Source organism: Prionailurus viverrinus, chromosome A2 (genome assembly GCF_022837055.1).
Source record: "Prionailurus viverrinus isolate Anna chromosome A2, UM_Priviv_1.0, whole genome shotgun sequence".
Taxonomy (NCBI): Eukaryota; Metazoa; Chordata; class Mammalia; order Carnivora; family Felidae; genus Prionailurus; species Prionailurus viverrinus.
This window is the reverse complement of record NC_062562.1, coordinates 135055785-135127873: the sequence shown is the minus strand read 5'-3', so window position 1 is coordinate 135127873 and position 72089 is coordinate 135055785. Positions and strand designations below refer to the sequence as shown.

Sequence of the window (72089 nt, the reverse complement as noted above, 5' to 3'; positions counted from 1 at the left end):
TCTTATACATGGGGAAAACCTTAGATAACCACAATGTGCACAGGAGTTAAAAAACATTATAAAAATGATAATGGAATGAGCAAATAAAATTCAATATTAGGAGTCTAGATGCCCTTAAAGTAGAAATTCCAACAAAAGGAATAGAATTTTATTCAAAAATGTGGAGGAAATTTCCTCTGAAAAGAAGGAAGAATAAAGTATGCAGATCATAATAAGTTATAAAGAACAATCAATACATACCAATGTAGGCATACATTATTGAAATAATTAAACTTTTAGAAAGAAGAAAATAATTCTTCAAACATCTAGAAAACAAAGGAAGACACTGACAAGAGCAGAGATGAAGACAGCTTCTGTCTTCTATAGTAACATCCAATGCCAGGAAACAGAGAAATAATGACTAGAGAGTTCTGAGGTCAGAGATTTTAACCAGAAATATTATACCTTGCCAAAAATTTTATTATTTTATTATTTTATAAAAGTCCCAAGTAAAATTTCAAACATGGGGGAATGCAGGAAATATAGTCTCCATGAGTTTTTCTGGAGAAGCTATTTGATCTCAACTTTTTTTTTTTCAACTTTACTGACATATAACTGATAAAATCATAAGATATTTAATTTTTTAATGTTTGTTTATTTTTGAAGAAGAGAGACGTGAGTGGGGAGGGGCAGAGAGGGAGACACAGAATCTGAAGCAGACCCCAGGCTCTGGGCTCTAACCCACGAACTGCAGATCATTACCTGAGCTGAAGTCGGATGCTTAACCTACTGAGCCACCCCGGCACCCCAAAACTTATAACGTATTTAAAGTGTACATCGTGGTGATTTGATATATGTGTACATTGTGAAAAGATTCCTTCCATATAGTTAATTAATGTATCTATCACCTCACATATCTATTTTTTTTAATGCTGAGACCATTTAAGTTCTCTTTTAGCAGATTGCAATTATATAATACATTTTTATCAACTATAGTAATTATGTTACACATTAGATCATCAGACCTTATTTATTGATAAGCAACTTTTAATGAAGTTGAAAGTTATTTCTTTGAAGCAATATAATTTGTTTCTCAAAAAGAAAGCCCACATAGTAACCTGCTTCAAAACTAGACAGCAGGCAGCTGTAATTATAGCATGAATGAAATTAGTATACTTGGTTTCTGTCCTAGCACAGCTATTGATGAGCTGTTATCTTGGAAGATCAGTCAGCTTGTATGTGATTCAAGGAGATTATGGGATAGTTGGTTCCTACAGATATCTTTAAGGTCTAAATTTCTATAAAGTAACTAGAAAGTTTGTTGTTTTGTATTGTAGTAATGTATTTGCCAATGTAGTGGACTAAAAACTGATTGTACTAATATTGAGTACTTTTCAACATTATTTGTGAAACAGTTTTTTTTTCCAAATCTATCCAGATTCAAAGGAGGGGGTGGAGATTCACTACTATAAGAGAGGAGGTGCTATATCTTGATTTTCATTTGGATGACTCTTAGCTTCTAAATTTCTAAAACACACAGATTATAGGTAAACTAAAAAAGAAAACAAGCTAAAATAAAAACAACCTGGAAAATACAACATGGTCATTTGGAACAATGGTTCTCAGATAATTTTATCTGCAATTTTTCTTAAGTATGTTATTTGTGCTATTATTCTCTTTTCTCTACATTTTTGTTTTCCTTTTTTATTCACCTCCCTCAAACAGCACAGCCTGGACTACTCTTATAAAGCAATGAAAGTCACAGTTTATGCTTCCATTACTACAGATTCTTGACTTTATAGATCTCAACAGAGATTGATGTATGAGGCCAAGGAGGCCAAGGAGGCCACTCTGCTCCTCTGCTTGACTTCAAGGCTGTCACCACCAGCCATACCTCGGAGCACAGCTCTGTGGGTGTCCAAATAGAGTCCTAGGCAAGAGAAAGTCTCCTACGTCATCTCATAAAAATCTGCTTATTTTAAAGATAAGCAAAGTGAGGATCAGACTTCATAAAAAGTGACTTGCACTGAGTGCAAACTGGATTCCAGTACTGTGATCTCTGAGTCCGGTCAACTTTACCATGTGCCATGCCAACCACTGGCATTGTTTGGATACAACCAAATCTTATATTTGCCCCTGTATCAATTTTGTTGTTGTTGTTTCCTTCTTAAATTGGTTTCTTCATATGCTGATTCCTCAGCTGTGGAGTCCTAAGTCTCACCCACTGAGGAGCCAACTACATTGAATAAAAATATGGCCATGAACTGATTGGCTTAACCTACTCTTACCCAAGTTCCTAGGGTCAATGATCTTATGGAGGTTTTACCCTCACTCTTTTCCAGGAAGATCAGTATCATCTCAGCTATTTCAAAGCATACCTAATGTTCCAGAATACAGGGAATATCGAATCTCAGGGAAAGATTGATTCTCTGGGGGCATATTTCTATGTTCACACCTTGTTCTTTTCAATGACCTCCCCAAGAGTTTCTGGAATGTGAAAGCTGCTTTCTTCTGAAGAAAAAACCACTGGCCTACATACTTTTTTTTTTTTTTATTGTTACAAGGGGCACTGCTATAACCAGCAATATGAAATCTTGGACTGTTTCCTAGTTATCTTTCTGCTTGATCTTTATCCACCAGCCTGAAAAGAGAGGTGCAATTTTGTGAGCTAGCTAAATAAATTGAATAAATAACAAATAAATAACAAATAAATTGAATAAATGAACAAATAAGTATACTGAAGAATAGGCACTAAACTGTGAAGCCAGTGCTTCTAGAATAGACTCCTTTCTGTCACATGACTTTCTTAAAAAATATGCTTTTTCTCCTAACCATTCTGCATTTCTAACACACTAGCCTTCCCTTAAACCTTCCTTTACTTTATTTCCTCTACTTTCTCCCCTTTCCTTCTTCCTCCTCTCCACTGCCACATTTTCTTCTTTAATCATTCAAACAAAAGGGAAATTTTAATTGTTGAATTGTACTGATGTTGTGTTGCAATCACTTATAATCCATAAATAATATTTAGATGTAAATTTTATTTTTATATTTGCTCAAATTTCCTCATGGTGACATAAGACTTTGTGGTATTAACAATGAATGTCGAAAAACAATGAGTATGTTGGTATGTGTGTTTGTGTATGTGTGAGAGTGACAGATACAGAAACAGAGACAGAAAAAGACATAGATTTCAGATGAATATTATTTTATATTATTTAGCATCACTAAAAAAAACCTAAAGGACATTAGTAAAATCAAAACTGTGTACTACTGGGGTGCCTGGGTGGCTCAGTTGGTTGAGCATCCGACTTCAGCTCTGGTCATGATCTCTCAGCATGAGTTCGAGCTCCGCATTGGGTTTGGTGCTGTCAACACAGAGCCTGTTTCAGATCTTCTGTCCCCCTCCTTCTCTGTCTCTCCCCTACTTGCACTCTCAAAAATAAATAAAATATTAATTTTTTTAAAAAAAGCTGTGTGTAGCAAAGGAAACAACCAACAAAACTAAAAGGCAACCAACGGAATGGGAAAAGATATTTGCAAATGACATATCAGACAAAGGGCTAGTATCCAAAATCTATAAAGAGCTCACCAAACTCCACACCCGAAAAACAAATAACCCAGTGAAGAAATGGGCAGAAAACATGAATAGACACTTCTCTAAAGAAGACATCCGGATGGCCAACAGGCACATGAAAAGATGTTCAACGTCGCTCCTTATCAGGGAAATACAAATCAAAACCACACTCAGATATCACCTCATGCCAGTCAGAGTGGCCAAAATGAACAAATCAGGAGACTATAGATGCTGGAGAGGATGTGGAGAAACGGGAACCCTCTTGCACTGTTGGTGGGAATGCAGATTGGTGCAGCCACTCTGGAAAACAGTGTGGAGGTTCCTCAGAAAATTAAAAATAGACCTACCCTATGACCCAGCAATAGCACTGCTAGGAATTTATCCAAGGGATACAGGAGTACTGATGCATAGGGGCACTTGTACCCCAATGTTTATAGCAGCACTCTCAACAATAGCCAAATTATGGAAAGAGCCTAAATGTCCATCAACTGATGAATGGATAAAGAAATTGTGGTTTATATACACAATGGAGTACTACAGGGCAATGAGAAAGAATGAAACATGGCCCTTTGTAGCAACGTGGATGGAACTGGAGAGTGTGATGCTAAGTGAAATAAGCCATACAGAGAAAGACAGAAACCATATGGTTTTACTCTTATGTGGATCCTGAGAAACCTAACAGAAACCCATGGGGGAGGGGGAGGGAAAAAAAAAAGAGGTTAGAGTGGGAGAGAGCCAAAGCACAGGAGACTGTTAAAAACTGAGAACAGGGGCGCCTGGGTGGCGCAGTCGGTTAAGCGTCCGACTTCAGCCAGGTCACGATCTCGCGGTCCGTGAGTTCGAGCCCCGCGTCGGGCTCTGGGCTGATGGCTCAGAGCCTGGAGCCTGTTTCCGATTCTGTGTCTCCCTCTCTCTCTGCCCCTCCCCCGTTCATGCTCTGTCTCTCTCTGTCCCAAAAAAAAATAAATAAACGTTGAAAAAAAAAATTAAAAAAAAAAAAACTGAGAACAAACTGAGGGTTAATGGGGGGTGGGAGGGAGGGGAGGGTGGGTGATGGGTATTGAGGAGGGCACCTTTTGGGATAAGCACTGGGTGTTGTATGGAAACCAATTTGACAATAAATTTCATATACTGAAAAAAAAACAACAAAAAACAAAACAATAATATTTTTTTATTTTATATTTAATATTTAATAATATTTAATATTATTTTATAATAAATAAAAAAAATAAAAAAAATAAAAAAGTTGTGTGCTACTTAAGTGAGTTAAAAAAAAGTAGCAAAATATACTGGAAAGCAATTTTTTCAAATCATATAATTATGTAACAATGATTATTTTGTTTATGCCAAGCTTTCTAGTTATGTTTTAATGTGAATAACATACAATGATTTCCTTAAATTTACTCCTGCCCTGTTCTCAGGGTGAAATCTTGTTTCCTAACATGTTTTAGGAAGAGAGGTAGAAGTCAGGCTGGCCTCAGAGTGACATGTGCCATTTCCCACTCCGGATCCATCAATTATAATTGGTCATGTGGCCTCACCTGATCTCTAAGTGGGACTGGGGATAGAAGGGATAGCCATAACCCCTGCCACCCTTGGGGGAGTTGAAAATTCAATAGTTTTGGAGTCCAGAAAAACTATGTTCCCATCTACCTCAAACTCAGTGCAGGAGACAACACTTCATTTTCCATCAAAATGCATGCTATACTTCCCTGTATTTCCAATCACATTTACAATTCTGCCGTAACACCTAAATTTTAAATGTACATTGTTTGCTGAAGAACATATAAACCCTAACATACAAGGTTTATTGTTTTTATTTTAGTTGAGAACAGTGGTGTCCTATCCAATGATTAACATTTCCAACAAAATTAGAAGGGAGCATTAGAAATAAAAAAAGCAGAGAGGCATTTATTCTACTCTGTTTAAATGTGATTGAAGAAAATATGCATGTAGAAAAGTGTACATACTGTTAGTGTACAGTTCAATGAATTTTCACAAACTGACCATACCGGGGTAATCACCCTCAGATCAAGAAATAAAACATTTCTGCCAACTCAGAACCCCCTTCTAGTCTAGAGCCTCCTGAGAGTCACCACTATCCTGCCTTCCAACACCACAAGTGAATCTACTTTATATAAATGCAGTTGCACAGTATGTATTCCTCTGTGCCATGCTTTTTTCACTCAGCATTATATTAAATTTATGTTATTACGTTATGCTATTAGGTTGTTCCCTCATAATGTATTCCACTGTGTGAATATAGCACACTATTAGCTTTGGGTTTATTTTTGACCATTAATCCCTATTGGATAGAGAGCTGGAAAGTATTTTCATAGGTAATTGATGTCCTGCTTCTCTTGATCAGTTTCCTGACTTCTTCTGATCACTTCTGACTGCTTCCTTTTGAGGCTTATAGTCATTAAATTTCCATGAGGGCTTTGCTGGCTCTGAGGCAAATCCAGTTCTCTTCTTGTTTTCCTTGTTCATTCTTTCCTGAATTTCTCTGCTACTGTTCACATGTATATATATTATATATATGATCTATCTATCTAATATTTTATATAACACACACCTTTTTCATGATTATCTCATATATGAGTTATTCCCAACTTTTTCACACTGGGCTAAACTGGAGGTGATTTAGAGACATTTATATGAGATGTGTTGAAAAAATTTATTATATAATTGTTATTTATATAATTATGGTAAAAAATATAGCATGTTAATGAAGAAATTGAGTATTGTTTTTACATATAGATGACAAATAATTGCAGTTTAAAATGAGAAACTTAAGTTTGCTTTGGTGATGAACCTAATTGTTTTGTGTCACATTTTTATACCTGAAGTGGCTATAGATTTCCTGTTCAAGTCTTATTAATGATAAATGCATTAAAATGTTGGGGTGCCTGGGTGGCTCAGTCGGTTAAATGTCCAACTCTTCGTCTCAGCTCAGGTCTTGATCTCAAGGTCGTGAGTTCAAACCCCAAGTTGGGCTCCACTCTGGGCATGGAGTCTACTTAAAAGAAAGAAAGAAAGAAAGAAAGAAAGAAAGAAAGACAACCATTAAAATTTACAATGTTAAAATTGTATTTGAAAAATTTAACAATCTCTTCCTTTATTTCTCACTGATAATTAAGGATAGATTTTTAACCCAACAGAGTTTTTTTCATATTAAGCATTTTGAGATAACAACAAAGCTCTATTTTGGGATAGATCTACCTACACATCAGGGAAGCTACCATGTAGCCAGCACATCAACTGAAAACAGAAAGAAACATTCAATATATGGGAAGCTAGAAATGTGGGCTCACTGCCCTGAGCTATTCCCTTCCCAACATCCCATCTGCCTCCCCTCCTCTTCCTCCTCTCTACCAGGTTTACCTTAAGCTATTTGACACCTCCAACCCCAACTACTTCAGCAGCCTCACAGGCTGTGTAGTAAGATGAGTGGTGGTTCCCCAAAAGATATGCACATCCCTTAATTCCTAGAAGCTGTAAATGTTACCTTATTTGAGAAGAGTCTTTGCAGATGCAATTAAGTTAAGGATCTTGAGATGAAGGTATCATCCTGGATTAATTGGATGGTCACTAAACCCAATGACAAATGCCTTTAGAAGAAACACACAGGAGAGACTTGACAGATGGAAGATGAAGAAGTGGTGTGACCACAGAGGCAGAAATTGGAGTAATGCTCCACAAGGCCACAAGTCAAGGAATACCACCCCTGGCCTTGCTAGCTTCCCCGGGGCTGAGGCTGACAGGATAGTGTAGCACGGCCAGTGAGCCCCCGCGATGCACTGTCCTGGGGGTGGTCACATGGGTTGTTAGCATTCAACTCACCCTCTGCTAGTTATGCAGTTACCTCTCACTAAGATTACCGATAATCTGTGTTGGAAAGAAAACTACTTTCTTTAAAAAATATCCATAGTTTCGGTAGGAAAAATATAAGCTCAGGATGGGTCAGTACCAGGAAAATCACCCCTCAGAAAATATTCCCAATTTTTATTTTTATTAAAGCATTCCTTGAGCATAATACAAAAGAGCCTGAAGAGGTGGTAGATGGTGGTGGAAGCCCTTCTATACTGGGATTAGAAGTATCTAGAATTCATGTGTTTGTCTATTTGAACTTCTTTTTTATTAACTCTCTGACACATTACTTTTTGAGGGGTAACAAAAGTTTTGAGAAATTTTCTTCAGCCCTCTTCACATCACAATCTGCTCCTTGCAGTTCCAGTCCTCTGTCCCTGCAACCCCCTCCCCCAACCCACCATGTGCTGCTCCTCAGGTAACAGTCCTCCTGCCTCTCCTAATAGCCTTGCCCACTTGTTTGAACTTTGCACTGGGATAAAGATATTTTCCCAAGGTGGCCTTCCTCCCAATTTATTGAAGAATTTTATAAAGAAAATACAAAAGTAGGGGTTCCTGGATGGCTCAGTCGGTTAAGCGTCCGACTTCGGCTCAGGTCATGATCTCGCGGTTTGGGAGTTCCAGCCTTGCGTTCGGCTCTGTGCTGACAGCCCAGAGCCTGGAGCCTGCTTCACATTCTGTATCTCCCTCTCTCTCTGCCCCTCCCCTCCTCGCACTGTGTCTCTCTCTCTCTCTCTCTCAAAAATAAACGTTTCAAAAAAAAAAAAAATACCAAAGTAGACTGCTTGACAATTTAAAATTAGTGATTGATTAGCTTTTGGGCTTCCAGAGCTACAATGATAGGCTTATAGATTTCACAGTTGTTGAGGAAGAGTGATAAAAAAGGAAAACAGGTTCCCTTCTTCTCCTTCTTCTTCTTCTTCTTCTTCTTTTTGAGAGAGAGAGAGCATGCGTGTGAGCAGGGGAGGGACATAGATAGAGGGAGAGAAAGGATCTTAAGCATGCTCCATGCTCAGGGCAGAGCCTGATGTAGGGCTCGATATGGGGCTTGATCCTACAACCCTGGGATCATGACCTGAGCCGAAATCAAGAACCTAACACTCCACAAACTGAGCCACCCAGACGTTCCAACAGGTTCCCTTCTTCTAGGCCAGAGCATGGGAATATTAAACAAACACAAGCAGAGCATGAACAATGCCTTCTTGGGGTGATAGAAATGATGGTGGTCACAACAGCACACAGGGCATTCATTTCTAAAATTGTCATTGTATGAACAATCCTGGTGGAGTCCTCTTGTCTCATGGAATACTGTCTGAATTTCAGTTGAAAAGTACCAGGACTGACCCTTTGGATATAAGTAAACCCTCTTGTAGCTTCTTAGTAATACTAAGGATGGGCCCCTGGAGGAAGCTGGAATCTCCATTCATCTAGGCAAGTGGGATTCATTTTACTCTGACAAACTGATATAGCACATACTGTGACCACTGCTCTAAGTACTGCCACTGTTCCATTTTATAGATAGAAAAACAAGGTACAAAGAGATTTAACACCTTGTCCAAGGTCAGAGTTGATAAAGGACAGTGAGAGTCAAACCCAGGTACTCTGGTTAGACAGTCTGTTTGATATGATTTGATTAGCTTTTAAATCCAGTAAAGAGAATGGAAGGGTTCCTCTGCTGTTATTCAAATAACAGTTCCAAGAAATAAAAAGACATTGTGCATAAGGTAGTTACATATTAGTGTAAGTTGGTGTCACAGCATGATGGGAGGGTATCTCTGGCATTTTACAACAGGCAAAAGTCATACAAGAATATCTTGCATTTAGTATTGGAAAAGTTGAAACTGCTTTATGTACACAAGATTGAAATAATATTTATTTCAGCAAAATATTTTGAGCCTGTTCATACCCTGAGATTTGGAAAACCTGACATTTTCTTACCCTAGCTAGTGTAATCTATTTTAGCATTGGTGTTCTCCATTTTCTAACAAAATTAGAGTTTTAGGTTAAAGGGAAGTCTTTATTAAAGCAAATGTTGTTTTCAATGTGATGTTGTTTAATTTAACCAAACTGGCATCCAGGATGCCCCTGGGACATAAGCTCTGTAGACTGTGAGTTTTAAGAAGGTTAAAACATATGTCCGCTGGGTATTCTTGAGGGATCTTAAAATCTCAGGTAATATGTTACAATTTTCAATCAATTTTTGAGAATCCATACAAAAAACCCTTAATAGCCATTAATGTCTAGGAAGCCAGGTTGTGACTATTAATCCTTAACATAAAATTGAGAATCAATTACTTAATATACCTGAAGTTTTCTTCTAAACTTAATTGTTTTTTTTTTAATTTTTTTAAATGTTTTTATTTATTTTTGAGACAGAGCAGGAGCAGGGGAGGGGCAGAGAGAGAGGGAGACACAGAATCTGAAGCAGGCTCCAGGCTCTGAGTGGTCAGCACAGAGCCCAACACGGGGCTCGAACTCACAGACTGTGAGATGGTGACCTGAGCTGAAGTTGGATACTTAACCAACTGAGCCACCCAGGCGCCCCTAAACTTAATTGTTAAGTAAGTGGTTTATGTCAGTATCTTTTTGTGGAGAGTCTAGCTCATCAAAAAGATGATAAAATTTCATATATTTAGAGATTAAAGATTGAGTCCAAGCTAAAATTGAGTTTGCTCTGGGTCAAGAAAAGTTGTTTGAAGAGAGAAGCTGTCATTTAATTAAAAACACCAGCCAGTGGAGACAATCTTACGAAAAGGTTTTTTCAAAATTTCAGACTTTAATGTCCTTTGTTTTCAGAACTTCAGGCCCATCTTACCAGGCATATCCCCCTGGATCTGATATTGGCATTTTAAAAAAACATATCCCAACAAAACTCACCATCTTTATCAACACAGAAACTCCCCAAAGCCCATCCCTTTTGGTTTTTTTTTTATGGAGGCCTCACTACCTAGGTGTGATTGACTAAATCAATGGCTGTTCATGACTGATCTCAAATTCTAGCCCCTCTCCCCTCCCAGAGGGCTGAAAGTTCCAACCTTCCAATCACATGGTTGGTTCCTCTGGCAAACTCAGGTGTGCTTGAAAAGGGTTTCTTATGAATAACTGAGGACACGTTTATCTCTCTCATAGCTTAGGAAATCCCAAGGGTTTTAGGAGTTCTGTGCCATGAACTGGATGAATACCAAATATGTATTTCTTGTTATAAATCACAATATGACAGACTTCCTCCCCTTTGCCTCCTGGGTCACTTACACTCCTATTAATGGCCCAGTTCCAGTGTTGCCTTCCTCCCTGAAATCTGCTTTGCTCTCACCTCTATTCCCTTCACACACCCCTCTACTGAGGGCTTAACACATTACATAATCATTGCTTGTTTGCACGTCCACCTCTCTACCCATCTGGTGAGCTTCTTGAGCTCATTGGCTCCTTGTACACCTTGTAAACATCACAGTCTTTTGTCAACTCTGAGCGACTGTTGAATTAATGAATGAACACGAGATTGATGTTTTCTACATATTCATGAGACTATAATCTGGAGAATTTTCTGACATCAGCTCTATTTGGTGACCATATAAGATTATTGATAGTGAGAGAACTTTTGTATCAACCCACAATTACATGTATCTAAAATAGTTCATTTACTATTAATTTTCTTTTTCTCATATCACTCACCTACATTTGGAAATATGTGTTACAAGGTATGTGAGCAAAATAGCTGTGTTGTTTCTTTTAATATTAACCAAAATTACCAGGTATCAGACTTATTTCCATTTATAAGATTCATGAAGTAAGAAGATATGATCGTTTTATTACCATGTAACCAGAGAAAACTTTGGAGCATAGATGTATTCTACATTTCTGAAACATGATTTGGGAGAATATGTGAGTTTGATACATTTAACTTTTAGGGAAAATACCAAGCTTATAGCCACAAATATTCTAGTTTTTCTAGACATTCAGAATACCTTCACAAGCCTTTTTTTCTTTTTTTTTTTTTTTTCATTTGAAATATGTGGGTATTTTATGGGATTAAGAAGAAAAAGGATTTGGCTAGCATATCTAGTTTCTTTGAAGTGAAGTGAAATTTAGAATTTGATAGCTGGTCTACATTTTCCAGATAGTGCATGTTGCTGATACATAAACCTATTTTCCTCAACCTAGTGTAAAAAAACAAAGACACATGGTGGGATACAGTGTTCTCATGTCTATTCTGACTTTTAAAAACACACCTATCTTGTAATATTCCTTAGCCTTCTTCTTGTCTTAAGAGATATGACACATCGGAATGTATATTTGCTCAACAGAGTTGATGGAAGTCTTTGTCCATGGCAACCATCAATCTCAACCACACTTCACTTCAGCTCACCAAAAGATGGGCTACTTTTATTACCTGAACAGGAAAACCGAGTCATTTAAAAGGGTCAAAAACCAGACTCTTTCCTAATCAGAGACCTTGGACCTTGGAACCCAAACATGTGCAACTTTGGTCCTGTCCTTTTGGAGACTAACTAATGGGAATAAATTTTTCCATAGCAGAAGAGACATTGTGATTTTTCCGTATTGCACTCCAATTTTTTGAGAATGTGCTTGAGAAGGATGCTGAACTAAACTCTAGATTTCTGTCTTCTATTTCAAATACATTCCATGCAGATTATGGCACAAGTGTAGGGTGCACTACTCAGCCTCCCCACACACTATGATTCATACGGAAACCCCTTTTACTGGCTGCCAACAAACCAAGAGCTTGGGATAGCAGGATTTGAGAAGGCACGAATTCAGAGTGAGCTCGGGCTGGGCAGGAACACAGTGTGAATTCCAGGCTGGCAAAAGTGCCCAGTTTACAATTGCAAGGGAAGGCAGACCTGCTGATGCTGAAAAACAGTCAAGGAGGCTAATAAATACTTGGTAAATGAAGCCAAGAAGTGCACAATTTCTCTCTCTCTGTCCCTCCACCTTTCTTTTCTTTTCTTTTCCTTTTCCTCTCTCATTTCTCTAACGTGTTCTCAGAGCTGAGACGTTAACTGTAAATTTTCCAAAGTCCCTATTCCTTGTGTAACGGCAAGCCACTGTGTTATACTTAGCTATCTCTGCAGCTACATACTGATCCATCCTTAAACTTGTAATGCTAAAGTATGTGCTGGTTTGAATCGGCATTACCATACAAGGCAGCTTTGAATTCCTCATGGTAACCTTTTTATTACTCCTTTTGAATTTCCCAAGCACTGCCAAAACGTCTTGAACTTTGGGAATGATTATAAACTTTATAAACATAAACCTTTGATTCCACTTTGAAATCTGTTAAAGAATGCCAAAATTATATTAGCAATGCACATTTCAAAACCAAAGACTTGGAATACTATTTTGATTACTCTAACCCTAGAAAACATTTGTTGGTATCATTGGACAATTGATAAATGGGCCTTGCAACAGCTGTGCTGGTTTTCAGGAAGATTCTACAACCCAGAAACAAAGACTGGGCTGCAAAGCTAGCCTGTGTGTCTGTGTTTGTACATGCCTCAGATATTTAGAAAGCTGCCCCTTTAAAATCTCCAAAACATTTGTTAGAAACACTTCATAATATGTTTCCCTTGGCACCTCAGCAGGGCAATTCTTGTTTTCAGCTCAAAATATGGGGGATTTGGTTCAGAAACAGAAAGGGTTTTGTCTTGAACATGGTTCTGCTGCTGGTTGTATGACCCAGAATCAATGCAATGTGGAGCAACTCTATAAGAAGGAGCTTTCTCCAGAAACTGGGTGAAAGCTTCTGAAGGATGCAAATGTGCATGGAATAAATCCGTATGGAAGTGCAAACAAGCAAAAGAAAACTATTTTAATGTGGTCTTGGTATAGTTCATGTGAAAGGGAAGAGACATGTACTCAGTATGACAATATGGCAAGGTGAGTAAGAATTCAGACTTTGAGACTGGATTAACAAAGCTCGAATTCCAGTTCTTCTGCTTCCGAGCTTTGTGGCCTTGGTCAAATCTCATTGTCCTGTTTCCTTATCTGTAAAATGATATAATAAAACCTACCTCCAAGGGAGTGAGTGTATATGTATAAAGCATTTAGAACAGCAACTAGGTCTGCCATTCAGAAGAATGATAAGGCAATTTTGATTTTTATTTTAGTTTATTTATTTTATTTTCAGAGAGAGAGCAGGGGAGGGGCAGAGAGAAAGGGAGAGAGAGAATCCCAAGCAAGGATTCCCACCATCAACATGGAGCCCATTCTGGGGCTCGAAACCATGAACCGTGAGATCATGACCTGAGGTAAAATCAAGAGTCGGACACTTAACCGAGTCCCCAGGTGCCCCTGATAATGGCAGTTTTAAAAAACAGAGTGACTAAGAATGAACTTTGTTTAAAACAATGTAATAGCAAGCTCTCATGTAATAATGCTTGCCCCATCACTCATACCTAGAAAAGATCATTCTAAGGCTATTAAATTTTCCTTTGGTAAAATGCAGATTAAGTACTCTGAAAAAGGCTAAGATAGATCTTTTGGCTAGACATTAGTAATAGAAATCCTATGCTCCTTTTACAAGTAGAGAAGCATGAATTATCCTCAGACTTTAGTGAGGAGACTGACCCCTCCCTCTGGGATGCAACCCCTTACAGCCGGGCTTAGCCTGTGTTCCTACTCTGTCTTATGTCACCATAGGGCAGAGGGGAATCCTTAATAAATATTAAATGGTGATGATGATTTCACAATAGTGCCTTACAGTTACCTCCTAGATTTTGCAAAACTGCATAGGGTATTTCCTGATACTGTAAAATACGAGTGTAGTGCCATTTAGTAGAAAATAATGGAAAATCAATTCAGAATGAAAGTACTTTCAGTTGTTGTGGTCCTATATGGTCTTCCAGCTTTTCTTCCCAGGCCCCATTTTAAGTCCATTAGCAGAACTTCTTTTTCAACAAAGAAAGAAAGAGAAAATGTGTGTGTGTTGGGGTGGGGGGGGAAGTACTATATGCCTTTGTTAAGCAGGACTGCCAAAACTCTCATCTCTCACATAATCCCTTATAATTCACTCTTATATATGCTTAATTACATTGAAGGTAACTGTATAAATTATATAAATTGCATAAATTGTATAAATTGCAATTGAAGAGGTGCCTGGGTAGCTCAGTAGGTTAATTGTCCAGTCAGCTCAGGCCATGATATGGTTTGTGGGTTCAAGCCCCATGTCAAGCTCTGTGCTGACAGCTCAGAGACTGGAGCCTGCTTCAGATTCTGTGTTTCCTTCTCTCTGTGTCCTTCCCCGACTTGCACTCTGCCTCATTCTGTCTCTCAAAAATAAATAAATGTTAAAACAGTTTTAAAAATTGCAATTCAAAGGAATCAACTCATTTTTAAATGTGAGAAAAAATGGTAAGAAATTGGGTAAATCACTGATTATGAATAGTATTACATACTCTTTGATAAACTGTAAGTATTGACAAACTTCCAGGCTAATCTCCAGATTTTGTCTCTACTATTCTACTTATCACAATGGATTGAACACCTATCTCCCTTTTAATATATAAGATGTGAACTTCTTGAAGGCAAGGCCTATATTGTACACAGTTTCACACCCATAGTACTTGGGAGCTTGTGGGTGACTAATCAGTCCCCCCTCAATCTTCCTTAAATAAATGACTTTTATTTCATAGAACTTGGAGAATAAACAAGGATCTGTGTTCTAAATTCTTTCCCACTGAATCTTTAATAGCTCTAAAGGCGTTTCTCATCTTGGCAACTGGAGTGCTGAGGATTCCATTTGTTCAGCATAGGAATTCAAGAACTGAAGATTCCCAGTAGGAATATAGGCCTTCCGTTTGCTCTAGGACAGTGATCCTAACCTCCAGAATGTACTGTCCTGAAAACAGTACTCACCAGGGTTTCTGAATCTGGATTATTATGAATGTCCTTATGTTTATAAACTCTACAGATAGAGTTTATGGACTTATGTTTATCAAGACTGCACATTTGTATAAATCTTTAAGCAAAGGGAGAGGAAAGGCAGACAAAAGGATGAGTTAATACCTTAAGTATTATATTTGTATAAGTAACATTTTGTAGTATATGGAGTAAATTTATGTATTTTACAAGAATTCTTCTTTATGTATCAACTAAATCTGTTACATAAGTCTTACAGATACTATGGCTGTATAACAAATTACCCCCAAATTTGTTGAAACACCCATTCATTATGTCCATGAAATCTGTGGTTGGGAATATGGACAGGCCACAGTGGGTTCAGCTTATCTGCTGACATCAGGGCTTTAGCTAGAAGACTTGAGGCTGGGAATGGAATAGTTTGAAGAATCATTGACTCATGTGTCTGGAAGTTGATGCTGGCATTGTGCTGGGGCTCAGTTCCTTTCCATATGGACCTTCCCACATGGAATCTCCATATGGGCTACTTTGGGACTCCTCACACTCTGATGACTGGGCCCCGTCCCTTGAAATAGACTAGAGAGGTCATACTTGTGATCTAGCATATGAAGCCATGCCTGCCACATTCTGTTCATTTTGGTAGTCACAAAGTTCCCCTCAGGCTCAAGGGGAGGGAAGATAGATTTCAGGTGGTAAGTGGCAAGGTTCTGGAAGAACATGTGAAACCATAAATATTACTATGGCTATTTTTGAAAATGCAGTCTGCCACATAGGGAATGATATTCCCATTTTATGGAGGAGAAATTGAGACACAAAAAGGTTACGTGGTTGCTCAGAACTTTCAATGTCTATTGTAGAAGTTCCCAAACTGCTGATTTTTAATTCACCAGTAAAGAGAACATAGTGCCTTAATTTTACCTTGGAAAAATAGAGAGTAACATGAAAATAATTTCAAAAATATCATTAACATACAGTCACATTTCGTAAGGACACTAGTACCCTTTTTTGTAAGTTAATCTGAGATGCCAACATAACTTTTATTCACTGACTTCTTTATCTACATCTCTAGCTAGGTTTTCTTCAGATTCAGATTTCAGGTTCCAGAGTATACTCCTACACCTGCCTCAAGTTCAATGTTTTCCAAAGCAAACTTATTCTTCTCTCAACCTCCATAAGTTTAAGGAAGCTCCTCCATAAGGAGATCTTCCATTTCTGTTGATGTCACTGCCGTTCTTCTTATTGGCAGGAATAGGGTTTTGGGGTTGTCCTTGACTCCTCCCTGTCCTTCAATCCCACTGTGACTAGGTATTTTAGACTCTGGTTTTGTAATTCTTTTATTTATCTATCCACTAATCTAGGAAAATGGGAAAATAACCTCTGTTATTGGAGAAGACATTTCAATATCTCAGTCACTTTAAGATCATTTCTGTTGTCTCCTTTCAGGAACAGGATGTCATTACTTTAATGTTCTGTTTACTTGTTTGTCTCCTCCAGGAGGCTGTGAAGAACTGAGAGCAGGAGTCTTACCTTATTCCCCTCCAGTTTCCTAGTATCCCAGTGTAATACATGATGTAGTCAAGGTATGTTTGTAGAATTAGTAAGTGATCTACTTTATCTGTACTAGTTAGGAAAGACTATTAACTCCCATGACAAAAACCTTAAATTCAGTGGCTTAAAACAATAAATGCTTACTTCTTGCTCACATCATGTTCCAGTGGGCAACAGTGTGATAAAGGGCTCCTTTATCTCTTGGCTCCACTATCTTCTAGGGAATCTTAAGTTTTAACAGCCAAACCTAGAGTGCTCTTGCAGTGAATTCTGGGAAATAGAGTCCCACTGGAGATAAGTTTAGTTATCATCTAGCCAATATCACACAATCCTTTCAATGATATACTTATTTTTAATTATAATAGTCATCTTGTAGAGCTGCTGGCCCTCCCCCTCCCCCTTTATTTCCATTCTATCTCCCCGCCCCTCCCCACTTCATTTGGGGAGAGTTTTATCTGTTTTTGGCATAAACTTGTTTGCCAAGTGTGACACAAGTGGGGTTAGATCATCTTTTGGGGGGGATTTGGACCCAGAACCTAGAGGTGGCCCCCAGTCTCTCAGTGTGATGAGATTTGTAACCTATGAACCCAGGAATGTCAGGATATCCATCATTCACTAATCATGTGAACTGAGGACCAGAACATGTCCACAGAAAAAGAAAAATGGAACAGATATGCATGGAGGAACTTGGATGAAAGCAAGATGGGGGAAGAGAACTGGTGGTTGCCCATCCCAGTTTCTATTCTTTCCTTAGGCTGACAACTTCCTGCCTGTACCCTTATAATGAATAATCCTTTGGAAAAATTTGGAAAAGCCAAAAAAATATGCTAACCAGAAAGACACTTTCTGCAAAGAATTTGAAGCAGGTCAAAAGGAGAACTCATATAATTAAGTTCTCTGGAAAAATCACAGAGGTATTTAAGTCTCTGTGTAGGGTCATATTTTGCTCAAAATCTCCTGGAAGTCAAACTAAAAAGAAGAGATAGTTATTTATGTCACTCTCAATTTCAGAAATGAGGAAACGCATACCTGTCTTTGGATAGTAACGCTCTGGTAGCACTGCTAGGGAGGAAGAAAATTTCCTCTACTTTACTGTGTTCTTTGGCTGATAAATTGAGTTAAGACAGATTAACAGGAGAAAAACATATTTAATTACAAATGTGTGGGAGCCCCATAAGAATATGAGACCCCACAGGCAGCCAGGCAATTGAGCCTCATATACCATCCAGAGCTAAGGAGAAGGGGGTAGGGAGTCTGAGACTTCCAAGAGGAGGAAGACAATTTACAGGAAGATGGGAAAAACAAGTATTTGGTAAACAAATGTTTGCCATACCATACAAAGACAATGGGACACAGAGAGGAATTTGATCTCCAGACCAGGCTGAGCTTCCCCCAGCTTAACCACACCTAGCCCATATTCTTTGTAGTTATCTCTGGTGATAGTCTTTCCCTGGACCAGGCACTCTGTCTAAATTCTTTTAGGCAGATAAGGAAAGGGAAAGCTTTTCCCAAGTCTTTGGACCTTGATTAACTTCAGCTCAAAATAATCCACATGCCAAATTGGCAAACTCATTCTGAAGCCCTTCAGCACTAAGCTCTAATAGTAATTTCTTAGGCAGTGGGGTATAAATGATTCATGTGGGAGAGTCCACAGCCTTCTCTCAATCCACTGAGACTATCAAAGAGGATCCCAGTTCTCAGATGTTAAGATAAAGGCAAATACTTGGAATCTTAGAACAATTGTGATTTCATTATAGCTACTATGCATGCCCTTATTGTCTAATATTTTTAATGGCTTTGACCTATTTGTATATTCTCTGATCTTGAATCTATTTTCCCCCATTTGGCCACATTTAATTTATGTATTAGAATTCTTTACTTCCATTCTCTCTAGAACATAAAGCAGCATGAGAACAGGGACCTTGTCTTGTTCACTACTTTGTTCCCAGTGCCTGCAGGCATTCCAGGCCTATAACAGATGTTCAATAAATATTTATTGACTGTGTGAGTAGTGAGTGAATGAATGAATGATTCAATGGAGACAAGTGGAGATGGAAGAGTGCAAGAGAAGTTGGGTAAGACTGAAGTTTGGGGGCCTTGTGAAGAGAACAGCTAGAGGTGTGATGAAACAGTTTGGAGAGAAGAGGGAATTTTAATAAGTATTGCTGAAGGTAATGTGTTTTGATCCTTGTATCATTATTTTTTAAAAGCTAAAGTAACTATTTTTTCCACTTCCCTTCCCCCATGGTCTTCTCAAGTTCTACATATGAAACCATATGATATCTATCTTTCTCTGACTATCTTATTTCACTTAGCATAATAGACTCCAATTCCATCCACGTTGCTGCAAAAGAGTTGAGGGGGTGGTGAAGGGGGAAGAGAAAAAGGGTGATGGGCATTGACAAGGGCACTTGTTGGGATAAGCACTGAGTGTTGTATGTAAGCAATGAATCATGGGAATTGACTCCCAAAACCAAGAGCACACTGTATACATGTATACATTGTTTTTTATCCAACTTGACAATAAATTATATTTAAAAAATAAATAAATAAAGTTGAGCTCATATGGGCATGCATATACATAAAAAATAAATGAAAACTAAAGTAAAAAATTTTTTTAACTTACTGAGATATACTTCTTCTACTGATCTATTTAAAAACAAAAATTTGACTGGAGCACCTGGCTCAGTAAGTTAAGTGTCTGACTCTTGGTTTCAGCTCAGATCATGATCTTGCATTTTGTCAATTCAAACTGTGCATTGGGCTCTGGACTGACAGTGCAGAACCTCCTTGGGACTCTTCTCTCTCTCCCCCTCTCTCTGCCCCTTCCCCACTCACTCTCTCAGTCTCTCTCGAAATGAATAAGCTTAAAAAAATTTTTTTTAAATAAAAAAATTGATCAGATGAATTCCATCTCAACTAGTAAAACTCTTACCTGGTTTTCCTGGCTTATTCAGATGTCAACTCATTTTGTTAGTCACCATTTTGGAGGCATATATCATGTGTTGAGTGTTCTATTGGATTCCAGGGAAACAACATAAATAATATATTCCTACACTCAATTAGGGCAATGATATAAGTAATCTAGTAGTATAGATCAAAACCTTTGTGGCAGCAGGGGATGGGTCTCAAACTTAGTAGGATGTGAAAGTGTCATGGATCAGCTTCTTAGAGGTAGCTGCCTTTGCAGTCTTGGATGTATGAAAGAAGTTGCTAACTTCAAAAAGCTGTAAGCATCTGGGTATGACTAGATAACAATGAATATGTATGAACAGTTGGAAAAAGAGGCTGGATCACTGTTAGATTTTTAAGTAGGAGAATAGAAATTCCATCTTTGTATTGCACTGGGGCAGAGTAATAGAGAACAGATCAGGACAGTGTTTCTCAAATTGTGGACCCAGATATCAGCATCAGCATCACTTGGGAATTTTTTAGGAATGCAGAAATCAGACCCCACTCAAGACCTACTGAATCAGAAACTCTGGGGAGTGGTGTCTGGTAGTCTATATTGAACAAGTCCTTCAGGTTATTTTGCTGCATACTAAAGTTTGAGAATCACTCAGTGAGCATGAGGTTGAGAGGGTGAGACTATAGGCAGAAAGGCCTAATAGGAACTTAGAATATCCCTGGTGAGGAACAGTGAGGTCATCAACTATAGTGTTGGGTATGGTATTGGAGAGGCAGGCGTAGACAGATTCAAACATATGTTTCAGATGGTCAGATAAGTCAGCATTGTAGGGAGATCAAGGAATAAGATATAGGTTGAGAGACAGACTTTAATGGAGGAAGTAACAATGACCCGTGACTTGAAATGGATCAGAAAGATAGAATGAGATGGATAGGGGAACAAGTCAAGCAAGATCTAGTAACCAGTCACTTCAATGACTGCACAGTGTCTCTTGTTGTGACTCCACATCACCTCTGTCCATTTAAGTGGCATCCTGCCTAAGAAAGATATCCCCAAATGATGCCCTTGTCTCATCTCACAAGCCAACAGAAACCCCAAGCCTCAGAACTAAACAGCTTCCCAGCAACCCCATACCCTACAGCTAAAGAATCTGAACTCTAAATAACAATTTGCCACAATGTTGAGTTGTTTGCCAACACAATAGCCATTACCCTTCTTCCTATATCAACAAATTAATATTGTTCTGGGTGGTCATATGCTCAGCCCTCAGGGTATGAATTATAATTGACAAGTCAACCATAACGATGGCTTTCCTTTTTCTCTGAGGTGACCTTGTTCTAGCCAATGAAATGGGAGGGTAGCTAAGTCTGCTGGGGGCTCCTGGGAAAGACTTTACTCCCTGTTAAGACAGTAAAATACCCTTTTGCCCCTCCTCTGCTTTGTACTTTGGGTACTGTTGTGTGAGAGAGAGGTGCTTGAATGAAAGGACAAACGAGAGTGGAAGGCAACACATACAGGATGGCAGAGCAGAGAGATTAGAGAGAGCTTGTTCTGAGCCAAATTTGGACTAGCCCATGTTTTGTCTTTAAGCCACTCTTAGCTGTGTTTTTAGTTACTTACAGCCAAATGCATTCCTAATTGATGACTCATTCTTCACTAGCAAACTACCGGAACTAACCTCGGTATGCCTCTCAGCTCTGTTTACCCCAGACATCTAGATTTTTTGGCCTCATTTGGAAATCTGATATCCATTCTGCCTTTTAAATTTTAATCTGGCCCTATCCCTTCCCACACTCTCTAACTTTACCTCTGTGTCCTCCGCATGCAGCTTCTGTGAACTGCAGACTCTCTGCACCCTCAACTGCTTCATCTCCTTATTCCAACAGATAGCCAATTATCCCTAAGGTCTCTGTTTCTTCCATAGTATTCTCTAGTAGAGGCCAATTATTTTTGCTCTCATATGGGCATTCCACAGTGCTTGCAGTGTCCATGTCTTCCTCATTCTTCATTGGCATTGCCACTAATTCCTTTTTTTTTCCTAAAAAAATCACAGCTCTTTAAAGTATATGTAGTAGATGGCTTTGGACTTTACCACCTATTTCTACCCTCAGTTGTCATCTTCTATCAAATTCCAGGATACCTCTAATATTTTTTGATAACTGTGGCCTCTGGCTCATTCTTCTCTCAACCATTTTCCCTATTGTTATTTTTGGTAACTTCAGCATATTGATATATTGATATATATTATTATTTCCTAGACTCCTCGAATTCAATGATTTGTCCTCTATCCTACTCAGCTATAACTATGAGGAGGAGAGGGACAATCAATGGGACTTGGCCAGAAGTTCTCTAGACTCCTAAACCCAGCCCTCCTTTGAACTATATCATGATGCCTTCACAGTCAGTCAGTATTTATGGGGGCATAAACTCTGACATCTCTGCCTTCAGTAATGGCTAACTCCAAGAAAGATAACTGGGTGCAAGTTGTTTTGTTATTGTCTGAAGGTCAAGATATTCTGGGGGGAAGTATCATTGAAGAAAAATCAATAGCAGCCTTCATAAATGTCAGAATAAAATGCCATTCAAAACTTGTATAAAAGGTTAATGATATCTTATTTTGAGTGTTTCAAAATACATGATCAGATTAAATAGAAGCTACAATGTCATGTTTTTCCCCATGAAAAGACAAAGTAATTAGCTAAAGCTATTTAAATATCCTGATAAATATATGAAAAAGTTGTCATTGAACATTTAAATCAGGAGAGGTCAGGAAAGGGCAGAGTAAGAATCTGTGGTAAAATGCTATTTTATGGAGACATTGAGGGAGTCGTAAGTTTTCAGAGGAATTAAGCGAATACGCAGGAGACAAGTTCAGATATGCCAGGGCATCTTGAGACAAAGGCTTAATACCGATCTTGGGTTATGGTGTCTCTTTGGTAACCATGGTGAAGCTGGATGAGCTTAAATACTGTGTGTTGGAAATTCCTCGAGAATGAGTCAAGAGTGAATCTCTTGCGGGTAAAATTGGGCTGAAATATTTCAAAGTCAGATTTGGAAATCTATGCTCGAAGACTTCAGAAATATCAGCTAGAGTTGGTTAAAGGACAAACCTCACAGGCCCTTATTAAAAAAAAAAAAGATATTCTACAACAAATAGGCTAGTGTGTCTCTTGAGCAACTTGTATTTCTTAATGGGATCAAATAACTGAAATCCACTGACTTCTCAAAATTATCACTGAATCCATGTGTTATAAGCACATTTCTGCTTAGAGGTGAACAGGATATGTGCAGATTCTGTGAATGAGTTCATGATTAATCATTCTAAAGAGTTATATTCTTCCAATAAGGATGATAAATGTATTGCCTCAGTTTTCTTCAGCAACTGATGTATCATAATCTTCTTATGAACTTCCTGGGTCAGGAAAGAAACTCTTCTGTTCTCAAGTACTCACTGCTGAGTAGGGAATAAGAGAATCAGAAGTCACCATTTTACCTTTTAATATCCAAGATGGTGGCTTCAGCAGATGGGGAAAAAACATTTCTCTTATTCTCTGTGGTGCCTTCATCATGGTTCATATTCTGGTGCCTTCTCTTTCCCAGTCTAGTCCTTCCAGGGTGAGTGTCTGTCTGCTGCTGTGTAGACATAGTTGTTAAATGCCTGCTATACTGAGTACAAAATGATAAGATAGATCTCTATTAGAACTTAAATGGAATTTGGATGATAAAGATTTCCATTTATTGACCCATGAGAAATTAGTAGATCCAAAGCTTATTCTTCAATGTCTACTTTTTAAGAAAAACAATGCAGGGATCCAGATAAAAACATTTATTACTTCCCTATCTTTTTTCTATTGCAAGGGGGGGATTTAACTTTGGTCCCTATACCAAGTAAACCATTGTTTAGAATTGAAGAAAATGCAAAATATAAAATGGTGGTGAGGGAGGGATCTCACTTTAAATGCTAAAGGAAATACTAGAAGAAAAATAAATCTTAGAAAATTTAGTAACAATCTTAGTCTTTTGTTAAGTGTTTATACCACAAAGTATTGAAGAGACTTTTTCCAAAAAAAAAAAAAAAAAAAAAAGCAAAACCAAAACTGATTAACAATTAAAAATGGCACTCATTCTCTTGTATTACATTTCATTATAGTTCATTCTCTTGTATTACAAGACCAAACTAAAAATTAAGTCAGGGTAAAGAGTAAAAACCAGTGGCTCTGTATTTCTCAGGTAAAGTAGTTTATTCTTTTAGGTAATGCCTAATATACATGCACTAACCATACATGATTAGTGAATGATGGATTTGGTCAAATTTCTTGTATGGAAATTTCTTTTAGGCTATGGGAAGACATGTAAAGTGTAGCCATGTTAATATGCAGGGGAGTTGCTTCAATTTATTCCCATATAGCCATGCCTGGGAAAGTTAACTTATTCAACTTTGTGACAAAAAAAATGGTATGGAAAATGTATTTTTTTCATTTGAGATAAAGGTAAAAAGAGCAAGCATAAAGTGATATTTATAGACAATGATGGACATTTGTGATACAACCATTTAAAATTGTATGTAGGATTAGATTACTCCTTTAGATAAGGTGAAATGTGTTCAAGCCCCAAAAGATACTTTTTCATGACTGGGGAAGGCATAGTGCAGAATAATGTATAAATGTATATATCTGCATGTTAGTGATAGTGTGTGAGTGGTGGGACGGGGTATGGAATTTAAGAAAAGCGCCATCAGCCAGACAATCATGAGATGGGAAAAAAAAAATCCAAAGCGAATTATTTTGAGTATGTGCCAGAGAAAACCACTACTCCCACTATGATAGAAATACTTTAGACTGGAAAAAAAAAATCTCATGATCCACTAATACCAGAAAGAATTAATCCCCCACTATTCCACACTTGCTTCCTTTTTCACACTAGGTTGCCATAAAGAATTGTTAGAAAACCAAAAAACAATTCAAGTATAAGACTAATATTTATGGGATTCATCTTCAAAGAAGATAGCTTAACTTCAGTGAAACTTCAGTGAAAATGACTTTCCTTTTCTGAAACAGAAAACTCTTGCATGAATTGAAGAAAAACAACTTAAATGCCTTGATTTATTTAAAACTTTCCCTTCTCCATCATGAAAAGCCTAGTTTCTGTCTTGTCAGAAACAGCCTTTATTTTTGTATGAGGTTTTATCCATGGAGACAACGCCCCCTGCTGTGACAAGTGCTTAATTGCAAAAGTATTTTCCTTTTTTTTTTTTTTTTTTTTTTTTTTTTGCTCTCAGAAAGGCTATTAAGACTAAAGGTACAATTGTTGAAGTGAAAATGACTTTATTTTGAATATACATATCATTCATTCAGTTTCATTTTTATATTGCATAGCCTTGTATGGAAGTATATAGGGAAAAATAAACAGAAATATCTAGGCATGGAAGTATACAGTCAAAGAAGACATTCAATACATATCCTTGAACAGGCTTAGTAGTGTTGTAGGACAGTATCCATTAGAAAAGAATGGGTTCATGCAAAAAATCTATCCAAACAATGGTAGGCAAGTGCAATCAGTACAAGTTATAGTTTTTTGGGTACAAAAAGTATACATGTTCTTTGGATTGAAAACATAATATAAATGAATGGCTTGGCTTTTATGTCTAAGCCAAAAATCATCTATAGAAGATGTGTGGATGTCACATGTGACAATAATGTGCTTAAGGCCACAGACAGAGGTCACCAGCTGACAAAGAGAATGCTGAGAGGTAGGGCAAGTAAAAAAAGAAGAAAAAAAAAGAAAAGAAAAGAAAGAAAGAAAAATAAAAAGAAAAATAAATGCAATAAAACCACCTCTGCCTAAATTAGAAAATAGCAAAGGCATTAAAATGATAACAGCTCTCCATACTATGCTGCATTTCTATTTTCTGTCAAAACAATTCACTGTGAATCACTACAAAGTTCAGTGAATAAGATAAGGCAACAAATGTAAAGCCTTGGCATTAGGGCAAGTTTAATTTCCTTTCATTTTACACAGGAGGGGGGAAAAGAATACAGAACTAGAAAATGCTCATCTTTCCATTCAACAACACTAATTTTTAAATGTTCATATATACTGTGTTTGGCACAAGAGGGATAGGCACATGAAGATTAATTAAATCTCAAGCTTCCACCTCCAAGATTTTACATATGGAAAGCTAAGCAAAGATAACAGTTCTTTACTGTTTTAAAAATCAAATGCTTAAGCAGGTTTTAAAAATTGAGATGAAAAATATGATAAGGAAAAACAGCAAAGAAAGATACTGAACAAAATCTCCTGGTTTCCTTTACAGTTCCTTTTTTTCCTGTTTATTTTTTCCAAATTGCATTTTACAGCAGAAATGCAGACCACTTAGGATAGCTATGGCTCAATATTGCTTGGTGCTTTCCTCTTAAGACATCATCTTCTTACACTCCACTGAACAGAAAACCATCCCTTCTACTGGCATGAACTTCTGCCCAATGAGACACTTGCTGCAGCAGGAACACAAAAAGCATTCTGTGGACGCATGCCAGCTGAAGTTGTTATAGGTCACTCGCTGCACTTCAGGATCAATGGCATTGTGGCATCCTTGACAAACCTGTTAAGTCAATTACACAAATAAGAGAAGAGGATGAGAGATCAAACTGTGATGGTAACATTGTCATGTAGGAACAAACAACACATTTCTTTCAGATGGTAAATTTAACTGAGAATGGCCACCTCAAGAATATACAGCTGAGAGTGACCTTCTGGTTAACCTTTTTAGCCAACTTAATTGGGGTCTAAATGTAGAGCACTGTGAGTAATAACAGGTGAAGGCCAAAAGGTGATTTGATGCTTGTAAGATATCCCATGATGTTTGAAGCAGAAAGTCTTGATGGCAAGTTTCAAAGCAGTTTCCTTTCAGCGTATTCTACTAGACTGCATCTTAGTAATTATAAAAAAAAGTCTTACGATTTTTCCTATGATACCAAATGCTGGTGAAGATGTGGAACAACAGGAACTCTCATTCATTACTGGTGGGAATGCGAAATGTATAGCTACTCTGGGAGATAGTTTAACAGTTTCTTAGAAAAATAAACCTACTTTTATCATAAAATCTAAAATTGTGCTCCTTGGTATTTACCTAAAGGAGTTGAAAACTTAGACCCACAAAAACCTGCACATGGATGTTTATAGGATCTTTGTTCATAATTGCCAAAATTTGAAGCAACCAAGATTTCTTTTGGTAGGTGAAGGGATAAATACACTGTGGTACATCCAGACAATGGACTATTAACCAGTGCTGAAAAGATATGAGGTATCAAACCATGAAAAACATGGAGGAATAAATGCATATTGCTGAGTGAAAGAAGCCAATCTAAAAAAGCAACATACTGTATGATTCCACCTGTATGACATTTGGCAAAGGTAAAACTATGGAGAAAGTAAGAAGATTGTGGTTGCCAGGGGTGGGATAGGGAGGTGGGAGACAAGAACAGGTAGAGCACAGAGGACTTTTAGGTCAGTGAAAACATTCTCGATGATATTATAATGATGGATGTGTGTCATTCGCCTGTTCTACACATTTGTCCAAACCCACAGAATATACAACACCAGGAATGAACCCTGAGGTAAACTACGGACTTTGGATGATTATGATATGTAAATGTAGATTCATCCTTGGTAAAAAATGTAGCATTCAGGTGAGTGATATTGATAATGACTGATGTTATATATGTTTGAGCACAGGGGTTACACAGGAAGTTGCTGGGTCTTCCTCTCACTTATGTTTTAAAACTAAAACTGCTCTTAAAAAAATAGTCTTAAAAAAAGATTTTTCCTCACTCTTTAAAGCTTTGAAGTAGTAATTTCACTAGCTTTACCTCTGACACATGAGATTATTAACACCACTAATTTCTAGACAGTATGAAATGAAAATCATGTTCAAGGTAATTAAGGACTCAAATAAAAATACTGACAGTGTTTGAGAATAATTAGTTTGTACTAAAAATATAACTTGTAGTTAACTGGTTTCTGTTCTAAGTCATAATTTATGTATAATCTAATATTGTAAAACATTAATACTTACATTCTTTGTACCATTCAGTGTATGTTATGTACAAATAAATATATGGCATACATGCACATTCACACCCAGACACATACATAATTTTCTCCTTTAGCTGAGCATGTATATGATGAAAATACATGAACAACCCTCAGTATTATAGGAGAAAACGAAACTACCCTATTAAGACCTCCAAAACACTAGACAGACCATAGGCCTTCTTGTTTATGCATGTTCTGAATGAATGTGACCATCTAAAGGTTTTGTTTTAAGTATTTTTATAACAAGTGAAGAAAGGAACGAATTGTCCTGCATTACATAAAAATGTCTAATCTTCCACACCTTTGGTTTCTTAATGTCTGTCAGGAATCACTGAGAGCTGAAGGTAGGTCATTTAACCTGACCCTCCTTACTTAGGAGACCTTAAAATGTGGCTACTGTTCAGTAGGGAAACTGGTTTAGGGTATGATATGAGACCTTGTTACAAATATCCACTTCGAACATGCAATATACTTTCCATACTTTATAGAGCTACACGGCTTCTAATTACAGAGACTATAGCTGCTTAATTCACAGGTTATGTCAACCTAGTGTTTCCTGAGAAGCAAGGGAGAGATTCTCTCTCCATGGTCAATACACTCTTCCTGAATACAACAAAAATGAGTGTTTTAATTACAAATGCACTCTTAATTTGTAGCTGTACCAGGCAAGCAGTTGCTTTTGCAAATATTCCTATCTTGTAGCTTTCTATTTAGAATGTAGTTCTATGTAGTTTTTATGTTTCATATTAATTTTTCAATATTTTAAACACGCTTGTATAAAACAGAAGCATGTCACACTCAATTTTTTTTAATCCCTTGCTTTTAGACCAAGACATACCTTTATTTCATTCCTCTAATAATACTTGTGGATCTTTTTATAATCTTTTAAAACTCATGTTGATTTTAGAATTTTTTTATATTTATTTATTTTGAGAGAGAGAGAGAGCGTGAGTTGGGAAGGGACAGAGAGAGAGGGAGAGAGAGAATCCCAAGAAGGCTTAGCATCATCAGAGCAGAACTTGATGCGGGGCTCGATCCCATGAACTGTGAGATCATGACCTGAGATGAAACCAAGAGTTGGACGCTGAACCCAACTGAGCCACCCAGACGCCCCTTTCATTTGTGATTTTCAAAAAGAGATAACTACTATTCAATTATATGTAAAATTGATGGAATTGTTTAGATTAAAAAAAATGAACTATACACTGAATGGTGTAAGAATTTAGGGTTAGTGGTTTCATATAATTTAGTTTTGCTAATAATTTGTCATTCATCCCGAAGTCTGACATTTAGTCCCAGCTAAGGTCTACTGCTCCTAATTTTTCATAAATCTGAAGGTTGCCTAGGCCTCATTGAGGGTCTGGGGATTATGGAAACAATCAGGGGATAATGTGTTTTTCACTTTCTGCTTTGCATTTGATTTTTCTGGGTTCTTAAACCTCTGATATTTCAATTAGTTCTTATATCCTTAAATTTCTCCTACTTCTTTTAGTTTATTTATACACAATGTGAAAAAGCTAATGACACTGGTTGTAATGAGCTCTCTGGCGGGAGGTTCCTGTGAGATCTCAGAGATGTGAATTCAGGGGGTGGCCATTTGAGACCAGAATTCCAGAGACCATGCAGAGACAAACTAGGTGTATTTCCCATTACCCTCTTTCCAAGTTAATTTTTATCTCAGAAATGCCCTGTTTTGAGTTCAGCTCTTGCCTTCAGGTTTATACATAATTTGTTTGTTTGTTTGAAGATTAAAAGATCTTAGCAGACTGATGCTCTGAACTAGATAATCTTCAAAATTTTACATCATTTAGTATGTGGCGTGGGTAGCTCTTTTTGCCATGTGCTGGCTTGTTCAGGCAATGGAGAGAAATGTTCATTTTACTTTTAGACAAAGGGCAGCAGTGCATCTTACTGAGAAAGTAAACTTTCTAAAAGAAATCACACCATATTGTAAAGCTAAATAATTTAGACTCTCTCTCTTTTAATAATATCTGTGGTTATTCCTCTCTGTTGGTTAGTTACAATATAATGAAGAGAAACTTCTAGCAGTTAAATAAAGCAGCTTCATCTATTTAAAGCTTTATTCAGTAAATATTTATTGAGTATCTACTATGCTGTTCTAGTGTTGGAAGTACAAAACAAAGCAAACAAAATTTCTGCCCCCATGGGGTCTGCATCCTAGTCCTTGAGACCAAGGTCACACACCCCTACAATAAAATACATATTATGGTAACCCTTTCTTTTCCTTTAGAGAAACTGTAGGAACAAAATTCAGAGAAGCAGTTTTTAGCTAAATTATGTACCAGGCCACATGGTGATTCATTATCTTTTCCCCAAGTACAATGAGGGTCCCTGTTGATCCCAAAGATAATGAGAAATATTAGAACACAAATCAGTCACTCAAACATTTCCTAAGGGCAGACATTAAGGACATGGAAATAAACAGGCAAGCTCTATCCACCAGCTACTTATAGTCTAGGGGAGGAGACAGATGGGTGGTATTAATTACATACAGATATGACTCATGGGAACACAGAGAGGCATTGTGGCCAGAGAAAAGGGGTGGAGCTTGGGGCAAAAAATCAAGAAAGGTGTTCTAAAAAAAGTTAAGCCTACATCAATTCTGGGGGAATATACAAGCATGTCAGGTAAAATAGGGAATAGGAAGGAGGGTGGATCAGACAAAGGAATTAGTATGAATAGAAGACCAAGAACAGTGTATAAACTAGAAAATGAGTAACTTTGTGTTAGACAACTAGTAGAAGAGGCTGGGCAGGCAAGAAAGGGCTAGATCTGTTAAGAAAAGGCTTGATGATTATGTTTGCATTTCAGAAAGATTATCTTCCATCATAACAGAAGGTGGCTTTGCACAAGGTGAAGAATGGAAGTGGGGAGACCAAATTTGAGGTCACTACAATAATCCGAATGACAAAAAATAAAGGTCTGATGTTGAGTAGTTGTAACTGTGAGGATCTGAGATTTACTGATAAGGCAGAATTGACAGAAAATGATGGACTATACTTGGGAATGTATAAAGGTTGAAAATTTTGGCACTGGCATCAAAACTAGTTACTTTATTTTCCGTAGTATCACACTCCTGGAATGATATAAATATTTCATTCTATTCTTTTATGCTTTACTTGATAGCTCATGGGAGTCTTTAGCTAGTACATATTTTCCTGCTTATAAAGAAGTAAATGTCTATCATTTTAATACCGCTGGATTAAAGGGTTTACCATATATGGTCAATTTTCTTTATATACTCTTTATCTAAATTACTTATCTCTTGGCCATCATGCAATAGCAGCTCTGTGTAAGCAAGGTAGAGCTAAGAAAAAATATATATTTATTTTTTATGTATTTTTATATTATATTTTATAAATATATTTATATTTTAAGTATATTTATCATTAAATATTTGAATGTTTGGCTGATGCAAATAAATCTAAACATACAGGTCAAATTTTGTTATACTAAATCAATTTGCAATGACGGTTTAAGAACTAGGCATTGTACAATCTCCAGGTTAAAAATAAAAAATGAAGCCTTAGTGGGGGGCTTTAGGAACATGAACAGAAATCATAAACACTCAAATACAGCTAAGGAATATGAACAGCCCCTAAAAATATTAATGTAAATGACTCTGATCTATATGATGAGAATCAATCAATCTCATTCCCATTAAAGAACTATTTTTTAGTGGGGATTTGATTACTAAGTAGTGCTTATAATCTACAGAATATACTGTACAGATAGAAATCTTGAGGTAGCTCACAGTGAATGTATGCATTGTTTTTGAATTACCTGAAATTTAACACCCTGTGGTAGGGATTACATGTTTCCTATTTAAGGGTATTACCGTCTGTTTCTCATTTGTGAGAGGGTCAAATAAAGGCACAATGTAAAGTCCTAAAGCAGGTCAAGGCGACCATATGCCTAGAATGCTCCTTACCACAGCATGATTCTTCACATAGCAGGGCTTACACACGGGCTTGTCATTGACCATCACGTATATTTCCCCAGCTAGGATGTTGTCACAGTCAAAGCAGCAGAAGTGTTTCAAATGCCAATTTTGGTTTTCTGCCTGGGTGTACTCATTGCTGAATATTAACTGAAAAGAGGGCAAAAATAAGATGAATCATATATTTTCCTTTTTGGTACAAACGACAACGCCAGGTTCTTTAGATCAATAAAGGTTTTAGATCCACAGATAATATCAACCTACTTTCCTGGGCTCAAAGTCTAAAAATAACCTAAAGCTTACACTCGGCTTATTATTTAGTTTAGCACAAATCAATCTTTTTTGTTTCTAGACGGTCTTTCATTAGTCAACACAATTAACACGGTCACTCAGAATGACTGAAGTTAAAAGATTTTCTTTTCCACTCATCTCCTCTGCATGTAAATAAAGCAACTGATGCTTGGTTAATTCATGTCACCTTTCTGCTAAGGATGGCCTTGTTAGATGGTAAGGGGACTCTATGGAGGTACAAGAAGTAGCCTGCCTGCGGTGGCCGCAGAGAACATACCTCATCACAGCCAGCACATCGTGGTTTCTCACTGTCACAGTAATGTCTGCCACAGTATAGCTTCCCATTCTTCCAGAAATAAATCATGTCGACCAGGAGTTCCTGGCAGGCACTGCAGACGAAACAAGCCGGGTGCCATAGTTTATCATAGCCGGCTCTTTCAGCGTAGATGGCTGGGTCACCCTCCTTCATACTCAGTTTGCAGCAGTAGCAGGACTGAAAGGGAAGCCATCCAAAACAATCTGGTCATCGTAACCTGGGCATTTCTCATCATCAGTTTACCAGGAATTCGGAGAAAAAATTTACAAGAGAGATGATTTCTACTAACATTAGTAATTTGTCCATGGAGACAACCAGGTGTTCTTACTTCCAGGAAGTGGGCTCCCTTGGCTTCCTCCAGTCTCTTCAAACCTAATTTTTGTGCCCTGCTGGTAACAGAGCACTGTTTCCTTAATTAAAGTCACTTACAGAAAAGGGCTAACAGTAATTTTCACCACAATTTTTAAGGGGTTCTCTCAAAATGATTACCTTAGAGCTTATTATTACCTTTTCTTGCTAAGCCTTATTGGTTGGATCTATGGGAAATATATTACAGTAAGTTTGGCTCTTACTCTTTGTTCATCTGTATCATAATTCTCTTCTACTTTCAAGGCATAAAAAAAAGACTTCAATTTCTCTAAGAGATTTTTTAAAAATATGATTGACTATATAGTTGACCCTTGGACAACACAGGGGTGAGGGGTGCTGACTCCCCAATGCAGTAAAAAAATCCATGAATAACTTTCTTTTCCACATATAAATTTTGACTTCCTCAAAACTTAACTACTAATAGTCTACTGTTGACTGGAAGCCTTACCAATAACATAAATGGTCCATTAACACATATTTTGTATGTTATATGTATTATGTAATGTATTCTTACAATAAACTAAACTCGAAAAAAGAAATTATTAAGAAAATCCTATGGAAGAGAAAATACATTTATAGTACTATATTGTATTAATTTAAAAAATCTGTGATAAGTGGACATGCACAGTTCAAACCCACTTTTCAGGGTCAACTGTATACTCACATAAATTTAAATTTGAATTTTAGGCATGTTCTCACAAACAAAACTGAGTTAACCAAAGCATATATTATTCTTGTTTGTGGGAAGAGATAAACAATTAACACCAAAATTATGTTTAGAAATAGATTCTATATTAGTATGTCATATTCCAGCATGACACCAATGCTAACTACCATGTACACATACAACTCCCAATTATCCTTGGCAACAGATAATCAGAAAACCTCGCTTTAGACAGAGGTTTCCAACATGATGATTTGCTAAAATAAACCTAAACTGAATTTTAATTTATTTCCTTCACCTACCCTTTTGGAAAACAGAGGAATGGCTCCTCAAAAAAATGTTCAAAGAAAGGGAAATAACCAGTAAATACACCAATTGAGCCAATGGTGTGACCTCTCTACTTACATACTGAGTTCTTTTGTGTTCGGCCGATTTGCCCTCCATGGCCCCCACTGCTGCCGTGGTGCTTCTGTCCCCTCCAGGGAGGAGCATTCTGTTGGGGCCTTGCGTGTCCATCTCACGGGGAAGTTTGACATCTCCTACTCCCAGAGCCTCACTCTTATATTTCTTCACAAACTGTTCCATCTCCTTCACCTCTTTGGGAGACAACTCATGGCACTTTGAAGGGTCTTGATCGTGTGCAGGGAGCTGCTTTGCCAGCTGCTTCTTTCGGTACTGTGCCCCCTCTGAGCCTGCCACGGGCTGCTTCTCCTTTGGCAGCATCTGCATGTATTGCCTGGCCTGAGCCACAACAAGACCAGTGTTAACTGGGAGATGGTCTGGCCATTAGACAAGCAATATTTTATAATACACATCAGAAGTGAGTTATTTAAGAAAGAAAAGTGTTTTATCCATTTGTAACAGTCTTCGTAATATAAATATGTTGAGATGAAAACACATTCAAAAAAGGTACAGCAAATAGATTTAGTTCAGTAAAAATAAACACATTTTTCTCCATGATATGAAAGCTTTTTTTCAGCTTATAAAAGATTTTGCTTACTAATGTCTACTTGAGCTAAATATACAAATGTATATTTGCAAGAGAACATCAATTTTTAGAAGGCACGTTTAGATGTTTAGAATGGCCTGTATAGATCAACAGTGTTTTCACCATTATAAAAAATATTATCACAAGGTTCACTTGAATGATTTTAACTAATCTTCTTAAAAGACTTCCAAATGTCATATTTAGTTGTTATTAACAGTAAAGGGAGTTTGACACAAAATTGCCCTTTTTTGGCCTTACATAGTAAAATATACTGTTTAACATTGTTTCATTCTAAAAAAAATGACAGAAAATTCTATTCTTTACATATTCTTCACTATCTTAAGAGAAATCTCAAGAGTAAGCTAGAAGTTACTAGATTTATACAAAACATCTGTTTTCATCTAATTATTAAGAATGTCAGACCATTCGCTCAAAAAGATTAACATATCTAAGTAGTCAAGAAATTCTATGAAGTATCTAATCTTAGTTTTAAAAAACCAATAGCAGTTGGAAGTCAAAGTAACAAGAACCCCAGAAAAATAATGGACTTGGGGTTGATTAGCTCACTAAAGGACTGCCCTAAATAAGTAGCCTCAGAACTTTAACAAAGAGATGGCCCTTCCCCTTATTATTTACCAATGCCTGATTCTGGACAGGAGGAGCCCACTCGTAGGTAACTGTATTGATGGAGACGTTCTTCTTGGCAGCAACTGGATTGGTCAGTATCATAACATTGCGTTTATACATGGGAATTCCATCTGTTTTTAGCTTGGCAATCAGGGTGGTATATTTGGTGTCTTCAAAAAGTTTTCCCACTTTTCGATCCTCTTCATTGCTCAAGAGGACGTCATGCTCTTCTTGGCCACACTTGCAGTTACGACATATTTTTCTATAAGTTTGGAGATAAGTAAGCAATAACTAATTATACCTAATCAATAAGTAAATATACTCAAATATTTATAGTTTATAAAATATTTTTATATGCATTCCATATAATGGTACAGAAAGGCAAGCCACTGGGTGGGGATTCTAAGTACCTATCCATAAATTTAAGCAAGGAAACATAAAAATGTACCTTCACTTTATAAAACCTTAAAAAGTTAGGTTTTGATTAAGTGTATGCTCAAGGGGGCATGTCTGAACATTCCTCATTTTCTTAAATAGATAAGTAAATAAAATCACCAAAACACTATCATAGAAAGAAGTTTCATATTTTATTGCATGGTAACATTTATTTCATAGTCATTACCCAAGTTTTTTGTTTTTTTGTTTTTTTTTTTTAAGTGAGAGGGAGGCTGATATAACTTTTCTGATTAAGGACTATTATCCTAGATTTAGCTTTAGCTTTCCTCATTTCCTTTCCTGTCCCCTTTCTATTTCCTTTCCTCTCCTTTTTCATTTCCTGTTTCCTTTTTCCTTTCTCTTTCTTTCCTTTCCTTTCTTTTGCTTCTTCACTCAGTGACCACTTACTATGTGCTTTCTTATGTATAAAAAAAAGATAAATGAAAGTCTCTGGACTTTTCAAGAAATGAAATGAAAGATACCACTAAATGAAAGACACCGCTCCCCTTCCCCAATCTGGTCTAGCAGGTAATCATTCTTTAATGCAACATATATAAGTGTCCATGTGCTAAACAATGTACTTTATTGATATGCCCTATTACTGCATTTGTGATAGGAAAGAAAAGTACAAGGCACTTTGAGAGGGTATAATTTTGACTTTGAACTGGTGAGAAAAGGACTCCATAAAAACAATATTCCATAAGAAAGTAATATATTTAGGTTGAGGTCTGAAGGATGTATAAAACAAGCATGAAATATGTTTGTGTGTGTGTGTGTGTGTGTGTGTGTGTGTGTGTGTGTGTGTGTATTTGAGATGGGGTAAAGAAAGAAGAAGAAAAGCCTCCAAATATTGAGCAGAAAGAGTATTTGTGGTGGTCCTGAATTAGGAAAGAGCTTATGCCCTTAGGTCCCATGGTCTGAGAGGGCTGGTATGATTGCAGTGAGGTAAATAAATGGGGAGTGACAAGGTTGGAGAGGTAGGCAGGCATGAGATCATGCAGGGACTTGTAGGATACATTAAAGAATTTGGCTTTCACTATAAGAATAAGCAGGAGGCACTGAAGGCTTTTAGGTAATGGATAACACAATTAGATCTATCATTTTCAAAAACTGTAATACTTATAATATGGAGAATGGATTAGGGGTAGACATAATTGGAAGTAGGGAAACCAATTAACATGTCAGTGGTGCATCGGTTTGCAATGGCATGGTTCTAAGTAACAGGGACTACTTCACAAGTGGAATTTATATCTTGGATGGTTATTGTTGTAGTCTACATAAGATGTGTTATAGCTTGGACTAGAGTATTTAACAGTGCAGATTAAAAAAAAAAAGTAACAGATTAAGATCTCCTTGAATGTAAAACTGACTAAACTTTGTGGTTCATTTGGATGTAGTGATGGCAAAGGGAAGGCCCAGTCTGTCAAAAAATGAACCCAGGTTTCCAAGATGAGTAAGCTGGTAGAAGAAATGTAACATATTTAAGACAATAAATGTAAAAGAAGAATAGATCTTAGGTATTAGGGGAAGATTGATGAAAGTCCTCCAAAATTCAACTAGTGAAAAGTTTGAAATGCCTATGAAACAGTATAAAGGTATCAAGTAGATTGTAGGATATAGAGATCTAGTGTTAAAAACTGTAGCCTGGTAGAAAATATAAATTTGGGAGTCAGGGTATGACACATTTGCATATTAGTTGAATAGATCACTTTCATCTCCTGGGCAAGAATAGAGGGAAAAGGTAGAGGACTGGAGGAAGGAAGGAATCTGGCAAAGAAGCAGAAGCTGGAGAAGGTGACAGAGGAAAACAGTGAAGTAGAGAGACTTGTGGTGTTAAAAACCTAAGCTGGAAGTAAATATAGGGCAAAAAGAATATATAAATCAGAGGGAGGAGGTGAGAGTTTTAAAAGCCATTCGAATATTCTTACATTGTTCAGGAAGATATTGAAGATGTAGATTAACATGAGATGTTGTTAAAGCATGTGTTTTAAACTATCTAGAAAACTAAAGAAGGAGGGGTGCCTGGGTGGCTCAGTCGGTTAAGCGGCTGACTTCGGCTCAGGTCATGATCTCGCGGTCCATGAGTTCGAGCCCCGTGTCGGGCTCTGTGCTGACAGCTCAGAGCCTGGAGCCTGTTTCAGATTCTGTGTCTCCCTCTTTCTCTGACCCTCCCCCGTTCATGCTCTGTCTCTCTCTGTCTCAAAAATAAATAAATGTTAAAAAAAATTAAAAAAAAAGAAAACTAAAGAAGGAAATACTACATATAATTTCAAACATATAGAGAAAATGGAATGACAATATAAAACTCAATTAATTAAACAGAAGGCAGTAAGAGAGGAGGAAAAAAGAAACTTAGGACATTAGGACATTTAGAAAGCACAAATTAAGATGGTTGATATAATCCAAATATACCAAAAGTCACAATAAACAGACTCAATTCTCCAGTTAAAAGACAAAGGATTTCAGTCTGGATAATACAACAAAATCAAACTATACACAACTCGGAAGAAACACTTAAAATTTAAGGACACAGAAAGGATGAAAGTGTAAAGACGTAAAAAGATACATCAGGCAAATACCAACAAAAAGTAAGTTAGGCACCTATATTAAAATCATGCACTTTGGACTTTAATGCTTTCATTTAATCTGTAGTAAAGAGTGTGCCTACATAGTGACAGAAGTTTAAAATCACCTCTATGATGTAACGATTCTAAAATTAATATAGTCTAATAACCTAAATTCTAATTATATAAGCAAGACACCAAAACTTTAAGAAATAGACAAACTTATTATAGTAATGCTAAAAAATTAGAAATAAAGATTTGAGTAACACAATAAGCCTGATCAAGCAGACACATAAAAAATATCTTATCCAGTGACTGGGGAACACATTCATTTGGGGAACATTTGAAACACTTCAGAAAACTGAACACATACTGTGCCATAGACAAAGTCTCAAATGCCCAGGAGGGGGCGCCTGCATGGCTCAGTCAGTTGAGTTTCTGACATCAGCTCAGGTCATGATGTCATGGTTCATGAGTTCAAGCCCCATATCAGATTCTGTGCTGACAGCTCAGAGCCTGAAGCCTGCTTCGGATTCTGCGTCTCCCTCGCTCTCTGCCCCTCCCCCACTCACGCTCTGTTTCTCTCTCAAAAATAAATAAACATTTAAAAAATAAAAAAATAAAATAAATAAATGCCCAAGGAATCACCATCAACCACATTATCTGAACAGAATATAATTATGCTAGACATCAACAGCAAAAAAGTAACTAGAAAGTAATTTTGGGGTGCTTGGGTGGCTCAGTTAAGCATCCGACTTCAGCTCAGGACACGATCTTAGGGTTCGTGGGTTTGACCCCCACATTAGGCTCTGTGCTGACAGCATGGGGCCTGCTTGGGATTCTCTGTCTCCCTCCCTCTCTGCCCCTCCCCTGATCTCTCTCTCTTTCTGTTTTGTCTCTCTCTCAAAATAAATAAACTTAAAAAAAAGAAAATACTTTTAAAAGACTCCTAAAAAATTTAACATTGAAACAATCACAATAGAAATGAAAAGAAATAGCATTTTTGGGAAAAAAGAAAACAAAACTATTACTTCTTGAAATGTAGAACACAACTAAAGGGGTGCTTAGGAGAAAAGGGACAGCTAACATGCTCAAGTTAGAAAGAAGAGAGAATAAAATTAATTAACTCAGGAAGTTAAAAAAAAATTAGAAAAAATAAGCCTGAAGTACATGGAAGGAAAATAAAGATAACAGCAGAAACTAATAAAGCAAATGTTTGCTTCTTGTAAGATGCAGGAAAAAAAACATTCAATACATTTCAACATCCCTTCTGATTATATTTTGTTTATTCATTTTAGCTATAGAAGGAAACTAGACAGGATTTTAGAAAGGGTTTCTGGAAAAAAGCTCAAACTCAGCACACATCATTAGTGCATTCATTTTAGGATGTGAAGCGAGGAAGCAACCTTGTCATCACTTCATTCACATAGTCCTGTGGGTACTAATCAGAGGAGTAAGAAAAATCAAAGAAATAGAAGTTATAAGGATTCCTCAGAAAGGAAAAGTTAAACTGTTGTTAATCACAGATGCAATGATTGATCATACAAATGTATTAACTTCAGTAAGAGTTTAAGAAGCATTCTGGATTTAAAATAAATAAAATTGGATTTCTCTACACCAAAAAAACTAGGAAAAACAACTAAATATTTATTAGATTGATCTCCTTACTAGATAACAAATTATTAAATAATTACAGATTTTTGTGTCCTGTTTTCTTAAGGTGAGGTGTCCAAACCAAAAATATCAGATCTGACATGTGCAGTCCCAGAAAGAGATTGAGACAGAGAGGGACAGAGTCAGAGATATGAAGGCTAGGGGGGCAAACTAATTTCCTTGTGCACAGATTGGTCAGAAATCTTTATTTGGTAAGCATCTGAAGAGTGCAGATTCTAGTTCAGCTATAAAAGACTCTTATATCTGGTTATCTCATACTCCCACCCAGTGGAAAGGAGTATATTGTTCTATTACAGTATATTCTTCATTCTTGTTCATCAGTTAACAAAAATGATATAATTATTTATAAAACCATCACATTACTTTTGGATCAAGTTTAAAATCATACTTTACTGAGGGGAAAATGGCAGGGTGGGGATTTAGTTCCTAATATAGATAAATAGATCCTTATATGGCTGTGAACTATAGCATGCATCCTAATAATTAGTAAAGTGACTGACTATGGGAGGAAGTAATAATGTTACAAGGATATGTGATGAAAGATATGGATTTCCTCTGGAAATGTTTATTATCCAGTTCTATTCCAGAACAACATGTACACCAGAAAATAAGGGGAACTAGATTTTAGAATCTGAAAGACAAAAAAGCACCTGAAAAAAAAGCCTTCTGGTTTTCAATTCACAAGCTATGACAAACTGTAACATGAGTAAATAAATTATATTTACTATGAAAATGCTATACATAAAAAGGTATATTAACCAATGATATAAGAGCCATCTCTATACTTTTTCTTATTACTTATATCAGCTATTTTTGGGAGATTTACATTCTGAGAATATATATATTTTCCCTATCCACCCCTCACCAACCCAACATACCTTATTAAGCAAGTAAAATCGGTTAAAGCAATATACCAATAGCAGCAGGAAAAAGAAGTTTTCAGCTTTCAAAGTGGGGAAAACCTGATTGATTCATGATAGCTTTTAAAATCACAAATACATTATAAACCCCATCTGCATCCTTGCCGCAACATGGTGGTCTGTGGTAAAGAGCACTTGGCAGGAATGTGACTCAGCAGGGGTGGGATGGTTTTTCAGTTAGAGTTGTCATCATGACAACAGCTGGAGTGACCACAACCCTTCCAGACCCCTTACCCTGGAGCTCCATTTTTACAACAAAAAGGGATAGCCACAAACCACAATTCAAGAAAGAAACCTATAAAATCTGGGCCAGGTGCCAGGAACTATCCATTACAGAAACGTATGCTATTTAATACTTAAATCTATGCTATTTACTAGTTAAAAATTTTTTTTTAATAATTAATTTTGGGGGTTTTTAGTCTACGGTGTTTTACATTTGAATCACCCATATTTAAATTGGAAAACTTTATTTTTACAAATATCTTTTAAGAACTTTTAAACTCATTAGGAAGACAGCCTGTAAGTTAATTGAGAGGAAAATTCTGTTGAGGAATTGGGGGATTTTCTTGGTATCCAAGAAAAAGCATAAGAACGAGTAGGATATTTATCACATAATTAATTTCAACCTGAAATAACGCAGATTCCATCCTTAAGAAAATGAAGAACTTTAAAAAACTGGTTTTATGCCAACTTAAGACAACAATGGCATGGGTGAGCACAGTACTCACGTTGCTGGGGTGTGTACAAACATGTATGGTTTGTTTAGTATCTTTCCTCAGATGCTCCACCAGTAATTTTTGATGATATATGCAGACAGATAGCCTGTTTACTACATTTATTTGATAGCAGTTTTGGGGGGAGTTGTAAGTCAGTTACCATACTTAGCACAGTTGCCAAATCTCTAAATCTTCTAAACTGTCCTAGAGCACTTGTCCCCAAATTCTCCATAGGATGTTAATAAAAGTTATGTGGGGGAAGAAAGAAGGGAGGTGAATTCAGAATTAAGTTTATTTAAAATGATCTTTTTTATGACTTTTTAAAAAGATGCAAATGTAGTCTGAGAGAGTGAGAAGGGGAGGAGGATTATTTGTATGAAAAAGTTCTTTGTAAAAAAAAAGTTGAGCATGTTAACACATACACACGCAAAGGTTAATATGAATGACAAATCAGGACTGTAAACTCAAATTTTACATTACAACTTCAGATTTCTTGAGTTAAATCCAGGAGAGGGAATGCCAAACTGTACCAAAGGTACTGCCTCAGAAAAATACATAGATTTACAGTTTCAAGCTGAAAGCAGGCAAGAAACTATCCTCCATCCCCAACCCCAAAGAGAAATTATTTTTGTATCACTATTTGTAAAAAATATATATATTTTTTTGTTTTTACAAGGCAAGTAGTAGCAACTGGAGTGCTCTGACATGCTGCCAGCACTCACAGTGATTTAAAGGTATGGTCATGGCACTACTACAAACCATATTTTAAAAGGGCTGGAAGCTGCCCGTTTATAAGAGGGATATACTTTTATGGACTTAAGCATGGGCCTCTTGTTACAGAATTCAACACAAGGATTAATCCATTTATGGTGTGGAATTTTTAGTTTTCAGCCAGCCCTAAGCCAATCGGAAATTCTCTGAACAGATGTATGCTATATTCAAGTAACATTTTTCTTTTAAGATGCTACTGTTTTATTAGATGGATTTATGGAAGATAAGACAAAAGAATAATTTTATTGCTTACGTAATAAATGATCTATTATTCCAAATAATATTACTATGCTTTCATATGAAATAATTGATTATAAACTTGAAATCTTGGGTTTGCATCTTAACATTTCATAAATATTTGTTAGCTCTAAATACTACTTTTACTTGACAGTGTGTCCAGAAGATAGTATAGTTCTTATTTGGTAAGTATCAGGCATCCTCAACCTTTTATTTTCTCCGAGTCTTGTAATTATTGATGGAGTGAAGAAAGAGAGTGCTCACAGATAAAGCATCATTGTCCAAAAAAGACATATGTCACAAAAGCACCACACTATAGAGAAGAGAGCCTGGTGCAGTCCAAAGTTCACTGGTCATGAGCGTGTAAACATGGGTTCTAGTTTCTGTTCTGCTGTCTAGAGAGATGGTTGAGGAGGAAGGTTTTGGCAAGCTTTGAGTCCAAATTCTAGCTCTGCCACCTATAAGCCTTGCCTTTGGTAAGTCATTTAACTTCCCTCAGTGTTTGATTTCTCATATATAAAATGGGAATACTATCACTTATCCCAAAGGATAGTATGAAGATTAGTAACAACCAAGTATGTAAAGTGCTATGATAAGCAGAAGTTTAAGACAGCCCCTATGACCTGCATTCTCTGGTGTTAATCTCATGATTATGTTACTATGGTATGGCAAAGAGAAATTATCTAGGTGTGCCAAATCTCATCACATGAGCCCTTAAAAAACATAAGTTTTCTCTGGCTGGGAGCAGAAGAGGAAGTCGGAGAGATTTAAGGCACAGAAAGGATTCCAAGCACGTTATTGACTTTGAAGACAGAGATGGCCATGTGCCAAGGAATGTGAGTGGCTTCTAGAAGCTGGGAACAGCCCCTGACTGACAGCCAGCAAATAAACAGGGACCTCATGCCTGCAACCACAGGAAATGAAGGAAGTGAATTCTACCAACATTACAAATGAGTCTGGAAGCAGATTCTTCTCCCAATTTCCAGATTAGACCTCAATCTGGCCAAAACCTTGATTTCAAGCCTTTTGAAATCCTAAGCAGAGCATCCAGTTAAGCCTGCCTTGACTTCTGACCTAATGCATAAATGGATGTTTAGTCAATTAATAGGTGTTGTTTTAACCTGCTAATTTGGAGTAATTTGTTGTGCAGCATAGAAAATCATTACAAGTGCTTATTAGCATGTGACACATAGGAAATTTTTATAAATTATATTTCTTATTAATAATTAATAGGCTCAAATAAGTCATTTTAACTTCCTTGGGTTTTAGGTCGTTGATCTATAAAATGAGGTTTGGCTAACTGAGTTCCAAGTTTTACTCTAAACTTCCGTAAGTCTAAGAATTTATTTTTAGTTTTTTATAACTGTTGTGACACACCTTGACAGGCAGTCATGCCCACTGAATCTCTTCCATTCACTCTCTACATTCATTCCGCACCCTTCTGCATGGTACCCTGGGCCATACTATAGGAGGCTGACCCCTAAGGACTGCAGCAGTGGGCTACCTTGTCCCCAGCAATGGAAGATGCCAACAGGAAATCTGAATGATGAAGATAGTAAGGTCTTATTTATTTGCTGGCTCCTACAAATATATAAGGTGCCAAGGCCAAAAATGACCCTTTACTTGGGGGTATGCAGAAGTAGGAAGAGGGTGGTAAGGACTGAATTGTGTCCCCCCAAATTCATATGTTGTAGCTCTAACCCTCCACGTGACTGTATTTGTAGATAGAGCTTTTAGAAGATAAAGTTAAATGAGGTCATAAGAGTAGGGTTTTAATCTGATAGGACTGGTGGCTTTCAAGAAGAAGAGAGAAGATATCTTTCTCTCTCCATATGCATGCACAGAGAAAAGGACATGTGAGGACACAGAGAGAAGCTGGCCATCTGCAAACCAGGAAGAGGTTTCTTACCAGAACCCAACCATGCCGATACTGAACTTCTTGAACTTCTGGCCTCCAGAACTAGAAGACAATAAATATCTGTTGTTTAACCCACCCAGTCTATGGTATTTTGCTATGGAAGCCTGAGCTAATACAGGGATCAAGGAAGAGTTCTCAGAGGTAATGCTTGACAGAGACTTGAAGAATAGGAAGGACTTTTGTTTCATCATAGTGAAATGTAGGGTTTTTCCAGCTGAAGGAAACATACCAAAAAACACACAAGTTCCAGGGAGCAGCATATATCTCAGCAGTTAAAACAGAGGCTACTTGGAAGAGAAGTGGGAGAGGAGACTGGACAAGCAAGCAGGAGTAGAAAGCAGTGAGGGTTCTTAAGCTATTGGGAAGTACACAACAGTATCCATTTTCAAGACCATTCTTGTGGCTGAATAGAAGTCAGGCTGGTAAAATGTGGAGAATAATTTAACTCTGATTTTCACAATGTGCCCCATGAAGCCCTTAGAGTCCTGGAAGTCAAGGATTACCATGAAGATAGAGGAGGAAGCTAAGTGGACAGGATCCTGGGACTCCATGTCCACTGCAGTCACAGCAGTCTGTGGCCTTGGACCAGACCTGGGATCTTCATTACACTCAAGACAACCAGACTTTTGCTTCAAAGACTGTACTGAAAATGGCTATCTGGAGGTCAAAAGCACCTGCCCTCCAGCCTTCCAGCTATGGTGAAAAATTCAGAGAATTACCAAGAATTCTGAGGGAGAGATGTGTCCAGATTCATGCCAGGAAGAAGACGGATTTACTAAGTAAAACCACCTGGATGAAGCATATAAACTCAAGCTAGGTTGGAGGCTGTGGCAAAACCATAGTCTTTTATGGCTCTTAACAGATTCTCAGAGTCTATCAAGGTAAGTAAATGAAAAAAATTAAAATTAAAAAGTGATTTTCATGCCACAGAAATCTGCTCTTCTCTGACATTTTTTTAAATCTGAAAATCTCAGATTATAGTGATCTGTAATAAAAAAAAATATAGCACAAACAATAATTACTCTAAACCAACCTTCTGCTTTAGAGAAAAGATGCTATCACTTAGGAATGAGCTTTAAAAATCTCATTAGCAGTTTTTGGCAACTGTATGGTCAAACTAAAAAGGTTTTTAAAGATTTTTTAAGATTTTTAAAGATTGTACAGTTAGAACCATGCCCAGCAGAGGGCACTGCAACTCTCTCCACAGCCCACTGTGAGCATCACTGAATGGTGTGCACATCAGGAGCTGAAATATTCTAGTCCATGAAAACTATTTTGTGTCTAGTGACTTAATGTTTCAGAACCACAACAGACATGTTGCCTAACTTCTATGTCCTTTAAAAAGGTGGCACAGGGAAGATCCATGAAAGTCTTGTAATTAAAAAACTCCCTGAAAAATTTTAGCTCCTTACAAATAAAGAACTGTACCATCATTTCTGCATGGGCTGAGGTTTCCACTACCTTCATTACTTAAGACAACTGCCGTTGTTTCCTAAAACTTGCTAAATAAACTAGCTTTTAAAAGAACCTAATATCTCAAATTTTAATTGTTTATATTCTCCTATAACTTACATTGTACACAATCTCAATAGCTGATGAAATTTTTTATTCTAGGGAGTTTTCCATGGAAATATGCAGCACAGAAATTGTTCTCGAGTGAGATTTATTCTAACCAGGCATCTGACATCCTAATAATGTATAGTTGATCACTTTAACATTTTTCTTCTAACAATGATGTGCTGATTCTAATTTGAACAGACTTAGATCAACTACCATTATAGTCTTGACAGCCATTGATGAACAAAATTTACATTCTTCATAAGAACAGGTTTAAAATACCAATTTTTAGGTTTATATAACATACACTATTACTTTAAAATATGTAAATAAGATCTACACAAAATTCACATTTTGATCCACCAACATTTGTCCTCCATATATTTGAACTTGATACAAGCCAATGATGGCAATGAATTATTTTTTTAATTCAAGTGTTAAAGCTAAAAATTTCGAAGAGTCCTTAGATACCAGTCTATGTCCTGACAACCAGCACATGAGTGCTTAATCATATTTATTGTTTATTGCAAATATATAGGTAAAATGTGCAAAGTTATCAATTTTTAACAAAAGAATTATAATTAATAAACAGTCCTAGAAGATTACCATAAACTTATCTGCCACTCAGGAAAGAGACATAAATTCAGTATTCTAGACTCATAGGAAATCTGAAGGACAGCAAATACACAATTTCAAATATAGTTACGATGGTCCAATTAGCTCAGTCACACTTAATGGTAGGAAAACAGAATAGCTTTAGCCTTTATTTTTTAGAAAAGAATATGACAGATCTACAACTTAACAACCATGCTAGAGAATTTATAAGAGATCCCCACTGTCTGAGGAAGCAGTGCCAAAGAGCAGAAATTACTAATGTGGCTGTCATTTTCAAAACATTACCTCCAGAAGTGTAGTTCGAATCCTTCACATTTTTCTTTGCATTTTAAACAGGGAGCTCCAAATCCTTGCTCATGACCTAAGCCCATCTGTTAAGTAGAAAACAATGTGTGTTATAACATTTTTTAAAAATCTAAAAAATTCAATAAACTGTCCTTCTACTAACCACTCCTGTTTTTTTTAAAACTAAAAATTTTTAAGATTTCTTAAAATTTAAATCCAAGTTAGCTAACACATAGCGTAATAATGACTTCAGGAATAGAATTTACTGATTCATCACTTACATATAACACCCAGTGCTCATTCCAACAAGCGTCCTCCTTAATGCCCATTACCCATTTAGCCCATTCCCCCCACCCAATACTGCTCCAGCAACCCTCAGTTTGTTCTCTGCATTTAAGAGTCTCTTATGGTTTGTCTCCCTCTCTGTATTCATCTTAATTTTGCTTCTCTTCCCCTATGTTTATCTGTTTTGATTCTTAAATTCCACATATGACCACTCCTGTTGATAGAAGTTGCAAACAAATCTTTTATGAGTATCACATTGTTTGGTCAATGAGGACACTTAGGTATGGATATGGGGACTCCAAATACCTACTCAACATACCTTGTATTCTTACTGATTTTTTCATGAAAGGAAAAGCATCAGAATACAACTGTTTAGAGGACTACAAATACTGCAAGTTGCAAAAAGTCATGAATTTATTTCTTTGGTCACTAAATGCCCTGTATGCAATAGGAACAGGGAGTTAAAGAGCCAGAGCTTGGGAAGCAAGCCTGTCCCCAAATGACATATTTTTTTAGCAAACAAGGAATATAAAAAAGATTTTAGGAATTATGATTCAAATAATTTTATTTCATTTATTATTTATTATTCATTTATTTTATTAACATATGGTCAATTTTGTTCATTATTTCTATATTTATTATATTCAAAATGTTATTATTTATAAGTATAATAGCAATAACATATGTTGAATGCAAGGAATAAAGGTAAGCACTTATCAAAACCTTATAAAATCTCAAAAGCAATATTATTCTCTATTTTAGAGATGACAACTGAAATTCAGGAAGGTTACAGAACTTGCTTAAGACCAACATGTAAATAAATGGTAGAGAAGTGGTCTGAGTCCAGGTCTTTCTGACACCAAAGCCTGTGCTTTTACGCCTGGGGTGGGAATAGAGGGGGTGTACTACTGCCCTAATTATAACAATCTATTTTTTAATCACAATAAACAACAATCCTTGGGAACTTACTGAGACATGACTTAATAAACAAAAGAGGAAAGAGTGCAGATGAGGGAAGGACCCAAGAAGGCAATGTAAGCTCTTTTACCCAACTATTGATATTAAAGATCAGCCCACTTTATATCATCCCATCGGCAAATCACCAGCGACCAGGCTACTCTGTTTTAAATATCACATCAGTGACTCCCGACAAATTCCTTAGCAGCTAGTGCCTGGGGTAAGAGTTCAAGCTGGACAAACAATAGATTTTCTACCATGGCACCCTTTTGTAACTTTGCCAAGTTGTGTTTTTGCTACGTAATCTAAACCACATTGTAATTTGTTCCTTGAAAGCTCAGTCTGACCATGCCCTGAAGTTTAGATGAAGCCCTTCCTTTTTTTCTCTGAAGAAAATGACCACATCCTCTTACCGTAACGAAGATCTACCCAGCTGCTCAGGGGAACCCACATTATTTTTAAGTCAGACCATCTCAAACTGTCCAGTATTAACTAAATTTCATCACCTTTGCCATGCCCCATTACCAATTTTCAAAAGATGTTGAAATTATATACTTTAATACTAGATGACACTTTATTATTATTATTATTATTTTAAGGAATTAAATTGTTTCCTTGTCGCTAGTGATCACAGCTCATACTACGGAAGTAAAATGGGTTAAGCAAAAGAGAGAGAGGAACGGATTATTTGAATTTTCTGGTCTTTTGCAAGGAATGTAATTAAAGAATTTTCTCCATTACGATATCCAGACTAAAATGAACAGCAAATCTAAAAAAGTGTATTCTTTTTCAAGCTCTTTCAAGTTTTCCATTACAGGAGAGTTAAGAATCCTGAACCCATCTGGTGTATGGATTTCCTTCATACGGTGTTCCATTCATCTCCTGCCAAACTCTGCTCCCACATGAAAATTAACATGACGTTATTAAGATTTAATCACATAGCTTAGCTCAAATCAGCTGCTTCTAAACTCTCCTGTGCATCATTCACAGTAAGAAATACATTTATCTCATGACAGATATATGTACACACATATGGAATTAAATTAATAATAAACAAATTCTTACCTGCCTTCAAATCTGAATCACCTGGTCTGAGCAACACTGGCCTTAATGAAATACAGCAAGCACAGTGGAAAAATACCATCTCGTTCTCGAATTCTGAATGAATTCTGGAAGCTTAGCTAATATAACCAGAACCCTACTTGGTCAGCAGAGATATGACAGTAAGGCCCAGAGTAGTTCATTGCCAACATAAAGTCAGCATTGGAAAGGGCCAAGTTGTTTCCTTCCTACCTGCTTTTTATTCCTCTTAAAATAGTTATCAGTTTATCTATTAGGATTATTAGAACTGGTGATGTTTCATGAACATGTCTTTTAAAGTGTCCCACATGCTCTTATTGCTGGACAGGCCTGGGCATCCCCCCTGGTGTAAGAGGCCGGGAAAGGAAAATTAAGAGAGCAGTTCTGCCCTGGCCGTGCAGCTAGTCAACAGCACGCTGATCTCACACCCCATGTGTGGCAGGCCCTCCACTCAGTGCCTTGGTGGAACTTCCCTGCGGCTTCCAAAGATTTCCTGACCCATCTCTGTTTAAAGGGAAAGGGCTACAAATGCAGGTACCTGAGCGCTCTAGATCGGGAAGATGTGAATCTGTCAGGAAGGTTAGGAAGGCAGTTTTGAACAAATATTGCTTGAACTGCGCTGAAAGGATGAGCGGCTCCTAACTCAGTGGGGAGGAGGAGGGGGAGGAAGCACATTCAAGGTGAGGGGACAGTTATGTGAAGGTCTGTGGCAGAAGTGGGAATTGTTAGAGCAGGGACACCTCAGAGCACTCAAAAGGTGATAGGACCAGACTTGCCACAGGCAGAGTGGGGTTTTGTTTTCACCTTATCTTTTCCTTTTCCCAAGGAAAACATAATCTTCCAAGGATGAGACTGGTAAGGAAGAAGCACTAGAGAAAGGCACTGGGTGGGGAGTTGGGGAACAAGAGCACCCACCCCTCAAGCTCTGCTGGCCAAGCCACAGAGGGGACCCCTCAGGGAGATTAGAACACCTGACTCTGAAAGAAGACGTAATCAGAAAATGGCTCTGCAGCCTGCCAGGAGAACTCAGAAAGCACTGCTCCCGTGTTCTTCCACCCACTCTGGCTTGCCTGGAAGGCCAGCTAAGTCTCCATACAGGTTCCTCCTACCACGGTTTATGACCACCTGAAGAAAGTTTCCTTCCCACCTCTCCACACACACACACTTTCATCTTCCCCGAACACTCAGACACAAGTTGTGAGGGGACTCTGAAAGTATCATAGAGAGGGAACAGGAGCATGAAGGAGAGTGGAATGAGATCATGGCAGTATGATACACTCTCCTGCCACAATTCAATGAAAGCAGTTCTAATTAAAAATAAACCCACAATAAAAAAGACACCTAGTTTTTAAAACCATTGTTCGCAGCTATCATGATTAGTAAGTTTCACACTGGGAATGAACTTGTTTTTCTAGAGGAATTTCATTCAAAGAAATTATTTTTATAGCTATAAATATATAGGTATAAAAAAACCTGCTTGATTCCCAGCAATGAAGATCTCTAACCCATGTCACTTACTGGGTGAGAACTTCTTCCATATTCTTACCCTCTTTATAAACCTCTGTTAGGATAAAAAAGCATAGTGCCACTAATAACAAAGAAATGTGGTTCACACTCTAGTGTGTGCCTAGTTCCACATCTAGAATGCAATGTGTTCTCTAATCCTGTTAAATCCAATTTATATGATAAAATTGTACCAGAGCAGACATATTTCTACTGGTATGAGGCAAATTTCTTCTGTTTCTGTTTCTGCCACAACTTAGGCATCTAGGCATCTGCTATCCTTCCCTTCCCAAGTCAAACATATCACGTGAAGGCAAGTGTACAAATTCCACTCTATAGTAAAATGAGTTTCAGAGCCAGAGCTGCCTCAAGCAGTTTCTCCCCTATTCCAGACCTTTTTGGTCAGAGGTCACAGAAGCTGAGATTCCCTGGCTCTTGCAGTGCAAGAGTATGGAACTCTATTTACCCTAAGGGCTCAGCCAATTTCCCTTCCTCCTTCACTTCTGTATTGAGGATTCCCTGAAGTGCAGGACCCAGGACTCTTCTGCCTAGACTTCTTCCCTCCCCTTTATTCTTAGCACAGGCTGAACCCTCTGGTTAGCATCCTTCTTTCCTCAAGAGCCTTGGTGGTTACTCTCAGACATCCAGATCTTATAGGTTGTTCTCTGCCCAGGTGTCCGCGCTTGAGAATTCTTGGTGAGGGGTAAGAACAGACAAGGTGTTACATGATGACACCCAGAGTGTGTGCAGGGGAGTGAGGGCCCAGAAAGTGCTGGCAACCTGGCTGTTTAGAAAGTGAAGTCCAGATCCCTGGACTAATATAAACACCAAGATATGTGTGCTCATAGGTAATATGTTGTGAGAATTAGTCATCCCAGGTATTAAGGAAATGATCAAGAACGACTTGGCTAAACAGAGAACTGTGAAAATGTAGAAAGAGCACTCAAGGGAGTTGGAAAACTGTGGTCTGGTCCCCAGGTGTTACTGCTAGGCCTAGGGATTTCAGAAGTCATTTTCTTCCCTGGATTTCCTCATGTGGATAATGAAATGAAGGGATTGAGTTAGATTAACTCTAACAAACTTTTTAATTCTAAAATTATGACTGTAAATCATGTTTCAGATTAACTTTACCTGAATTTGTTATTCGGCATAGTCATCTGCTCAACATCTAAACACTAAATAGACAGTAGTCATTTGAGAAAGCTAATAGATTATTGCCTCTTATTGGTCAGAATCCTTTGGAATTCAGTGTGGAGGAGTTGTTTATATAGGAAACAAAAAAACTTAAGTTCTGAGAGCTGAGATACAGTTCTGTTACATGTAATCATTTTAGTAGCAAATGTGATATGGTATTCCCTGCAGAATCAACACTTGGTGCCTAAAAACACATGTTTTTCATAAGCACACAGGTCCCAAAGCTCTCTACTTACTTCATATAATTTTAGTAACACATTCTGGCCAGCGTCAATACAAGGATATGACAGATTAATTTTTCTTCTTCAGTGTCCAAAAAAACAGATCCTTTGGATTGACTATATTTGGAAAAGCTATGGTCAGGCTTTAGGAATACCTATCAAAGTCAACTGAAAAAATAAAAATGACTATAGTATTTATCCTGAAATGCTAGTCCTAGACAAGTAAGATTTAAAAAATATCCTTAACTATAGGCTCCAGAACTTACATTACCATGATCTGTGCCTCCAAACACCCCTTGTCCCCTGCTTAGTATTCTAGGATAAGAAATGGGATCAATTTCTCTGTACTCATAATTTCAGGTAACCAGATAGGTTGGCAACATTTCAAGTGACCCTTCTGACCCAGGAAAGGCTATTGCATGTCAGATACTTTAAAGAAAAAGGAAAGAAGGTTACGGAACATCTGGTATTTCAAACATGGTCTGAGTTGATTTGGAGATAATTTGAATCTGGAAGATATTATGCAGCATTCAGGGTGAGATCATCTGATTCATGCTGTTTTCATAACCAAATTTCCCTCCAGAGCAAAGAATCATATGTGGTTACTAAACAAGCAAGTGTTACTAAGACTTCTTTAATCATTTTGGAATGAAGCAGACCAAGGTAGATTATATGAAATATACATAAATTCTCTCTCTCTGTACATGTACATGCCTATTTACCTACCTATCACATATGTATATATACATATATTCATATTATATTCTTAAAGAGCATTTTAGATCATTTATATAAATGAATATTCTGAACAAAGGAACTACATTTCCAAAAAATGATCTCTCTCAGCACATAGCTCTTTTAGAAAACTGATCTGTGATCTGTGAAGTTCTCCCCACCTGAATCAATTCATTTTGATTAATTTGTGACACAAAAACTTAAAATGTTTTCCATTTTTTGTTCTTTGGCTGCTTTCCAAGCTCTGTAAACAATGGCAATACCCACCTCCACCCCCAGAAAAAGTCTAGGTTACACAGAAAACCAGACTTAAATATAAAAATAGAGGTATCCTTCAGCTTTTATAGTTTGGCAAATTTCTTAGATGAGAATACAAAGAGATAATTTATTATGATTAAGAGCTACTATTAATAATTTCTAATAAAATTGCTCTATCTTTTTCTTTGCTTATAAGAACAAAAACTGTGCATCTCTCACTAAAGTTTGAAATACATAAGAGGAAGAATGAAGAAAGAGACATCATCACTCACCTAGTCACACAAACTGGGGCCCAGAGTCCTCCTTATCTCTGTCTAGCCATGCTTACTATGCTCCAAGTCTTGCTGGTCTGTCCTCTAAGAACTACATGGTTTGTTTCCTCACCTCCACTCCACTGCTCAATGTTCAAACTTCTATCAGGTCAGCCTGGGACCACACTTTCCTAGCTGACCACTCCATTTGAAAGCATCCTATTGCCACTCTCAAAATTATTTTAATAAAACCTAAAGATGATGACCACATTCCACTTGTTAGATGAGTTCAATGAATTCAATGAGTTCAATGAATTCGACATGCCTTAGCATTGCAGAGAAGTTGGTTTTCAACCCACACCTCCCTTGCAAACCTCTGCTTCCAGAAAAGCTTTTCCCTTTGCTGGATCTCATTCCCTTTCCCCTCCATCTGGCAAAATCCTACTTTCTATAGACCTAATCCAAACATCAGTTACTGCGTGATGCCCTCCTTGGACTATTCTCAGCCAAGTTCTAAATTCCTATCAGTCTATTATTTAGTCCCTTTCCACTACGCTATGACTATTTACACATCAGTTTACCCCATTAGACTACAAGTTTCTTGCTCATATTTGAACTCCTGATGCTTGTCATAGAGGCTGAGCTTGACAGAAATGCCAGCAAGTTTTATTTATTTATTTATTTATTTATTTATTTATTTATTTATTTAATACTGGTCTTAATTATCTAATGACCTTTTAACATGATACTTTTACTCCAGGAACTCCCATTGCTTTTCAAAAAAATAAAAATTAAAATAATAAAAAATTTTTTAAAAAGAAGAAAAAGAAGAAAGCTGTGGTAGGGGTGGTTTTTGCCCGGCATGGTTCTAAGATTTTTACATGGATCATCTCATTTTATCCTCACAGCAAACCTATGAAAGTCTGAAGTACTATTAATTATTATGTGCATTTTCATACAGATGAAAAGCTGGAGCAGAGAATTGTTAACTGCCTCAGGTCAGCTGTATTGCAGCTTAACACTAATGCCTAAATGTAGGTCATGAACATGGAAAGATCTTGGATTAGATAAAGAGTAAATTAGTTTTTTGAAAATAGAAATCAATATAATTTTTAACTTGACACCAAGGATTATAGCTCAAGAATAGAATAATCAATTAACAGTCTTCAGCTGTCAATAGCACTTACAAATGGGAATAAAACTCTTCACTGTAGATTCCACAATTCATTTCCACATTCCTTCAGTTTTTCAGTGCCATAACTTTCAAAGCCAGAGCCCTACATGAATCTGTATCATAAAATCCACTGTGAGCCAAATGGAGTGACATCTTTTTGTTCGCACACAGTAGTAAACCATCACACAGATTATTGTATTAGGAAAAAAGGAAACAAGTGATCTTTCAGCCTAAATAGTTTATAATAAATTCTATTCTGGAGGTACTGTGTCAGTCTTCCTGGAACTTTAATAAATTAAATAGATAACTCCCACTCAATCTGTCCCTACATTTCTTAAGGCAGTACCAGTATCAAGTAAGTGACACAGGGACTGTCACCAAGGCAATTTGTCTATTTTCAGTCTGAGATGCAGCAGATTACCTAAGACATCTATACAACTTCAGTAATTATGGTAAATTTTTGACAAGATCAGAAGTAGATCCTGCTGCTTTCTTCTACAAATCAATAATGAATTTTAGTTCTGGTATGATATCTTGAAACATTTCTAATTATATATTTTTTTATACTTAATGACAGTGGTATTTATACCTCCACCACCACCAATTGTTAAGATGTTACTACTGCCAGGCACAATACAGACACCATTTCATTTAATTCACAAGACAACCTATGGGAAAGGTTAATCTTCCCAATTTCACACACGAGGAAACTGGGACTTGGACAGATTGAGTAATTTGTCTAAGACTGACCCGCTAGCAAGTGGCAGAAGTGAGATTTGAATCTTAGCAATTATAACTCCAAATCCTGAGCTCTTAACTACAAAGTCATCATTTTTTCTTCTCCAAAATGAGAGTTTGAAGACAAATAATAATTTAAATGAGTAATATTCCTCATCTGTAACTCCTCTGGAACAATAGGTTTTGATCTCAAAGACTGCCTATTCGTCACTAGCCGGAGCTCCTCCTTCTTAGACAAATGTGAGACTGATGACAAGGAACCTGAATGTCTGGACACCAGCTGCACTAACGTTAAAGGCCCTGAGGTGATTATTCACACATGCAAGAGGACCCTCAAAAGAATAGGGTGTGGGTCAAGGAAAATCTCCAGGATCCTGATGCAAAATAGGATTCTTCCAATGGTATAACAAGAGAGAAAATGTTTTAAAAGAAACAATGAATCCAAAGTATTTTTATATCATCCCCTGGAAAAAATAAAAGTGAAAAATAAAAACAAAAAGAAACAGTGAAATACAAATGAAAAAGTTAAATCTCAAACTTGAAAGATCTTTATTCAAAATATGTAGACTTATCATTAATACTAAAAATTATTTGCTATGTTATGTATTTATACATCATATAAAAGATTCCATATAATGCCCAGGGGTGATATAATGAGGCAAAAACTGAAGTAATACTTGTCATGTTTTTCAAATCACGAAATTTCTACATTTATAATGGAAAATCTCTGTATTGGTTATAAATTACCCCCAAAAGTTAGGGGCTGAAAATAAACATTTATGATCTCACAGTCAGCCAGCTGGGAGTGGCTTAATGAGGTGGACTGGCTCAGGGCCTCTTCCTACATTGCAATCAAGGGTCAGCCAGGGATGCAGGCATCACAAAGCTTGACTGGGGCCAAGACACACTTTTAAGCTGTCTCACAGGGGTGCCTCATGACATGGCAGCTGGTTTTTCCCAGGGCAAATGATCCCAGAGAGAGTGAGAGCACCCAAGATGGAAGCTGTGGCCTTTAATCTCGGAAGGGACATACCATCACTTCTGCCATGTCACACTCTTTGGCAGCAACTGACCAGGTCCAGCCCACTCAAGGGGAGGGGAATAGACAAAAGTATGAATTCTAGGAGTTGGGAATCAATGGTGGCCATCTTAGAAGCTTCCTTCCACAACCTCTTTTCTGTTTTGATTTTAAATCCAAAGACTAAGTGATCTGTGATGAGACAGACATATTACAAAGTGAAGGGGTATAGGGTGTGCTTATCTACCACTCTTGTCTTTATTTTTTTTCCATTTCAAATATTTAAATGTCTCTTCAATCAAATGGGCATAGTAACACAGAGCTTTGCTCCTTACATATAAATATTCTTATTCCTCTCAGTCTGTTAGCTATTTACTCAGTCAGGCCCAGGGAACAGTCTTCCGGAAGACAGGGTAGAATATGATTTTTAGTCTCTCAGTCTTATTTTCCATCAATCTCAGCACATATACACACTTGTGTAGTACATATATACACACATATTTCTTGTGTTTTAGAACACAATCATAAAATAGAATACAGAATATCAGGTTTGATTAGCAAGAAATTTTCAAAAATATGTTTAAGACAAAAAATTCACTATTTTTATAATATGCCATAGTCCTCCTTCACATTAAAAATGGAAAAAGATTTATATAAACTTTGTTCTATTACATAAATCTATCTGGTGATGGAATTAAGTAAAAGAAAAAAAATATATAGCCCTTCTTTGTGATGTCAGGATGCAAATTACTTAATTCCAATTAGGTAATATTTATAGTCAGCAATTCCTAACTATTTTTCTAGTACTGCTTACCTATTGAAACCCAATGTATCCTCACAGTTTTACTATGGAAAAAATAATTTAGGTTTTTAAAAAAATCTACACTCATTTTAGGTAAGCAAATGATTTAAAAATGTATTGTCTGTTCAGTTTATGCTGGTTCCTTATAAACATGTTTCGAGCTGACTACTATCAAATTATTTCTATTCTATTGCTTAAAGGAAGTTGCTTGAAATATTCACCGATAGAATACCTCCTTTGTAGACTCTACTCAAAAAAGGCCTTCTCTCAATCCGTTACTTTGAGAAAGACAATGCAGGCTATAAAAATGTCACAATTAATAGGTTATGATTGCGGCTGAAATAGTTTTTTAATAGGATTGGCTGAGCTCCGGCTCCCTGGAAGGACTCTGCAATGGCATGTGCTTTTATACACAGCCCTCAAAGCTTCCCAATTATTAGCTATAAAAGGGATTTTAAAAATCTGAGTCCAAAAGGCGTCTGTAGTAGTTAGTCCCTTGAAAGAATTTAGATCAAACAAACAATCCTAATTTGGTCTTGTGTCACTACCTCAACAGCTGACTGTAAAGAGTGTATCCCACACATAGCTGTATATTGAGAGGCCTTTATTAAGACTCTGTATATCCTAAAACTTGAACATTGGCATCATTTTTGCCAGGCCTAAAGGCTAGAGTATCATTTCTTTAGGAGTAACCTGTTATAACAGATGAGTGAGGGCGTGGGGAAGATGACTATGCACTTGTGTTATTTATTGCCACTAGCTGCTTATCTAATCAGAGCACAGGCAGGGAGAGAGCAGTGCAGGTGTGTCCTCACAGAGCAGAGAAGGGGAGGCTTGTGGCACTGGCTGAGAGCGCCATTCCAGGAGGCTGCCCAGGAAAGCCAGAGGATCCAAGGGAACATAGAAAGTAAAGGCCAATGGAGAGAAGGCATAGGAATGGCAACGAAGAGTGGGGGAGGATAAAAAGTACAAAATGACAGGATTTGCATTTTCTACTTTTGCCCAGGACTGGCGTCAGGGGCCTTTAGAACAAAAACAAAGTCTAACAGCACAGATTGGGGGTCTCGGAACCTGGGAAAGGCAGGGAGAGATGTAGGAAACCCTAATTCCAGATGCTGCATGCATATTTACTTATTGTCTATAGGTTTTTCACACCATCCCTTACTCTGGAAAAACAAGAGAATTATGTTCATGTGGTGTTCTGTGTAAACATAAGAGCCTTAACTAATTTTTGACCCATTTTTTTCTTTTCTTTTTTAAAAATGTTTATGTATTTTGAAAGAGAGAGTGAGAGTGAGCGAGCACGTGCAGGGGAGGGGTGGAGACAGGGGGAGAGAGAATCCCAGGCAGGCTCCTCACTGTCAGCACAGAGGGGCTCCATCCCACAAACCATGAGATTATGACCTGAGCAGAAATTAAGAATCAGTTGCTTAACTGACTGACCCACCCAGGTGCCCCTGACTTGGTTTTTGATGTTTGATCCATTAGAGAAATGGTACGGATTCACATGCTTTTTATTTTATAGTTAGACCACAGTCCAAAGATTTCTGCGCTACAAAAGGTACACAGACATCATTTTAAATTTGTCTAGGGTTCAGGGGAAAAAGACCACTTTCAAAACATGCATATACCACCTTTTTACAACTAGGATCAAATGTCAGTTGCAGATGAATTTAAGTTTCCTTTATCTTGATAAACAGAACAATTAGTAAAGAAATAAAACGTAGATCTGATATATTAGAAACAGCCTATTCTGAAGTGACCAGTGATGTCAGGGAAGCTACAGTGTCCTGATTTTTTTTTTTTCCCCCACACATACAGAGGGCTATGAAGATAACTCAGAGTGAGAAAAGCCTTTTCTAAGACCCTTCCTGTAGCTTTCAGTGTGGGAGGCTGAGAAGACTTACATTCTAACAATAGAGGGTGTGTAAATTATGATTGACTGCCTAGCAGTACTTAAATATACTGGCTTAAAATAACCATTCGTTCTGAAGTTTATGATCATAATATTCTGCTCATGGCTTTTCCAGTTTGGCACTTTGGACTGGGTTTAGCTGGATGGTTTTTCTAGTCTCAGCTAGGTTCACCGCATCTGCCGTCACTTTTCAGGTCAACTAGGGACAGCTGGCCTAGAGGAGCCTCAGCTGAGATATTTCATCTGTTACATGTGGTCTTTGATCCCCCAGCAGGCTGGGGTAGGCTAGCTCCATAGTAGCAGCAAGGTTCCATGAAAGTAGAAGGAGACAAGGCCTGTTGACATCCAAGCTTGGAGCACACACAACATCACTGCTACCATACTTTTTTGGCGGCCCAGAGTCAAAGGTAGGAAAATAGATTCCATTTTTTAATGGGAAGTGTTGCAAAATATTGTGGCTATTTTTGAAATTTATGACAAAATGTCTGAGGAAGATTCTGTTTAGGAAAACATAATACCTAGTCATGTTAAATCAAATGCCCCCTCCTGAGAGCCTCATTGATATAGCTTTGAATCTTTCCTATAGTGACTAGCGCATGGTGCCTGCTCTAACAAGTACTAGGAACGATTACTTAAAAAATCTTTACTTTTGGGGTGCCTAGGTGGCTCAGTCAGTTAAGTGCCCAACTTCAGCTCAGGTCATGATCTCACCATTTGTGGGTTCGAGCCATATCAGGCTCTATGCTGACAGCTCTGAGCCTGGAGCCTGCTTCAGATTCTATATCTCCCTCTCTGCCCCTCCCCCACTCGTATTCTGTCATTCTCTCTCTCAAAAATAAATAAACATGAATAATTTAAAAAAAAAATTTTACTTTTAGGGGCGCCTGGGTGGCTCAGTTGGTTAGGAGTCCAACTTCAGCTCAGGTCATGATCTCACGGCCCATGAGTTCGAGCCCCGCGTCGGGCTCTGTGCTCACAGCTCAGAGCCTGGAGCCTGTTTCGGATTCTGTGTCTCCCTCTCTCTCTGACCCTCCCCCATTCATGCTCTGTCTCTCTCTGTCTCAAAAAAAATAAATAAATAAAACATTAAAAAATTTTACTTTTATTATAAAAATTAAAATCAAAATTTAAAAATTACAAAAAGGAAACAAACTAAATGAATAATATAATACATCCCAATTGTTGAACTTTAGATATTTTTTTTGTGTCCAACAAAGCACCAAGTATCAATTTTATCCTGAGAGCGTGCTGTCATAAAATTCTTGATGATATATTCAGGTGCTTATTAAGTGGTTTGAAGATCTATGCAGGATTTTCTTCCTTCTAGTTTGTATTTATTGATAATGATCATGATACATCTATTTATTGTTCAGGCACCATACTTTGTGCTTTAAAATGTTCATTTCAATCATCCTTACACCCCTGTGAGACAGATAGTTGTAACCCATTTTCCGATCAAGATCCCGAGGTTTAGAATGTTAAGTAACTTTGCCAAATTCACACAGCTTGTAAGTGCCAGGGCAAAGAACTGAATCCAGGATTGTAAAGCTGATAACCACTGCAATTCGGTTCTCCCAACATTTACTCATTGATGCCAAAGTCTACTTAACTAAAACAAACAAACAAACAAAAAAAAACTGATCAGGGAACATTAACAACATTAATAATTAACACTGATTGGGGCACTGGGTGGCTCAGTTGGTTAAGCATCCAACTTCAGCTCAGGTCATGATTTAACATTTTGAGCCCACATGCAGGTCTATGCTAACAGCTTGGAGCCTGCTTTGGTTTCTGTGTCTCCCTCTCTCTCTGCCCCTCTCTCGTTCATCCTGTCTCTCTCAAAAGCAAGTAAACACTAAAAAAAAAATGTTTTTTTAATTAACACTGATAAAGCAATTGCTAACACCATTCTAAGTATTTACAAGATATGCTTTATTTAGTTACACAATAACCCAAAAAGGAAGTAATATCCATGTTTTATAGATAAGCTCTCCTGAAGCCAAGAAAACTAAGAAACTTGTCCAAATTTCTAGGGGACTATCAAATTGGGATTCAAACTTATATCTGGAGACATCAAAGTCTGTTCTGCTCCCTCTAAAGTCCCTGTGTTCAGTGCAGTGAGCAACAGTGACCCACAGGATGATCCCATCCTCTGCCTTGACTTCCTCTTGATCCAGGAGAAAAGTACTAACAAACAACATCTCTATTGTTTTTCCCTGGGACATCTTAAAAGCAATATGGATATTAAGCCATCAAAATCTGTCTTACCTCCCTCACCTTTCTTTAATTTCTGCCAATTTCTCTTCAGTTAATTTTCTATTCTGCCACCCCTGGCACAGTCTAACACAGAGCAACATTTGAACATTTGTGAACTCTATTTTCAATTTGTCGCAGTATTTAAAAGGTCAGGATTTGTAGCCACCCCCCCCCCCTTAAGAACCTTTGGCAACTTGCCATTTTCTAGAAAAAAATTAGTTCTATATTTCTTCACATGGAGACTGTATGACTTAGCTGGAGTGAATTTGGAGAGCTCTGAGTCTAAAAGCTAACAGAAGAATGACAAGGATAAAAACAAGGATGCTCAGGGTGCCTGGGTAACTAACTAGGTTAAGTGTTTGACTTCAGCTCAGGTCATGATCTCACAGTTTGTGAGTTTGCGCCCCACATTGGACTCTGTGGTTACAGCTCAGAGCCTGGAGCCTGCTTCAGGTTCTGTGTCTCCCTCTCACTCTGCCCCTCCTCTGCTCACACTCTGACTCTCTCTCTCAAAAATAAATGAACGTTAAAAAAAATGCTCTAAAAATAAAATAAGGGATACTGCAAGGTTACTTTTCCTTTATAATTTTTCAGAAGAGCCTATGAGCCTCTGAAAAATCAGTAGTCTGTGATACTGTGTAGACTGCTGATACATGAGGTATCTTCAGAAAAGTATACTTCAGCCTGTAATATTCAACAATCCCACTGTGGTATGTGTGGCGGACTGAAGTAATAATCCCAATTCTTCATTTCCAGGTATTAAACATTCACGCCCCTGCCATAGCCTCATAGTCACTAGTAGACTGGACTTCTCTCCTTGATGTCAGATATGACTGCTGTGGCACAAGCAGATGCTTAAAATGGGTTCCTACAGTTGGGCATGCCCGCTACAGTTCCAGCCTTTTGCTTAAGATATTCAATGATCTAAGGAGGATGAAAGGTCTGTGAAGTCAATGTAGTCCCAACCCACAACTTGGAGCCAAATCCAGACTACACAAAATAGACTCTGGTGTGAAATTTCCTCCTGGACTTCAAGAGATGACATAGTGTAATAAATAAGAATCAGGGTTAGGATAGAGAAATAGATCCTTAGCAGTAGGCGTCTGTACTAGCTCAGTGACACAATTCCCCGATTCAAACCTGTAACCTAGTAGAATTAGAAACCACTGTAGATCATGTACCTTGGCTTTATTTTAGAAGAGTCAAACTGAAAATGTTAATGGTATGACTATCAAAGGCTTACTGACTTTTCACAGCTGTGTTCCTTTGGTTCATGCTATTTATTCTTCCTGCAGGGCCTTCTTTGCCTAATGGAACCTTATTTATCCTATAGGAGTTAGTTTGGATGTTGTTTCCTCCATAAAATGCTCCCAAATCCACCCAATTCAAGTTAATTACTTCTGCTTCTGAGACTTCTTACTAGTCGTCTGTATTCCTATTATTGCAGTGCTACTCAAAAATGTGGCAATCTGCAAAGTCTTGGATATCAGTCTGTAAAGAGACATATAAAGAAACCGAAAGTAAGCTATGAGGAATTATTAGCAATTTGACAGAAATTTTATGTCAGAGGCCCCTAATAATGTAAAAAAATTTTTAAATGCTTATTTATTTTTGAGAGAGAAAGAGTGCAAGCAGGGGAGGGGCGGAAAGAGAGGGAGACACAGAATCCAAAGTAGGCTCCAGGCTAGGAGCTTTCAGCAGAGAGCCCGACATGAGGCTCGAACCCACAAACCATGAGATCATGACCTGAGCCAAAGTCAGATGCTTAACCAACTGAGTCACCCAGGTGCCCCTCCCCTTAATAATTTCTTAATTGGCCTTGTATTTGCCTTTTTTTTCTTTCAGTAATTCATTTTTATGGTGTTTTCTTAAAAGTATTGGTCCATGGGGCACATAGGTGGCTCAGCTGGTTAAGCATTCGACTCTTGATTTCATGGGTTTGTGAGATGGATCCCTGTGTCGGGCTCAGCACTGACAGCAGAGCCTACTTGGGATTCTCTCCCTCTCTCTCTCTGCCCCTCTCTAGCTCATGCTTGCATGCTCTCTCTCTCTCTCAAAATAAATAAACATTTAAATAATATTGGCCCATGACAGATTCTACAGTGACAGCTATTTTGAGCAGCACTGTGTTACAGCACTTCTTTCCTTCTATCCAGTGTTGTAGTTAACTTACATATCTGTCTTACATATCAGTTTAGTTTGCCTGCCTGCCTTGTTTTATCTACCAAAGCTGCTATCACAGTGTTTTGTGGAATATAAAACTCAACAGGTGATATTGATAGAAATGGAATTTACTCTTTGTAATCTTACATTTAAATTGCCCTTTTAATATTCTCTATGAAAAACAAAGGGTAACTTTGTTTTGTTTAACTCCCAATTATTTTTATTGTAGGCCACTACCCCATGAAGGAAGAAACATTCTTTACCTTTACTTTGTGACTCATTCTATCAACACTTTCAGATATTATACTCAGAGAAACAAAAATCCACCTAACATATGCATGATCATTTTGCAATGAAACATGATATCACTTTGTCTTCAGTCAAGGGAAGGGCAAATTCACTGTAGCTACACACTTACTAATGGAGTCAGCGCCAAGGCATGTGTGCTGAGCTTTCAGCCTCTTTTTTTGCAAGGCTCACTGTTTAGATAAGAAACTATGCAAACGACAACCTGAAACCTCTTTTACAGTTTTGCATGGTGGTCAGAATGTCACAATAATAAGCACAGCTGAATCACTTGTAATCTGAGGACGATCCAGTATTTCAGAGATTTAACATATTTGTATAGCAGTAGTCTTGCTGTCATTTGGCAGATGAGATCTCAGCGGTCCTCGCTGCCTGGCTTTTCATACAGCTCCCCCTTCAAGCCTGGCCCAAACCCAAGCAGTCCTGCATTCTTGCAGAATACCTAAGGACCAGACAAATTGGAAATCTTAAACTATGCTCTTCTCCTTTTTAAAATATGACCAGAATGAAAGTCACAATACCTGGAACCAACCAATTTTTATACCTATGTACTCAGTGTGATAGGAACAAAGAACCTTCCATAGCATGTTCCCCAAATATACTGCATGGGTTTCCTGTGGTTCTTTTTTCAATCACCTTTTGTTCTTTCCTAATATTTTTGTCAGAGGCAATGAGTAGTGATTATAGTGGTTGATGAGAAGGAAGAAAGAGAAAAGCAATTAAGTCATTTTTGGGTCACAGCATGAACTTGCATTAAAAAATTATAATCATGCATACTCTTATCTCCCCGATTCCCTATTATTTAAGTAGGAAGTTGAGTAGATTGGGCACTTAAGAAAAAACAGGTGAAATAACTCTAAATATGACTACAGCTCTTTTACAGGAAAGTCAAAGACTAGAGCTGGATAACTGAAAAGCATAACCTTTACATTTAATCCCCTAATAACAATGCTCAAGGCCAATTTTAATACATGATATTTACTCAAAGGGCAGAGGTGAACTTATCAGTTCACCTTAAATCTTGAAAATGTATGAGGTTTTGAAACCTGTTTTCAATTGGTTAGCTTTTTCTGTTTTCGTCTCCTTGAAACAGTTGATTTCATAATTCACGATTTATATAATGTTCTCTGAATGTCACCACCCTGTAAAGAGCAAAATAATTTCCTACCATATATTAATGATCTAACGAGAGAGTTTTAAAAAAAAATCATAGTTTCATGGCAGTAGTTACCAAACAAAGACACAACCAGAAAACAGAACCCAAGAATGACTCTTGTAGGGCATTTGTAACCAGGAAGAACTTAGTTTGTGTAACTTCATAGGCATAAAATTGTAACTAATTATAGCATTGTCCATTCATGAGCTTTTTCACATTATAACACATAAGAGCTGCTTTCTCATTTATTTTCCATTTGCCAATAAGATAAATAAAGAAGAATTCCTAATTACAAAGTTTACAAGACCAGGAACCGATACTAAGAATTACCACTAAAACTGCACATTCTCTATGTCAGAAATCTAGTGTACTGCTGACCTGTAAGGAGTTCACTAAGGGGTATAATCCCAGTTGTGCTTTTTATCATTTATTTTGTCATTTACTTTGCTCTATAATTCCTTTTAGCAGTGTAAATTCTGTGATACAAGATACCATATCTTTTCTGTTCATGCTACACCCACAGAGTCTAGAGCAGTGCTTGACACATAAAATACTACTAATTTTGAAATAAGTCATCTTATTTTAGGAGAGAGAACTTTTAAAGACAATAAAAAATCCATTATTTTTCACTTACCTGTAATTAAATACCAAGGAAAGTGATATATCACATCTAGAATGATTTGATCTATGGTAAAGGAGCAGTTTATTATGCATTTGAAGCTTCCTATTACACATTTAAATTAGTCAAACTTAATGTATTCAAATATCTCACAAATATTAAGTAAAATTCAAATATCTCACAAGTTGAAAAATAGCTAAGATTTAAAAAAAAATTGTTTAATGTATAGGTTTCCTCATGGAATTCACAGAACTACCTAAACATTATACACTGTACCATTTTATTAAGATCACACATATTTATATATTCTTGGCTTGTGTGATTTTTAGGCACCATGGAACTTTGTCTACTTGGTAGGCTACTGCTAATATTTATCACAGTTAAAAAGAATCACAGTTCCCCTATTAATTTTTATAGATATGGAAACTGAGATCCAAAGTGGCCAACATCACAAAACCTAGAGTGGACCAAGATCTACTAACTCAGCTCAGAGTGATTTTATCAACATCACACTGATAAGCAGAAGTGAGAAAGCTGGTATACTATATTTCTTTCTATACCCTATAGGTCTTTACATTTACTGGGACTTACTGACCTTTTCTATTTTCTGAATACACTGTGGTAATAGGTTTGAAAAAAATTTATATTCAAATTAGCATGGGGCCAAACTGTATTCCTACTTATAATTCTCAGAAAAAAAGAACATAGGAAGGAGTCCTCTTTTGCCAATTTATCATTCTCTTTCTACTAAGTAGGGCCCTCACAGTAACCCTTTTTGTTCTCTGATGGTCCATGAAGTCAATGCCATGCTCACAATGCTGGTATAATCAATCCTATAGCTCAGGGAGAGCCTCATGAAATCACTGATCATTTTGGTGTTTCCCATTGCTTCTTAAAAGATCTTCTTGAATCAAGAATGGGAAATTTAAAACAATGACAACAACAACAACAACAACAACATTCTTAGCTCTCTGGTCTGCTGTGCCAGTGGCCCTCTGAGCACTTTGCTACTGGGGGATAGAAAGGTTTAGCCTACCATACTATAAGTAAGGCTTTCTGTCACCTCAGGGATTCAGCAGGGAGAACGGACTCTTCTACAGCCCATCCCATGAGCGCTTCTATACAGTTCCAGATGTCACTGAAATCCCAAAGCAGAGAGCCAAACGCAGGGTTACTGTTGTTCAAGGACCATATTAAGCTACTAGGAGAAGTTGGAAGAATCCTAGAGGATACAGTCCAGAATATGATTGGCACTTGTAAAATTTCTTTGTTTGTAAAAGTCTCTAAGAAGTCCCTTTTTACAATACTTTTACTTTATTTAGGCTTTGTCTTTGTCCAAAGAAGGTCTATGACAAATTACACGAAAGGGAAAACATATAACACGGATAAAGTATAAATAAAATATAGAAAACTAGTAGGGTGGTAATTTTATTAGAATAGAAACCACTTCTTCCAAATAATTCCTTTAAACAAAAATGTTGAAATGTGTTTTAGGTTATTCCTCTTTTTATATAAGGGTAATTCATTCAGCATATATTTAGCAAACAAGGCAAGTATATAAGAGGACTCAAGGGCTAGAGGGCATGATGCAGGAGCATGGGTTCTGAAGACTATAGTTCAAGATCATACTTAGGTTCATCTGAAACTGCCAGAACCTATCCACACCTGTTTCTTTATCCTTAAAATGAGGCTAAGGCCTACTTCATAAGATTGCTTTAAACAACAAACAAAACTACACAAGTGTAAATAGAATAAGAATTCATTGCCCAAGCTTGAAATTTAGGAAAGAAGAAAATCATAATCTAGAAGAAGAGACGAATGAGTGTACTAAGAGTTACAGAGAACAAGCTTTGGGAATTCAGAAGAAAGATTTTGCATCTAGCTAGAACAAGAAGAAAGATTTTCTGGAGGATAGCATGTGGGGTGGGGGAGAAGGGGAGTGTCTTGAAGGATGAGTAATATTTAGTATTGTAGATGAGAAAGCGAAGTCAAGGAGTAAGGTGATGGGACATGGTAACAGCCAGCAGAGATATAAATCCCCAATTCTACTTCATAGGATAGCACAAAGGAAGAAAATCAATAGAAAGCCTACTACAGTTCTATTCAAACCAATATTCAGGGCAAGTTAGAGAAAGTGACTTTTCATATCCAATTAATATAATGAATCACACCATGGGTTAGAAGAGATAAAAGCCCAGCTGAGGACCACTTCACTTTCTTCTATACTTGTTCTGAGGGACAGAGTAACTGCCTCTAAGGCAAAGCCCTGGCAGTACCTTGCCCTCCCATTACCCCCAGCTTTGCCAATGATTCTCGCAGCAAGAATGGCTTCAAGCCGAGAATCCAACTGTAGATTTGAACATCCAGGTCACCGTTTACTTACCTTTTCTACTTCAATCAAGGGCCACCTATGAGAAAAGTCTCATTCTAATTCCTAATGGAAATAATCTTTGTGGTTCAGTAGTCTTGCCAACTGCCATCGCGTGTTTTTACTATTTTTCTTTGTCTAATGACAGAAGCTTTTAAAACAAGTTTGGATGCTGAGAAAGGGGATTTTTAGTGACCTGTAATTGTTAAAGTGCATCTCATCTTTTTTTTTTAAATAAAATTAAAGAAACAAAGAAGAGAGTTCTAGGAAAAATAGGTATGGTGTTAGGAAGGATCAAAAGACAAAGGTTAGAAAAGGAGGTGAAAACCAAGATGTAAAATTAAAAGCCCTGCAGCAATTCCAGGCAGCATAAGGGAAATTATTGGAGTTCTCTTTCTCTCTGGTATGTTTTTAAAGGGAAAAAAGTGATTCTCATGGGAGAGTAACATAGCAAAGAAAGAGGAAAACAGCTGGCTCTGGGCCATGATTTACCATTCACCACAAAATGAGACTCTGTTTCTGCTTCTCAAAGGCCATTGTTTTTTCCAAGCAGACACGGGCTCTACTTACATGAAGTCAATTATAATGAAGAGACATAAGACATAAGGAAGAGATCTAGCTAGACAAATAACTTAGAAGCAGGGCACAGACAGAAGAAACTCAAATTCTACTCTAAAATATTATTAAAACAAAAACTCTGTACAACCAAACTAGCTCTACCTCCTAGCAACAGCTCGCCTGCTTCAAACAAAACAAAATATAGCAAAATCTAATTATAAAAATCCTTTGTCTTTGTGATGGTGGGACTGGTAATTAATCCAAATCTGGGCAAATGATGTGGACACCAAGTTCTTCTTTTATAAACCAAGAATCCTGTAATAGTATCATCTGCCTAAGTTTTTGTGGAATCAAGACAACCCTTTTTAATTCTTTTTATACAAAATGTTAATGGGAAAAAAAGGTAACATTTTTCATATGCCTGGGGAAAATTCCTTATGAAATCAACAGTATAAGGGTTTTAGAGAGAAAAAAATACCACCTATCTTAAAACAGATGTCAAGTTTAGTTTTATTTAAGTGGTTGTGTCTTTGTTTCAACTTCCAACCTGACTTTTTTAAAAGTCTGTTCAAACTATTACTTTATTTTGTACACCCAAGCCAAAAAGAAGGGAGACTTGGAAACTAGGTGGCAAAACAGGGTGAGAAGGCTCTGCTAGTAGATCAGAGATAATCTTGTAATGTTTCCTTCCAGAATGTTAGAGAACAATTTCTAAAGGCAATGCAAGTCTCTTTTTGAGATTATGGCTACAGCTATGAATTGTATTCCTAGGATCGCCAAACTCTGTACTGGGAAACTTTTGTTGAATCCACAGGATATCAAGTCTGTCAAGGGTCCTACAAAGGCACAGAGAGGGTAGGGCCGGTGGTCAAATTGGACATTTTGGGGTCTTTTAATAGTTTCCAATTTATGGGTTGAGGACTCTTCCCTGAGAATCAGCAGTGATGACAAGGTAGTGAAACAAGGATGTGTTACCATCATGTCATTGTAAGAGCTTTAAATTTATAGAATCTTTTTTGCTTTGGGGTGGAGGAAGGAGAAGAGGAGGATTGGAGAAAAGGATAAGGTTCTTGGTTGAAAAGGTTACACCACATATCAAAGGGCATTTTTTATCATAATCCACATTTTGAAACTAAGGAAATTGTTTCCAAATAATGTCTGGATGTTTTCCTTGTAAGGACACTAATTCTTAACTTTGGACTTTCTCCCTCAGAATTACTTCCTCTTTGTCCCAAATAATTTCAAAATCACTTTTAAATGTTGACTCCCCCTCCCCGTTTTAAGTATATATCCTTTTCCAGAGCACAAGGTATGGAGTTCCCATATACCTCCCCATACCTACCCCCCCCCCCATCCTCCTGCTGTACCAATATCCCACATCAAAGTGGTACCTTTGTTACAAACCAATGAACCTACATTGACACATCATTATCCCCCAAAGTTCAGAGTTTATATTAGGGTTCATGCTTGGTGTTGTTCATTCTATGCATTTTTACAAATATATAATGACATGTATCAACCATGCAGGTGGCGTACAGAATAGTCTCATTACCCTAAAAAGCATCCTCTGTGCTTCACCTATTCAGCCCTCCCTCCCAAAAGGATGCCGAATTTTAAAAAAGTAGTTTTTGTATCAATGTTTACAAGCACAGTCAAGACCCCACCTCAAATTTTAGACATGAGTAGTTCTTGCCCACTTGAAAAAATAAGCAGTGTTCATCAACAGAACGCTAACTAAGCAGCAAACAAAATGCTTTTCTAGTGGCAAGCAAGATTAACAAAAAATATTAGTGTCATTTAAAAGTGAAGAATAAGACACCAAACAGGAAGAGAATAGAATGCAGTCACATTAATAATTTACATTATGTTTTCCTGTCCTTATATTCCTTTTTGAGGGCTGGTTCTAGTCCTAAGTGATGAACTGTTTTTCTACTGCAAGTTTTCATTTTGCAACATCTTCCTAACCTAATATTTTGCATTTGCCTACATTTTCAAAAATCCATTTCTGAGAATGAAACAGAATTAATGCTCAAGTCAGGAACTTTGTTTTTAGAAGATGAAATAATGCAATATTGACAACCACAGTGGGCAAGAGAAGCAAATTCAGTTCTTCCCCCCCCCCCCCCTTTCTCTCACTCTGCAGAACTTCCTTCCCTATTTGATAAAGGGCAGCTAGCTTAAATTTACCGCAAAGTAAACAGGACCAATTCTCTGGAACCAGACCTTTCACAAAGAATGTTACACTGGAATGTGACATCAGCATTCCTTCTGAGTCACAGTTTGGTGCCCACCCTTTTCTCCCAGGAGACGTGAAGCTCCCATACCAGGGAGCAGCTCAGGTAGGGCTGTGGATCATGAAGTCCCAGGGGCGGCAGAAGGGGCGCGGTGGACAGCCTTGCGGAAACGTCTCCTTATGCTAAACCACTAGTGACAATCTCTCCTTAGGGGCTAGCTGCCAAAATGGAAGAACATTTTCTTTGAGAGATAAAGCACTAAGAGGGAGGCAGTGCTTTAGAAGTCAATAATGAACAAAAAAAGAAAAAAAAATCACTTGTCACGTTATCACTAGCCTCGACTAGGAAGGAAATGCATGAAATCAGCACTCACTTTTGAGAGACACGCTCCGCCAAGATGGGAGGGAAGGAGGTCTGAACTGTCAAAGTCACATAAGTGCTCCTAAACCACAAAGGCTTAATAAAGTTGAACTTCCTGAGACAGGAAGAAGTGTCATGATCTCGCCCGAACTTGCCCTGCCCTCATCCTTTTTTTTTTTTTAGGTAGGCACAGGCTCAGCTGAAACAGACTAAAGGAAAGTTTCAAACACCTTCAACCGTTGGGCTTGGTTAGACTGGAAGAAATGTCCCGCGCCCGGTCTAGCTCTCGCGCCGGACTCTCTGTCGCTCCCGGATTTCAGGAGTTAGTGGGGCTGCCAGGCACCCCCGCTGCCTGCGGGAGAGACCGGCACCTGGGCCACCGCACAGGGGACCCGGAGCCAGCTCGCGCCGGGCAGCCCGTGCACCCCACCCACTGCCCGCAGCCAGGGGGCGGCACCTGCGCAGGTGAAGCGGCTGCTGCCCGCCGTCCGCGCCCCCCTACCTTCTTCACTTTGGCCTCCAGATCCATGTTTGTGTGTCAAAGGAGGTCCTCCTCCTGTCCGGGATCTCACTCCCAGGATCGCCTGGCCTCTGGCTCCGCTGCGGGTACTGGGGGAGGATCTGCAGGGACTCCAGTTACCGGAGCCGCTCCACCGGCTTCGTCAAACTTCCGCTGCCCAGTCCTCCGCAGCCTTCCTGCTGCGGGACCCGGGAACAAAGAGGCCCAGGCAGCCAATGGCAGCTGGGCACTGCCGGGCGGCCGCCAATCACCGAGCGCCGCACGCACCTTCGCAGCCAAGCTGGTCGCCGGCAAGGTGAGGGGCGGGGCCGAGTTCGGGAAACTCAGACCTGGTCTCTGTGCGTGCACTGAGCTTCTGCAGATTCTCTCGCAAAGGAATTGGGGTCCACCCAGCCTCTAGCTGAAGATGAGGAAGACCCCTTTCCATTCTGGCAGCTTGTACCTGTGTTTGCCTGAGACCTTAGATATGTGTCCTGGGGAGTACTTATCTCACTGTTAGCTTCTTGGTTTATTTTTGGGAGCAAAGAGAAAGACAAGAGATGGTGGAGACTTTTAGGGATTTCTGTGATGGGCGTTGCACCCTAATTTCGCTATTGAGTTGTAAAGGTGACCATGTCTCAAATGCTTTTGTCCATAACCCCAAGCACTGACAAAGAACT

The 72089-nt window shown here is 37.7% G+C and overlaps 1 protein-coding gene across 2 annotated transcripts; it reads right to left on the bottom strand.

The window, feature by feature from the left end:
* Positions 1-25064: 25064 nt before the first annotated feature.
* Positions 25065-71632, bottom strand: TES (testin LIM domain protein). Of its 2 annotated transcripts, none has more exons than XM_047850193.1 (7): positions 71413-71632; positions 46760-46845; positions 35077-35329; positions 33858-34193; positions 32381-32596; positions 31804-31962; positions 25065-26358 (listed from the first exon to the last, which is right to left on the bottom strand). In XM_047850193.1, exons 1-7 carry the CDS (start codon positions 71437-71439, stop codon positions 26170-26172), a joined length of 1266 nt encoding a protein of 421 aa, XP_047706149.1. In that variant the 5' UTR covers positions 71440-71632; the 3' UTR covers positions 25065-26169. The 2 variants fall into 2 exon arrangements, with proteins under 2 accessions (XP_047706149.1, XP_047706150.1); XM_047850194.1 differs by lacking the exon at positions 71413-71632 and adding an exon at positions 70924-71171.
* Positions 71633-72089: the final 457 nt, after the last annotated feature.

What these genes read in the sequence shown, in the direction of transcription:
- TES (XM_047850193.1), bottom strand. Translation starts at nt 71,439, where the DNA reads ATGGATCTGGAGGCCAAAGTGAAGAAG. An exon ending in TGGAGGCCAAAGTGAAGAAG is followed by an intron (nt 46,846 to 71,412) that starts GTAGGGGGGCGC and finishes TCTACTTAACAG; the next exon opens with ATGGGCTTAGGTCATGAGCA. An exon ending in ATGTGAAGAATCATGCTGTG is followed by an intron (nt 26,359 to 31,803) that starts GTAAGGAGCATT and finishes TTGACTTAACAG; the next exon opens with GTTTGTCAAGGATGCCACAA.